At 35.8% G+C, this 68,590-nt stretch overlaps 1 protein-coding gene across 3 annotated transcripts; it reads right to left on the minus strand.

Annotated features, from left to right (window-relative positions):
- Positions 1-638: 638 nt before the first annotated feature.
- Positions 639-49,085, minus strand: SLCO1A2 (solute carrier organic anion transporter family member 1A2). 3 transcript variants are annotated; one of them, XM_068560667.1, is made up of 15 exons: positions 48,988-49,085; positions 48,512-48,633; positions 43,767-43,908; positions 41,709-41,841; positions 37,301-37,407; positions 34,307-34,453; positions 30,766-30,864; positions 29,978-30,196; positions 27,432-27,596; positions 25,900-26,095; positions 21,494-21,659; positions 13,663-13,835; positions 7,492-7,556; positions 6,817-6,934; positions 639-1,158 (listed from the first exon to the last, which is right to left on the minus strand). In XM_068560667.1, exons 2-15 carry the CDS (start codon positions 48,569-48,571, stop codon positions 942-944), a joined length of 2,007 nt encoding a protein of 668 aa, XP_068416768.1. In that variant the 5' UTR covers positions 48,572-48,633; positions 48,988-49,085; the 3' UTR covers positions 639-941. The 3 variants fall into 3 exon arrangements, with proteins under 3 accessions (XP_068416768.1, XP_068416769.1, XP_068416771.1); XM_068560668.1 differs by lacking the exons at positions 37,301-37,407; positions 41,709-41,841; positions 48,512-48,633; positions 48,988-49,085; XM_068560670.1 differs by lacking the exons at positions 6,817-6,934; positions 7,492-7,556; positions 48,512-48,633; positions 48,988-49,085.
- Between the last annotated feature and the right edge of the window lie 19,505 nt (positions 49,086-68,590).

Consider the following 68,590-nt stretch of genomic DNA (forward strand, 5'->3'; position numbering starts at 1 on the left):
CCATGCTCTGCAGCAAGAGAAGCCACCACACTGAAAAGCCCGTGCACCGCAACCAAGAGTAGCCCCTGCCCGATGCAATTAGAGAAAACCCATGCACAGCAACGAAGACCCAACACAACCAAAAATTAATTAATTAAAAAATACTGAAAAAAAAAGGACTAGTGTTTTTCTAATATTGACCTTTCATACTTTGACTTAGACATTTGTTTTTAAGAGAGAGTTCAGTTGCCAGGTTTGAATTGCTGAAAAAAAAAAATCCAACAATCTTTGCTACATGATTTTTAATTACCTGATTAAGTGTGTCAGTACTCTGAACAAAATGAGCAAATATATGACATGAGTCAAAAAGCAGGGAATGAATTGAAATCAAGTGATGGCATATTAGTGAGTAATCCATTTTAAAAGAATCATGTCTGGAATGAATAGGAAGAGGTAAAGAACAATTCCAAAATAGATTAAAAAGATTTACTCTCCTTTCACATGAAGTGATAAATTTGAATAAAATACTTAAATATTCACATAAGAAGATAAGAATTTCAGTCTCTAAATAATCCTGATATCAAAGCAGAAATTCAATGGAATTAAATAGATTTTCCTAATAGGAAATTTTTAGAATCATTTGGAAAGGATGTGGGAAATATGCCCTTATTTTGCATGAGTGAAAAGAGAAATTGCTGTTTTAGCAATTTAACATAAAAATAAATCTGGTTCTAATATCCTATTTTGAAGGTTGTTTATAAATGTCCCTCTGAGGAAGATCTCAAATGCCATTGTTGCCTCAGAAATACCATCAGTGAACATTTTTTTACCTTGAGTAAAGAAAAATGTTGAGGTTCTTAAAGACAAGGAAAAATTACCTGCAGTAAGTACCTCTATTGATTTTAAAAACAATTAGGTTGTAGTGTGTTCTCCAATTCTGCGAAGCATGATATAAAAGAGCGTTATAGTTTAGTTTTCAATTCATCATCATTCAAAACTTTGGAATTTTGATCCATCTCTTTGCCCTCATTTTCCTTCCCTGTAAACTTGGCCTCAAGCATAGTTTCTGAAGAGGCATTTTTCTCTGGTAGACGATGCTTCCTCAAAATAAGGAGGATTAAAAAGGCTGGAATATAGCTTGATCCTCTTAGCGCTGCTGGCAATCCAAGGTAGACGTATCTATCAAAAAGAGTTAAAACATATTAAAACTTACAAAGATAGTTTTGCATATTGTTAATTATTAATATTTTACTCTCATAAGGAGAGCAGCAGCTAATTGTTTTGCACGTCAACCTTATGAATGAACTTCATGAACTCACTTATGAATTCTAATGTTTGTTAAAATGAGTTTTGGGATTTTTTTATCCAGAAGATCGAAATTTATTTCCCTCTTCACTAATCTTTTGTTACTGTTTTTATTTTATCTTTTTACATTGAATAGACTCCTCCACTTAAATTTAATACTGACAGGGATAGCAGTTTTATTTCAATATTTAGTGAGAATGCTTCCAAAGAATCACCACTAATTATAATATTTACTCCTGTGTTTTCTTAGATGATCTTAATCGGGTTAAGGAAGTTTCTTTCTCCTCTTCTGAGTTTGCTCAGGGTTTTAGTTGTGAATTTGTAAAATATCACTGAATCATTTTTCTGTATGTAATTAGCAGAATATCCAAGATTATTATTATAATTCCATAACAAACTCTATTTGTTAGTTTTTATACCTTACTGGATTCAATTTGTTAATTTTTTGCATGTATATTTACAAGTAAAATCAGCTTATACTTTTTTCCTTATACGGAACTTGTCTAATGTCAATATCGAGGTTGCACTAGCTTTGTAAAATGAATTGGGAAATTTTCCCTCTTTTTCCGTTTCTGGGAATAACTTGTATAATGCAGGAATCATCAGTTCATTGAAGGTTTGTAATACTTGCCTTAAAACTTCTGGACCTGATGCCTTTGGAAGATGAGAATTTTTGACTGATTCAAATATCTTAAATGGCTATGAAACTATTCATGTTTTCTATATATTTGCATAAAATTTGATAGTACATATTTACCTAGAAAACCCTTATTTAACATGTTTCCAAATTATTACGTATAAAATTCCTAAGTATCTGTACTTATATTTCCTTTTCAGTTCCTAATAGTGTTTATTTGTGCCTCTTCTCTTTCTTTATTTGCCTTTCCAGATTATTGTTATTATTATATTTCAATCTTTTAGAAAGCGCAGCTTTTTGGGGGTTACCTCTATGGTGTGTAGTCTGTTTATTAATTTCTGCTCCTTATATTCGTTTTCTACTTCAAAAATTTTCTTTTATTAGGAAACATTTCAAGAATGCAGGAAAAAAAGAGTTAAGCATACTTGTACTCACCATCCAGGTTTTTTAAATGGTTGAATTTTGCATGTATCCATTCGTCATTTATACAATTATTGTATATATTTTCACATTTTAAATAATTGGCATAATGCTCTTTTTTTTATTTTGAAAGTTTTCCTATTGGCCCACCATTTTAAAACTAGGCTCATACATGTAGTCCTACATCATTTACTTTTAACTGCTGAACGACATTGTGATGTATGAACATGAAAGCAACTCTTCTGCCCCTTTCCTGTTTACCCATTTCTGTCTCCCTCTAACTCTAAAACCCTAATTATAGGAACGAAATCACTAAACAATTGAAACTAACTCCCGACTTAACGCTTTCTTTAACGCACACCATGCTTTGCCTAGCCTGTTGATTCTTTTCCTAGTTAAAAAGAAGTAAGAGTGAAGAATTAAATAGTTAAAGAACGTTTAGCTCTCTGCTCCCAACAGCTCCCTTAGCAATCCTGCAGGCAGATCATTCAGGCAAGATAACATCCGAAGAGAGAGTCAGCCAGTCTGCACTCGGTGGGAATGATGCAGAACCCAATCTCCTGCCTCCATGAGTCACTGAGATTCTTCCCACCCTCCCCGCGCCCCCCGCCCCTCAACATTTTTTCCTTTAAAAACTGTCATGGCTAAGCAGAATCTTCGGAGTTGGTCTCTGGACACGAGTCCACCTTCTCCCCAGATCGGCAGCTTTTCTGACTAAAGCACCTTTCCTTTCTACTGACACTGCCTCTCAGTGTGTTGGCTTTTGAGTGGTGAGCAGCCGAACCTGAGTTCGGTAACAAACACACCACAGCTTATTATCCATTTTCCTGTGGGACGCTTTTGTTCAAATTTTTTTAAATATCAACAAAACTGCAACATACCTTTGTTGCCATGTCTCCTTGTGCATGTGAGCAAGAGTTTCTCTAAAATATGTGTAAGCATCTTAGAGGATTCAGCTTAGTAAATATTGCCCAAATGTTCTTTTCAATAGTTTTTATTCACCACCAGCAGTGTATGAGAGCTCCGGATGCTTCCAATTTGTGTTCTATCATTCTTCACTGTCTATGGTGTTTTCTGTTGCAAAATTTTTTTTTAATTTTATGTGTAGTCACATGTGCCAACTTCTTGCTCTCTGGTTTGTGTTTTTGTTTCAACCCAAACCCAAAGCAATAAGGATCATAAGGATATTAGGATCTATGGTTGTTGATGACCTATCTGCTATTGGTCTAATTGTTATTTCTTTATAAGCCACATGTTTATTTCTCTGGGTAGTGTTTATGTTTTTTCTTTCTCTTGAGCATTTGTAATTTCACTCTGACATACCTATTTAATTTATTCCATTAGGCATTTGAAGTGCACTTTTGATCTGAAAATGTATGTCTCTATTAAATTCTAACGAATTCTAAGCCATTAATTCTTTAATTTATCTCTGCCATTTCCTCTAGTCTCTGTTCTAGAAAATTTCTGAGATATAGCCTTTAATTGCTAATTGGTCTTTAACACTACTTATGTAGTTCATTTTTGTTTAATCAGTTCAAATCATTGATTTACATTCTAGATAAATTCTTCTGTACTCTCTTCCATTTCACCAATTCTTATGTTGACTTGAAATTTATTATGTATTTAGGATTCTTTTTATTTCAATGCTATCCATTTAATCTCTAATATTTCCAAGAGTTCTTTTTGATATTCTTATTTCTGCTAGAATTTTTTTCATAATTTCTTATTCATTTTTAATGGGTATTATGCCATCAATTTATTATTTTTAAACCTATCGAGCTGGTTAAACATACTTATTTTAAAGTCTTTGTCAGATGCTTACATTAGATTAAATTTAATCTGGAATAAAGTTATGTTTCAATTGGTAGTTTATGTGCTTGTCTTTCTTACTGTTGGATTTATTCATGTATTTTAACATTTCAGTTTACAAGCTCTTCTTGAGTATTTTGTTGCTGTTCTTTGTTGATTTTGGTTTTCTTTGCTGTTCTGTTTCTCTGTATTTACTCCTCCAAATTTGATCATTTTCCCTTTGCTTTTCCCAGTCCCCCAGGTTCTTAGGCCTTTCCTAGTTCTTTTCATAGTGATACTGGGAATAATCACAGAGGGAGCAGGTCACTTGGTCTAGTTCTTGGGTGTATCTGTATCTTATTTCCTCCTTAGTATCACAGTAATAACGTGCAAAAGGGTTTCTTTTTAATTCTCTTTTACAATGAGGTTTGCATCATTTTCCTATGGTTGCTGTTAGCTGGGTTAAAAAAAAATCACTATATATCTACTAATACATAATTTTTGCACAATTGGATGGTTCAATCTTCTATATTCTCACTAATTTTTCATCTGTATTTTATATTCACTTGTTGTAGAAGTGTGTTGAAATTTTCCACTCTAATTGTAGATTTCTTCTTGTAATTTTGTGAATTTTTGTTTTATATATTTGAGTTTATGTTGACAGATTTATATGGGTTCATGATTGTTATATATTTTTGGTGAAGTGTTTTTTTTTTATTATTAAGTAACATCCTTCTTTAATTCTATTAATTCTTTTCACTTTAAATTCTACTTTGTCTTACAGTCATTAATATAACCACAGAAGCTTGATTTAATATTTGTCTGGTATACATTTTCTGACCTTTATCTTCAACCTTGCCTTGCATTATATTTTTAGGCTATCTCTTGTAAACAACATGTAGCTGGAATTTGGAAAACTTCAATATGAAAGGCATTATCTTTTAAGAAGCAAGTTCAATTGGTTTACATTTATTGTGAAACCTGGTATATTTAGGCTTTATTTTCAATTATTTTGTGTGTTTTTATTTTCCTATGCCTTACTTCCATCAAATATTCCTTAATCCTTTCCCCGCTTTTCATTAGATGGTAATAAATGTAAGTGATCATCCTTATATTTTTGGCCAGTTTTTAATTTAATCAGTATTTCTGTTCTCAAGAACTGTAAAAGAGTCCTAGATCTTACCTGGATTTTAAGCTAACAAGTTAGCCTGCCATAGCTGCATGGAAACTGGCAGAAGATACAAGACTCCTTGGTCAGAGACAAAGGACTTTTTTACAGCAATCAGCACAAGCTTCATGTTCAGGTTAGTTTTCACCCCCCAAGTCCCGAAGTGGGGACACAGGAGACCCAGGTGAATGTTGTGCACACCACTGGGTTCGGGTCACAGCTAAGCAATCCTGAGTTTAGGAAATCCCTATCATTTAAATGGGTTGCAAGCAAATCTGCCAACATTTGCCTCAGAGGGAGATGTTACCTTTATCATCCTGGACAGAAAACTCTGCTCCAGAGGGAAAGACCATTTTTATCTTCCAAGGTCACTTACTGTTCAAACATCTTTGAAAAGATAGTTCAGAACAAAAGCGTCTGCTGACATGATATGCCAAAATTCAAGGAACCCATGAAGAATTGTCCATCAACATGTAACTCTTGTTTCTACATTGTATTAGTTTCTGATGAATTTTCTCATGAGTACACTTCATTGGTCACTCTAATTCACCTGACTGACAGAGGATGGTACCAAATATAATAATTTTGTCTGAAATAGCATTTAATCAAAGCTACTATCTACAGGAATCAAAGCAGCAGGATGAGGCCAACCTACACTAGGGATCCTTGGCTTTCTTCAATTGTGATGCAAACCCACTGCATGCACAGTATGTATCTGTGCCCCCCTCCATATTACCCCTGTGGAACTTCAGGGGAAAGGGGAACTGATGAAAACATGAATCTCATTCTGTCTGCTCTCTTCACAGTTCTTGACATACATCCTTTTTACTGATCAAGAGAAGACCTGAGACTATTTTAGATAATGCTAAATCATTTTTAGAAAATGAGTTTTCTTACTGCCCCATAAGGAGAAATTAATATAAATTTAAACAAAATCCAGGTCTCCAAATGGAAAAGAATGTGAAAACAAAAAGAGAAAAATGGAAGAGTTTTGTTAAAAAAACAGGTTAATATTATCATACGAGGTTTGTTCAAAATCAGGTCTGTTATTAAAAAAATAAATAAAGCTTTAAGAGACATGAAGAATATTGTGTCAGCGAAATTTAATAAGGGAGAAAAAATACCATTTTAGAGATCAGAAGTGGATAGTGAAAGGAAGTAAGGATTTAACCTAGTAAGATGTTGAAATGATGTAGGATTCAATGGGGATACTTGAGAGTAATATAATTGAGATAGGTAGCTTCTGTACAGCCATGACCTTCAACAATATATTGATTGCAACCAATTTAAGGAACAAGCTTTTGAAAGCCACCTATGCTTATATTTATCAAGTACTTTGAAAATATTGAGGAAATAAAATTCTAGTATATAAATAAGAATTGGAGACACAGTACCACTATCTATTCTGGAAACAAAGGCAAAAGTAATCTAGTCCCTTGACAAAGAAAATGTTAGATATGAATGGTACCGTTTTACACACGGTCTATGCTTAGAAAGCAATTTAAAAAATTATCTTTACCTGAAGTTGGTGGAATCATATATCCTGCATGCCCCTGACTCACCACATTTCAAAGTACCCCAGTGTAAACATGTGGAGTCCACTAAAGCTCCAAAATATATAGGTGCGGGAATTCCAGCTACAATTAAAACGGAGAAAGAAGAATCCATTAGCAAGGTAAGAAGATATATTGTTTTGTTTGGAAACATTTTAACTTTATTCGTAGAACAAATAAAGTTTAACAAAATATACATCTATTGCTCTAAATTTTACTTCTAGAAACTGGAAGTTACTTTTACTGTAAAGTTTTTAGATTATAAAAAATAAGTAATCTGAAGGATAAATGCAAAATAAATATCATCAGTAGAGAAAAACACTGAATTAATGATTCTTTACATTTTTTTTCTGCAATGTTTTGGGCCAATCACATGCACATTATACTTTAACAAAGCATTTCCTGTTCCTTTGCTTTTCAAATTGCATTGATGAAAAGTAGAATTAAGGTCAGGTAGGTCTTTTTCAAATAAAAAAGAGAAGTTCTCTATTTCTTTTTGTTCTTCATTCTCACACTAATTACAAAGTGTTGTTTACAAGCAGAAGGGATATTTGCTAGACTGTTACTCTGAGGGAGTGATTTCATCTACTTAGTGTTTAATAGTGGTCTGATGTGATGTTGGGAAAAATGACCATTTTTACCTAATACCCTTGTGCAAAATGCATGCAATCCCACACCAAGAGACTTCTCTTCAGGCTTGATACACCTAAAAAATAAATGAATTCATAAATTTAAAAAATAGACATTTAAAATCTACCACAGTTTCTTAAAAGAACTGTTTGTGTGCTAGTAACACACTGAGCCTTAGAAAATTTTCCTGCCTGCTCAGGTCTTGGTTATTCAAGGCCTGATTATCCAGTTCATAACCTTCACAGGAGCCCCACCTCTGGTCCTTGGCATTTTATCCATCACTTTTTGCTCATTCATTTCTATCATAAAGTTATCAAGGAAGAAAATGTTTCATATCAGTTGATTTCAACCCCAGTATCCTCTTCTTGGATGGTATTTCTTGATTCTAATGGTTAAAACTTTAGCCTAAAACAAGAACAATGCAACCCTAGGTGTATTTAAATTATTTGTATTAACAAAATACAGAAAAGCCAAGAATTTTAAAAAATAAATGTAAGGAGAAAAGAAAGCCAGAATAAAAATTTTCAAAGGAAAGTGATGAAAAAAATCCAAAGCAAACATATTTTAAGTGACTTGGTATCTTTTCAGGAGTGGCACAGATTCCTCCATTCTCTCTAGAAATTCCCTGATGTTTTCACTGTTGCCTGAAATTCCTATGAGTAGAAATGAAGACTATAATTCCCCAATGGCACTTTTTGTGCTCCACTCACTTCAACATCAGCACGGCTACCTGCTCCAAGAATTCACCTGCAGAGTTCCTCTGTATTCCCTTCCCTTTTTGATTAACTCAAAGCTGAGAAAATGAAAGCAGCTTTCTTCACAAAAGGACGTAGTACATTTTTAGCAAAAACATCATATTATTGGCATTTTCTTGGCATAAGTATTTTACCAATTCAAATAACTCTTCAGCGTCATAGACTGAGATACAGTTGATCTGATCATTATCTATCTAACACGTAGGTTATTTAGACAGCATCAAGGATTTTACTGAGAAGGAAGTAAGAAAAGCCAGGAGACCTAGCATGACCCTCTTGCTCCCATAATTACCATTTAATACAGAAAATAAGGCATTTAAATTTTACTGAAGAATTTTTCTTTCTCCTCTATTTCTAATATACCACCTTATGATCTCACAAGAGCATGAAATCCTTATAGCTAAGAAATTGTAAACAGTTTAAACTGTTCTCCAAATGCTGTCACTATTTGACATTAATAACAACATTAATTTCTAGTATCCAGAAATAAGAAAGAAAACTTAAAATGCAGATTATGGGAAAATGCTGAGAGAAATTAAAATAGTTCCTAAAAACTGGCAGAGTAGCATAGATGTTGCATCTCTCTACCATCATGGTAGGAGATCCATGAAGATTCCACAAAAATAGAGAAAAGCATAAGTATATCCATAAAAATCCAGGTGTTAAATTCAACAATGTGATCTTGGCAAGAGCTGGAGGAAGAGAGTAAAGATATGAAGAGAGCTGAGAGCATGATTAAGTATTCATCTTAATAGAAAGTAGATATTATTACTGAAAAGTTTTGAAATTGATAAGTAAAACAGAAATGTAGCTAAGAATTTCAATAATCAGGCTAGCCATTGGAAAGATATGACTTTTAAAGCAGCAGAAGAAAATCCAATAAATACAATGGAAAGCAAAAAAAGAAGCAAAAAGTCAAATAAATAGAATATATGAAATAAAGTGGCAAAAGAGCCCTATCACATTAATTACAGTAAATATAAGTGGGTTAAACTCACCAATCTGAAATTACAAAATCAGATCTAACATATTGTCTATAAAGTGAAATAGAAGATTGAAGATTGAAAAGAAAGGGAAGGAAAAAGGTGTAACAGGAAGCAGTGAACCAAAAGAAAGCCAGTACTGCAATTTTAATATGAAACAAAATAGAATTGCCTGAAAGAAATGACTAAAAGATAAAGAAGAAAATTAAGTGCTGCTAATAATAGAAGTATAATGAACAAAGACACATTTACATCCTACAGTATAGCCTCCAAATATATAAATTAAAAAACTGACAGAATTATAGGAAGAAATACATCAGCAATTTTTAAAGATTTTAACATCCATCTTCAAAAAACTGTTGAATTAAGCAGACAAAAAACAAGCATCGATTTACAAAATTTAGATAACACAGTGATTAACTTCAATCCAAGAAATATGGAAACTGTATATCCAAGATGCAGAAGTTACACTTTCTTTTCAGAAACACATGAAACACTCAAAAATTGAACATGCATTATGCCCCAAAGAAAGCCTCAATATTTCCCCCCCCAAACCCCGCATCTGTCAGATTATATTCTCTGAACATGAAAATGAAATAACAATAATAAAGGATACCTATAGAAATTTCTCATAGATATGGAAATTATATAACACATAAATAAATTTTGGTTTGGTGGAGCAAACATAAAAGACATTACAAAAGATTTAGAAGTAAACTTCATGGAAAATACTAATTCAAATATAAATGAAGCAATACTTGCAAGGAAATGTATGATTTTATTTACATTAATCAAAATGAGCAAACTATCTAAGTGTTAAACTCAAATAGTTGGACAAAGAAAAGCAGAGCAAACCCAAAAGGAAAAATTTTTTTTTTTTTTTTTTTTTTTTAATAAATTTATTTATTTATTTTGGCTGTGTTGGGTCTTCGTTTCTGTGCGAGGGCTTTCTCTAGTTGTGGCGAGCGGGGGCCACTCTTCATCGCGGTGCGTGGGCCTCTCACTATCACGGCCTCTCTTGTTGCGGAGCACAGGCTCCAGACGTGCAGGCTCAGTAGTTGTGGCTCACGGGCCCAGTTGCTCTGCGGCATGTGGGATCCTCCCAGACCAGGGCTCGAACCCGTGTCCCCTGCATTGGCAGGCAGATTCTCAACCACTGCGCCACCAGGGAAGCCCGAAAAATATTTTAAAATAAATAAAATAAAGAGCAGAAATAGATGAAATAAAGATTATCAAACCAAAAACTGGTTCTTTAAAAAAGAAAAATAAAACAGCCTCTGGCAACAATAATCAAGAAAAAAAAAATAAAGAAGATGCAATAAACAAAATACAGAAAAAAATGGAAAATCCTTCAGATATATCAGAGAATATCAGAATGATAAAAGAATATTATAAACACCATACACTAACAAGTATACAACTGGTGTAAGCAGATATGGAAAATGTGAATAGACACTAACATTAAATAAATGAAAATAATAACCAAGTATCACTGACAAAATAAGCCCAAAGTACACATCGTTTTACAGGTGAATTCATAAAACTTTCAACAAACAGATATTTAATGCAAGTTGTTCCAGAAGTTTAAAAATAGAAAATTTATTAATTCATTTTGTGGGCCTAGAAAGATTCCAAAAAAAACAAACAAAAAAGAATAGGAAGTAAAAGGTATGTTTTACTTATCAACATAGATATAATAATTTTAAATAAATTATTATTTAAATCAAATCATATACAAAAATATATTGTGATTAAGTATGGTTTTTCTTAGATATGCAAGCAGTTCAATGTAGAAAAAAATCTATCACTTTTTTCCACTACACTAAAAGTACTGAGTTGGAAGATTATATGTAAATTTTTTCCTAGATGAAGAAAAATATATTTGATAGTTTAATACTGATTCTATTATTAAAAACTCAGAAACTAGATGAAAACTCATACTAAAAATCTATAGCAAGCATCATATTTAATGGAAAAATTTTACATGGTTTCCATTAAAATTAGAAAAGAACAAGAATACTCACTATCACCAAATAGTTTAACACACTTTTGGAGGTCCAAGCTGATGCTGTAAGAAAAGTTTTAAAACCTAAGATATGTAAGGTTTGGAAGTGAGAGATAAAACTTTCCATATGTGAACATATTTCTACATAGAAAACCTAACAAAATCAGCCAGTTATTAGAAAAAATAAGAAAAGTTGCTGGATAAAAAGTAAACTTTAAAAAATCAACAGCATTCCTCTAAACCAACAATAACCAACTAGAAAATATAAAAGAAAATAACACCATGTTAAATTACAAATAAGTACATGTCCATATATGTATGTTTGGATATATATGGGTACATATATATTTGCAATTGTACATGGTACCATTTTGTGTGTGTGTGTGTGTATATATATATATATATATATATATAATATATATATTGTGTGTGTGTGTGTAGTATCTATAAAGGAAATTTTAAATAAATGGAAAAATATTCCATGTTCACAAATATTTGATGTCAGAGTTTCTCCAATTAATATATAGAATCCATACAATCAAAATTCATAGGTGAGTATAAAGATCCATGCATTGATACCTAAATCAATTTAGGAAGAAAAGAATAAAGGAAGAGTGAAGGTGAAAGTGGTGGGTGGGTGAGGAAGAGCTACTGTATGAGACATTAACATATGCAATGTCACTGGTATGAGAACAAATAAACTGTGGAACAGAATAAGAATGAAAATGGCCCATGTTATATAAAAACTTTAAATATGATAAAGATGGCACCACAAATCAATGGGAAAAAGACCTCTTATTTGTGCTATTATGCTGGGAAAACTACTTAATTTTTTGGAGAAAAATAACACTGAATATCTCTCTCCCTTGAGCCACACATAAAGATAGACTTGTGATGACTTAAAGAACAAGGTAAAGCTGTATAGCTAGTAGGATAGAATTTAGGGGAATACTTTTATAAATTAGGAATATGGAAACCCTTTTGAAATATGACTCCCCAATACACAAACTCTCAGGCAAGAAAACTGTTAGATTTCGGTACAACAAAATTTAGGATTTAATTTCATAAAAAATACTATGAAAAAATTCAAAGGAAAGATGAGAGACCAGGAAAAGATAATTGTATCAAGTAAACAATATTAGATTAATGTCTATAATTCACCAAGAAAAGTATAGGAATTATAATGAAAATGGGCAAAAATAATGAATAAGCATCTTGAAGCAGAAGCATTAATAGCTAGAAAAAAGTTTGAAGAAATTCTTAAACTCATTGAATTAGGAAATCACATATTAAAACATCAGTGAGCTACCATTTTACACCCATTGGAAGAGTCAAAATCAGAAAGTTCAATAATTCTAAGTGCTGGTGAGGCTATAAGGAAGTAGAAATTCCCATGTATTGATGGTACGAGAATAACTCATAAGTTATTGGTGTACTTGTAACTCATAAGTTATTGGTGTATAGCAGTACTTGGTGAATTTATGTATCTGTGTGCCTTTTGAACCAAAACAAATTTATGGCACAACACTATTTGTGTAATATAAAACACAATACACAAAAAACTTAATATTTTACAAAGGAAAGTACGTATTTAAGAACATATGTCTATCATATTAATATAGATGCCGGTGGTGATAGGAAGTGGGGAATGGAATGAAAAAAATTAAAATAAAGTGAAATAAAACAAGAGGGAAACCTTACCTCACCTAGGATAAACTATGAACTGAGAATTATGATCAACTTAACTCTGCTTCAAGATGAAGAAAAGAGAAAACAATGCACTTTGTTTACTAGGCATGTTTAGAATTGTTTGCAAGGCATGAAGCTGCTGTAATTGGAAAAATACATGTAATAAACCTAAGTCTGAATCCTAGCTCTGCAATTTCCTAGTTTCAGTAAGCCCTTCAACGTTTGTGTCTCACAGTAGCCTTATAAGACAGTTGAGCATTCATTATATATCCATTTTTTAATTAAAGATAAAAGGAGCTCAGAAAGATCAATTGACCTGCCTTTTGCCCTGTGGGTAGTAACTGGTGAAACTGAGACTTCCGACAGCTTTAAACTCTGCTGTCCTATAGGTTGAACTATAAGAAATGACAGCTAGGCAACCACTCTGTACCTAGGAAAATGATCATTTCATATGGTTTACCCTAAAATATAAATGTGTCTCTTCTCGGGTTAAACAATGAGAGGTTCGCTAATTTAACTCTAAGAAATAAGGTAGGAAAGATAGGGAGGCAAACACCAACAGATGAACATTTTTATTGATAACTTTAAAATTTGGTAAAATTCAACAATGTTTAATGGGAAAATCTTAATAAATGGTATATATAGAGCACCACATTCTTAGATACTGTGGACTTCAAGTGGCTTTCTTAGAAAAAGCTCCCTTACTAAATAACCAGAAATAAATCTAAATAAAGAAAATAATTCTTGTACCTCAGGAGAACCATATATCCAGGGATGGCAGATAAAGAATAGATGAAACTGCTGACCACCGACAAGATTAAAAAGTACTGGAGCATCATGGAACAGTCCTGTCCCTTGTCACATAGCCCAAGAACTGCAGATGAATTTCCTGGTGTTTGAATGCAGCTACAATTTTGGAACACCTGTCAAAAATAATATATTATCCCATTTAAGGAAGGAAACTTTTGAATACAAATCTCAAATATTTTCTGCATTCCTAATGAGGTCAAGATGGACAGTTTGTTCCCTTTGTTCTCATATCCTTTATAGTGTCTCAGGATTATCTCGTGAAACAATACATAGAAGGGTGGTTTCCGAAAAAGGGTATTTCTTTCTAAATTTGAGTAAATTTGCAATAGCTCTGTTGCCTTAAAGTCATGCTTTTTAGAAACACGTGCTGTTTTGCTACATGCTAAATATGACAAATAAAATTTGTTTCAGAATGCTCAGTTGAAATATTTACTTACCAATAAACAAAGTTTTGTTTCAAAAAATATAGTTTATTTCACAAACAGAACAAAGTCAACCCTTTTTGAAATCTTATGTTCCCAGGTTTCAATAAGAATCAAAATTTGGAAGGCGTAGCTTCAAGATGGCGGAAGAGTAAGACGCTGAGATCACCTTCCTCTCCACAAATACATCAGAAATACATCTACACGTGGAACTGCTCCTACAGAACACCCACTGAACGCTGGCAGAAGACCTCAGACCTCCCAAAAGGTAAGAAACTCCCCACGTACCTGGGTAGGGCAAAAGAAAAAAGAAAAAACAGAGACAAAGAATAGGGATGGGACCTGCGCCAGTGGGAGGGAGCTGTGAAGGAGGAAAGGTTTCCACACACTAGGAAGCCCCTTCGCGGGCGGAGACTGCGGGTGGCAGAGGGGGGAAGCTTCGGAGCCACGGAGGAGAGCGCAGCCACAGGGGCGCGGAGGGCAAAGCGGAGAGACTCCCGCACAGAGGCTCGGCGCCGAGCAGCACTCACCAGCCCGAGAGGCTTGTCTGCTCCCCCGCCGGGGCGGGCGGGGGCTGGGAGCTGAGGCTCGGGCTTCCGTTGGATCCCAGGGAGAGGACTGGGGTTGGCGGCGTGAACACAGCCTGAAGGGGCTAGTCGCCACAGCTAGCCGGGAGGGAGTCCGGGAAAAAGTCTGCAGCTGCTGAAGAGGCAAGAGACTTTTTCTTGCCTCTTTGTTTCCTGGTGCGCGAAGAGAGGGGGTTAAGACCGCCTCTTAAAGGAGCTCCAGAGACGGGCGTGAGCCGTGGCTATCAGCGCGGACCCCAGAGACGAGCATGAGACGCAAAGGCCGCTGCTGCCGCCACCAAGAATCCTATGTGCGAGCACAGGTCACTCTCCACACCTCCCTTCCCAGGAGCCTATGCAGCCTGCCACTGCCAGGGTTCCGTGATCCAGGGACAACTTCCCCGGGAGAACGCACAGCGCGCCTCAGGCTGCTGCAACGTCACGCCGGCCTCTGCTGCCGCAGGCTCGCCCCGCCTCCTCCGTACCGCTCCCTCCCCCCGGCCTGAGTGAGCCAGAGCCCCCGAATCAGCTGCTCCTTTAACCCCGTCCTGTCTGAGTGAAGAACAGACGCCCTCGGCGACCTACACGCAGAGGCGGGTCCAAATCCAAAGCTGAACCCCCGGAGCTGTGCGAACAAAGAAGAGAAAGGGAAATCTCTCCCAGCAGCCTCAGGAGTGGCGGATTAAATCTCCACAAACAACTTGACGTACCCTGCATCTGTGGAATACCTGAATAAACAACAAAGCATCCCAATATTGAGGAGGTGGACTTTGGGAGCAACGATATATATATATATATATATATTTTTTTTTTTTCCCCTTTTTCTCTTTTTGTGAGTGTGTATGTGTATGCTTCTGTGTGTGATTTTGTCTGTAAGCTTTGCTTTTACCATTTGTCCTAGGGTTCTGTCTGTCCGTTTTTTTTTTTTTTTAAGTATAGTTTTTGGCACTTGTTATCATTGATGGATTTGTTCTTTGGTTTGGTTGCTCTCTTCTTTCTTTCTTTTTTTTTTACTTTTTATTTTTCTTTATGACTTAAAAATATTTTTAATAATTATTTTTCATTTAAATAACTTTATTTTATTTTATATTACTTTATTTTATTTTATCTTCTTCTTTCTTTCTTTCTATTTTTTCTCCCATTTATTCTGAGCCGTGTGGATGACAGGCTCTTGGTGCTCCAGCCAGGGGTCAGGGCTGTGCCTCTGAGATGGGAGTGCCAATTTCAGGACACTGGTCCACAAGAGACCTCCCAGCTCCACGTAATATCAAATGGCGAAAATCTCCCAGAGATCTCCATCTCAATGCCAAGACCCAGCTTCACTCAACGACCAGCAAGCTACAGTGCTGGACACTCTATGCCAAGCAACTAGCAGGACAGGAACACAAACCCATCCATTAGCAGCGAGGCTGCCTAAAATCATAATAAGGCCACAGACACCCCAAAACACACCACCAGACGTGTACCTGCCCATCAGAAAGACAAGATCTAGCCTCATCCACCAGAACACAGGCACTAGTCCCCTCCACCAGGAACCCTACACAACCCACTGAACAAACCTTAGCCGCTGGGGACAGACACAAAAGACCTACAATAACAAACCCAAAACAATTAAGAAAATGGGAATAGGAACATACATATCGATAATTACCTTAAATGTAAATGGATTAAATGCTCCAACCAAAAGACATAGGCTGGCTGAATGGATACAAAAACCAGACCCGAATATATGCTGTCTACAAGAGACCCACTTCAGACCTACAGACACATACAGACTGAAAGTGAGGGGATGGGAAAAGATATTTCATGCAAATGGAAATCAAAAGAAAGCTGGAGTAGCAATTCTCATATCAGACAAAATAAACTTTAAAATAAAGACTATTATAAGAGACAAAGAAGGACACTACATAGTGATCAAGGGATCAATCCAAGAAGAAAATATAACAATTGTAAATATTTATGCACCCAACATAAGAGCACCTCAATACAAAAGGCAAATACTAACAGCCATAAAAGGGGAAATCAACAGTAACACAATCATAGTAGACTTTAACACCCCACTTTCACCAATGGACAGATCATCCAAAATGAAAATAAATAAGGAAACACAAGCTTTACATGATACATTAAACAAGATGCACATAATTGATATTTATAGGACATTCCATCCAAAAACAACAGAATACACATTCTTCTCAAGTGCTCATGGAACGTTCTCCAGGATAGATCATATCTTAGGTCACAAATCAAGCCTCGGTAAATTTAAGAAAATTGAAATTGTATCAAGTATCTTTTCTGACCACAACGCTATGAGACTAGATATCAATTACAAGAAAAAATCTGTAAAAAATACAAACACATGGAGGCTAAACAATACACTACTTAATAACCAAGAGATCACTGAATAAATCAAAGAGGAAATCAAAAAATACCTAGAAACAAATGACAATGAAAACATAATGACTCAAAAACTATGGGATGCCGCAAAAGCAGTTCTAAGAGGGGAAGTTTATAGCAATACAATCCTACCTTAAGAAACAAGAAGCATCTCAAATAAACAACCTAACCTTACACCTAAAGCAATTAGAGAAACAAGAACAAATAAACCCCAAAGATAGCAGAAGGAACGAAATCATAAAGATCAGATCAGAAATAAATGAAAAAGAAATGAAGGAAATGATAGCAAAGATCAATAAAACGAAAAGCTGGTTCTTTGAGAAGATAAACAAAATTGATAAACCATTAGCAAGACTCATCAAGAAAAAAAGGAAGAAGGCTCAATAGAATTAGAAATGAAAAGGGAGAAGTAACAACTGACACTGCAGAAATACAAAGGATCATGAGAGATTACTACAAGCAACTATATGCCAATAAAATGGACAACCTGGAAGAAATGGACAAATTCTTAGAAATGCACAACCTTCCAAGACTGAACCAGGAAGAAATAGAAAATATGAACAGACCAATCACAAGCACTGAAATTGAAACTGTGATTAAAAATCTTCCAACAAACAAAAGCCCACGACCAGATGGTTTCACAGGCGAATTCTATCAAACATTTAGAGAAGAGCTAACACCTATCCTTCTCAAACTCTTCCAAAATATAGAAGAGGGAGGAACACTCCCAAACTCATTCTACGAGGCCACCATCACCCTGATACCAAAACCAGACAAAGGTGTCACAAAGAAAGAAAACTATAGGCCAATATCACTGATGAACATAGATGCAAAAATCCTCAACAAAATACTAGCAAACAGAATCCAACAGTACATTAAAAGGATCGTACACCATGATCAAGTGGGGTTTATCCCAGGAATGCAAGGATTCTTCAATATATGCAAATCAATCAATGTGATACACCATATTAAGAAATTGAAGGATAAAAACCATATGATGGGGCTTCCCTGGTGGCGCAGTGGTTGAGAATCTGCCTGCCAATGCAGGGGACACGGGTTCGAGCCCTGGTCTGGGAAGATCCCACATGCCACGGAGCAACTGGGCCCGTGAGCCAGAACTACTGAGCCTGCGCATCTGGAGCCTGTGCTCCGCAACAAAAGAGGCTGCGATAGTGAGAGGCCCGCGCACTGCGATGAAGAGTGGTCCCCGCTTGCCGCAACTAGAGAAAGCCCTTGCACAGAAACGAAGACCCAACACAGCCATAAATAAATAAATAAATAAATAAATAAATAAATAAATAAATAAATAAATAAATAAATAAATAAATAAATAAATAAAAGAAAATAGTCACATAAAGGACAAAATTAAAATTATATTAAAAAAAACCATTTGATCATCTCTATAGATGCAGAAAAAGCTTTTGACAAAATTAAACACCCATTTATGATAAAAACTTTCCAGAAAGCAGGCATAGAGGAAACCTACCTCAACATAATAAAGGCCATATATGACAAACCCACAGCCAACATCATCCTCAATGGTGAAAAACTGAAACCATTTCCACTAAGATCAGGAGCAAGACAAGATTGCCCACTCTCACCACTATTATTCAACATAGTTTTGGAAATTTTAGTCACAACAATCACAGAAGAAAAAGAAATAAAAGGAATCCAAATTGGAAAAGATGAAGTAAAGCTGTCACTGTTTGCAGATGACATGATACTATACATAGAGAATCCTAAAGATGCTACCGGAAAATTACTAGAGCTAATCAATGAATTTGGTACAGTAGCAGGATACAAAATTAATGCACAGAAATCTCTTGCATTCCTATACACTAATGATGAGAAATCTGAAAATGAAATTAAGAAAACACTCCCATTTACCATTGCAACAAAAAGAATAAAATATCTAGGAATAAACCTACCTAAGGAGACAAAAGACCTGTATGCAGAAAATTATAAGACACTGGTGAAAGAAATTAAAGATGATACAAATAGATGGAGAGATATACCATGTTCTTGGATTGGAAGAATCAACATTGTGAAAATGACTCTACTACCCAAAGCAATCTACAGATTCAATGCAATCCCTATCAAACTACCACTGGCATTTTTCACAGAACTAGAACAAAAAATTACACAATTTGTATGGAAACACAAAAGACCCCAATAGCCAAAGCAATCTTGAGAAAGAAAAAGGGAGCTGGAGGAATCAGGCTCCCTGACTTCAGACTATACTACAAAGCAACAGTAATCAAGACAGTATGGTACCAGCACAAAAACAGAAATATAGATCAATGGAACAGGATAGAGAACCCAGAGATAAACCCACATACATATGGTCACCTTATCTTTGATAAAGGAGGCAAGAATATACAGTGGAGAAAAGACAGCCTCTTCAATAAGTGGTGCTGGGATAACTGGACAGCTACATATAAAAAATGAAATTAGAACACTCCCTAACACCATACACAAAAATAAACTCAAAATGCATTAAAGACCTAAATATAAGGCCAGACATTATCAAACTCTTAGAGGAAAACATAGGCAGAACACTCCATGACATAAATCACAGCAAGATCCTTTTTGACCCACCTCCTACAGAAATGGAAATAAAAACAAAAATAAAAAAAATGAGACCTAATGAAACTTAAAAGCTTTACACAGCAAAGGAAACCATAAACAAGACTAAAAGACAACCCTCAGAATGGGAGAAAATACTTGCAAATGAAGCAACTGACCAAGGATTAAGCTCCAAAATTTACAAGCAGCCCATGCAGCTCAATTTCAAAAAAACAAACAACCCAATCCAAAAATGGGCAGAAGACCTACATAGACATTTCTCCAAAGAAGATATACAGATTGCCACAAACACATGAAAGAATGCTCAATATCATTAATCATTAGAGAAATGCAAATCAAAACCACAATGAGATATCTCACACTGGTCAGAATGGCCATCATCAAAAAATCTACAAACAATAAATGCTGGAAAAGGTGTGGAGAAAAGGGAACCCTCTTGTACTGTTGGTGGGAATGTAAATTGATACAGCCACTATGGAGAACAGTATGGAGGTTCCTTTAAAAACTAAAAATAGAACTACCAGACGACCCAGCAATCCCACTACTGGGCATATACCCTGAGAAAACCATAATTCAAAAAGAGTCATGTACCAAAATGTTCATTGCAGCTCTATTTACAATAGCCAGGACATGGAAGCAACCTAAGTGTCCATCGACAGATGAATGGATAAAGAAGATGTAGCACATATACACAATGGAATATTACTCAGCCATAAAAAGGAATGAAACTGAGTTATTTGCAGTGAGGTGGATGGACCTAGAGTCTGTCATACAAAGTGAATTAAGTCAGAAAGAGAAAAACAAATACCGTATGCTATCACATATATATGGAATCTAAGAGAAAAAAAAAAGATTCTGAAGAACCTAGGGGCAAGACAGGAATAAAGACACAGACCTACTAGAGAATGGACTTGAGGATAGGGGTAGGGGGAAGGGTAAGCAGGAACAAAGTGAGAGAGTGGCCTGGACATATATACACTACCAAACATAAAATAGATAGCTAGTGAGAAGCAGCCGCATAGCACAGGGAGATCTGCTTGGTGCTCTGTGACCACCTAGAGGGGTGGGATGGGGAGGGCGGGAAGGAAGGAGACGCAAGAGGGAAGAGATATGGGGACATATGTATATGTATAACTGATTCACTTTGTTATAAAGCAGAAACTAACACACCATTGTAAAGCAATTATACTCCAATAAAGATGTTTTAAATAAATAAATAAATAACCATTAAAAACGTTAGAATTTTGTATATGTTTTGACCCAGCAATAAAAAAATAGAAAAATTCAAAATTTGTATTTTATTTTGATTACCAACCAACATTATAAGTGACATTTTTTAGGCAAGAAAACATGCTCAATTCTATCTTCTTAAAAACCTGTCAGGATGTAAAAATACAGAAAGTGCATGTGTACATATACACAGGAAAAAAGGAAAAAAACCCAGCAAAGAGATTGACTGGTTAACTGAGAGCACAACTGCCTACTTTATCTCAGTCTAGAGTGTTTTTTTTTTCAGTCTAGAGTATTTTTAAATGAAATTAAGTAATAATGTCAACTGTTATGAAATTAAAGATCAGGGCTCAGACATGCAGAAGATTTCAAATAAGATCTAGGAAGTAAAAGATAAATTTAGTGAGCACATAGAAAGTAACTTATTTTTTCCATAAAAAATTTTAATTTGGTTTTGAGGAAAGACTTTAATTTTACTTTTGTCAAATATGGACCCGGTTCATCGTTGGAATGTGCCAATGCAGTGCATAAAATAAAAGTTCTGTATAAAAGGCCAATAAGATGTGTTACCATGTTTATTCCTGTTCCAGAGGATGTCTCACAACCTGCAAGACAAGCTGACATGTATGACAAACCATCGTTTCCACATACAGGGTCCCATATTTTAGTTGGACAGTTACAATCCATGTTGCAGTCAGCAAGGATGACATTTCCCACATGTAAATCTTGTTGCACTCTGAAATGATTTAAAATAATGCCATGGATATTGAAAGAATATTAGAGCATTTTCTTTTTCTTTTCATCTCAGTTCCCAATTATATTTCTTCTACTCCCCAAAATAGAAGCAGAAATCTGTCAACTGTCAATGTATGGCCTGGATACTATAACTCTGCAAGAAAATATACCTTACTTTGGTGACCACAGCCAGTTTTTCAATGATCTCTTTCAGGTAAACAAAAGCCAATAAACAAGCATTAACTGAGCACCTACTATACAGAAAGTATTTTTCCAGGTATTAATTAGAACTCAAAAATGAAGATGAACAAATCCCAGTGTTGGTCCACATGGTGGAAAATAACAAGAGAGATCATATTTTATAAAAACAATCTCAAGGGCTCAAAATCTGTAAGAGCAAAGTCTGTAAGTGCAATTTATAATGTATATAATACATTTAGCTCCAGAAACATAACTACTTGAGTAAACAAATACATTCTTCTAGTATAAAACGTGTTCAGTGATCATCAAGAAGACCAATTAGCAGCTATCTATAAACAAGACACCACTGTGAAAATCCCAGAACACAGTTGTAAGGCTGGAGCACCTCCTGAGCCACAGAGACCAAGAAGGATGACCTTAGAAGGATAACAGCAGCAGTAACACTCTGAGCAGATTGTCCCTCCCCCAGGCTAGTACAACACCACATCAAGACAGCCCCCCTAAGCCTATGGTTTCTCCAGTGGGAAAAGGAAGCCCAGTGCCCCCAGATTGTGGAATGCTTTCCAGGAGGCCCACTCAGATCTTTCTACAAGGGGATCACTGGGAGAATCTGTGGGGTTTGACCACTGGAGAAGGAGAGGGGGGCAGGACTTACAGCAACCAGCAGTCAGATCTTGGTAAACTGCATTCCTGCTTGCAACAGTGCCCAAGCAGGGATCCCAGCTAGTGCCTCTGCCCATCTGCAGAGCTGAGTGGTGACCCCATCTGGCCAGAGAGCTCGGTTGGCAGTTCTGCCTGATTTGGGTTCCCAGTCAATGGGCCACCCTGGCCATGGAGCTCCACCCAACTGTTAAGTATAGCCTCCAGTCCTACCCATCCAGAAAGCCTGGCCAGAGAGCCTGGGCAGCCACAGAGCCCATCCTACAGCCACAAAGACCCTGAATAGTCAAAGGAATCTTGAGAAAGAAGCATAAAGGTGTAAATATCACACTTCCTGGTTTCAAACCATATTACAAAGCTATTGTAATTAAAACAGTATGGTATTGGCATAAAAACAGTCACATAGATCAATGGAACAGAATAGAAAGCCCAGAAAAAAACCTATGCATGTATGTCAATTAATTTACAACAAAGGAGCCAGGAATACATACAATAGGGTTGGGAAACCCATTATTTCATAAATGGTGGCGGGAAAACCAGACATCCACGTGCAGAAGAATGAAACTGGATCCTTATCTTACACCATACACAAAAATCAACTCAAAGTGATCAAGATTTAAATTTAAGATCAGAAACCATGAAACTCCTAGAAGAAAACATAAAGGGTAAGCTCTTTGACTCCAGTATTGGCAATGATTTTTTTGGATTTGACAGCAAAAGCACAAGTAACAAAAGGAAAAATAAATGAGGGGGATGACGTCAAACTAAAAAGCTGCTGCACAGAAAGTGAAACCATCAACGAAATGAAAAGGCAACCTATGAAATGGGAGAAAATAGTTGCAAATCATATATCTGATAAGAGGTTAATTTCCAAAATATAAAGAACTCATACAACTCAATAACAAAAACCAAATGATCTAATTCAGAAATGGACAGAGGAACTGAATAGACATTTTTTCCAAAGAAGACATACAAACAGCCAAACCGGTAAATGAAAAGATGCTCAACATCACTAATTATCAGGGAAATGCAGATCAAAACCACAATGAGATATCACCTCATACCTATTAGGATGTTTAAGGGGATGTCTATTATCAAAAGGAAAGAGGTAACAAATGCTGGCAAGAATGTAGAGAAAAGGGAAACCTTGTGCACTTTTGGTGGGAATGTAAATTGATAGAGCCACCGTGGAAAACAGTATGGAGTGTCCTCAAGAAATTAAAAATAGAACTACCATATGATCCAGCAATTCCACTTCTGGGTATTTATCCAAAGGAATGAAAATAGACGATTGAAGAGATATCTCTATTCCCGCGTTCATTGAAGCATTATCCACAATAATAAGACATGGAAATAACCTATGTGTGCATTGACAGATGAATGGGTAAAGAAAATGTGGTATATGTATATATATACACACACACACACAAAATGGAATATCAACCACCATAGAAAAGAAGGAAATCCTGACATTTGCGACAATATAGATGAGCCTTGAGGGCTTTATGCAAAGTGAAGTAAGTCAGAAAGAGAAAGAAAAATGCTATATGATCTCACTTATTTGTGGAATCTAAAAAAACTGAACTCACGGAAACAGTAGATTGGTGGTTGCTGGGAGGTAGGAAAAGGAATGGGGAAACGTGGTCAAAGGGACAAGCTTGCAGAGACGGGGTGAATAAGTTCTGGGGATACGATGTACATCCTAGTGACTATGGTTAACAATGCTGTATGTTTTAAATTTCCCAAGAGAGTAGATCTTAAAAGTTACCACACACACACACACACACACACACGCAAAATTGTAAATATGTGAGGTGATGGATGTGTTAACTAACCTTATTGTGATAATCATTTTGCAACATATAATGTATCAAATCATCAGATTATACACCTTAAACCTACATGATTTTTTTGTCGATTATATCTCAATAAAACCAGGGAAAAAAAGTTTTTTAAAAAGGGTCTAACTCAGAGAAAGACAAATATCATATGATATCACTTAGGTGGAATCTAAACAAAATGATACAAATGAACTTATTTACAAAACAGAAACAGACTCACAGATGCAGAAAACAAATTTATGGTTACCAAAGTGGAAAGAAGGGAGGGATAAATTAGGAGTTTGAGATTAACAGATATACACTATAAGAAATAAATAGAATTATATAAAAAATGAATAGTTGATATAAAATAAACAACAAGAACTACTGTATAGCACAGGGAACTATATTCAATATCTTGTAATAACCTATAATGGAAAAGAATCTGAAAAGAATATATATATATTTATATATATGTGTGTGTGTAACTGAATCACTTTGCTGTACACCTGAAACTAACACATTGTAAATCAACTATACTTCAATTTAAAAACAGATCTAAAGGTCTAACAAGATTACTTTTCTTATGTTCAATGTAATATGATGAAAAGAACGCTAGCATGGGAGTCTGGAAACTGAATTAAAGTCCTGACTCATGACTAGATCATGCCTTTTTACATATTTGCTCTGGGAATCAGGATAATTGGAGATGGAGATAATCTTTAAGATTTTACCAATTTTAAATTCTATTCTTATATATTGATGGAGTTGAAGAGGTTTTCCATGACCTCCCTTTGTCATTTAATCTCTCTGAATCTCAATTCTTCATCTGTAAAATGAAAATAACAACAGCTATCTTAAATGGAATTTGCAAGACTCAAATAAGACAATATATAAAATTACTTTTATGATTATATATTTAATATTATTCCAATCGTATAGTCCTTGGTAATTTTAAAGGGACCATTTTAGGATGCTCTTCATTTCAACTCATCACTCCATTATCTAGATATGTCCTACAAATGACTTTTAAAAATTCATATCACTATGCAAAACCTTCCTGTGAACCCAGATAACCCTCAAAATGCAAATCTAAAACCATTCAACAACATAGATATACCTATACAAATAAAATATATAAATTTATATAAGCATCAATATATCATGTATTAGGATTCAGTTACGTTAAATTTAAGCCCATCGTGGAACCATATAAAGGTGATTGAGACTGTATAGTCAACTCTTAATTTTACCTGTTTATGGTTGTATAAAATATATGGATAACACATCCTAATACAACCTAAAACCATAACTAGTTTCTGTGATATTCATTTTACTATCTACTAGGATATCACAAAGACAAACACACACACACACACACACGCAATCATAAGCTCACTAACTCTGTGATATATACCCAACCTCTTTAATAAGATGGAGAAAGACCACAAATTCCTGCCATTAACTCCAATTAGCAAATAATCTGGTCATGAGTAATCACTGTAGAAAATATGTTATTAACTTTTGAAAGAGTATGACATTCATTAGAAAACAACATACCCTTCATAAGAGGTGGTTATGCCAGCAACTGAAGAATTATCACAGATCATGAGAAAACACAAAAAATAGAGAAGATACTCAATTAAGGATAACCAACATCCTATGTGGGCAGCTTGTATGACAGTAATCTTGAACTTCTTCATAATTAAACCACCAACTATATATCCAATGCATATTGGAGGTAAGTTATAAATACCTATAAATACAAGTAAAATATTATGTACAAAGTGACTTAGCAAAGGAAAAAATATGATAACACATTTATCTAATATGTCTCACATAAAAAACCATTTAGGTCCAACTCATAGTGAAGAAGACTAAATTAAATTTATCCCCACTTAGTTATGCATTACATACAGTGAGATTTTTAAATGCCCCACAACATCGAAATATATTTTAGAAGACTGTTATCATTGTCATTCATTTAATTAATAGCAGTAAGTTGTAAATTTCTTGTATGCAGGGATCATGGTCTATATCTCTTTTCTTAGGATCTAGGTAGAAGTGGCAAGTCAAAGTCTACCAGTCATTTATTGCTTTCCGTTCTTTCAGGTGGGATTATATATATAATGATTTGTATATAACATATACAGTATTATATAATCATACATAGAATGATTTGTATGATTCTGCAGCTTTTTATTCCCACTCTGATTGTTAAGAATTTGACTCAGCTCAAGGTATTTTAGAGGTACTTTGCTGAGCCTGTGATTGTCAAGTGTCTTTACATTTAATGTCTTGCTACTACTGACTAGCACTCTCCCTCCCCCAATCCTCCCCCCAAAAAAGGAAAAAGAAAGGGAAAAGACAGCCCTAGGTTTCATCTTTACAGTGCCAGGGTCTATTCACTGAATCACACTCTTGGGAGACCTTGTTTAATATCCATTCTCAAGTCCCATTCCAGAGAGTCTAATTTAGTATATTTGAGATAGGTCCCAGGTATCTGAACTTTTAACAAACACTCTAGGTGATGTGGGTACATGTAATCTGGAAATTCTCTTTTCAAAACAGTAAAAAAGATCCCAGGAAAAACTCAGGGTGGAGTAGAACCACCGAGGTTAGTGTGGTTGCAGGAAAATCAGAATGTATGGGCTGCAGAGACATCTCAAAACACCAGGGGAGCCAGGGAACTAAGTTAGAAACCACAGAATTCATGAATTGGAGCCAAAAAAGTAAAACCTGGATGTGAAACAAAATTCCTGATGAGTTAACTCTGTCTTCCTTTTTACATAAATGAATTACCAATCTGAAAATTGTATCTAACTTGTACGTTCCCTAAACTTTCCACAAATATTTCAAATTTGCATTCTGACTACAAAAAGAGCCAAAGAAAGAAGAAAACCAGGATTTTCTGGCTTCTTCCCTTCCTTACCCTCTCTTGATTTCCCTGGAGAGCAGACGGGGGGAGATTACCAGAGGCAAAAAATATCCTAGCAGATTTCAACTGAGGAGTTTCCTAGACCCATCATCACACTGTTCACCATTTCATGGGGAAAAAAGTGGGCTACAATTGCAGAGAAGAACAAACATACCAATGAGAAAGATTGCATCTGAAGCTGATTTTCCATAGTGCTGTTCCAGATATTTAGGCATGAAGGAGATCATATTTACAAACGCATTGAATTGCAGCACACTTATTAGTATGAAAAGCATGTAAACTGGGTTGCACAAAAGACTTTTCATGAATGGTAAAAAATCTGAAAGGAAAGGATGACAGCAGTGTCACACAAACTTGGCTTTGCATTTTATGATTGACTTTTTCTGAAACATCAACCTCCCCTCTAAAGTATGTTTTTCTGTTTTATAATGCACATGTGTTTCTTGATTCTTTTTGCCCCTTGAAAGCTAAAGTTGTATCACTGTTTTGGTAGCTTCTGCAAGACAGTGAGGCAGCTGAGGGGGAAGGGATCAGAACACAGTCGTTTTGCCTTCACTAAGTTACTAACATGTCTTACGGAAAAAGTATAACTATTACATGACAAAAATATTGTCCGAGTTCACACCATTTCTTTCTTATCCTTCTCTTTTACTTGTACTAATATCCTCTCTTCTCTAGAGATCATCTAGAATGAAAGATTCTTGCTCTCCTGTTCTGTCCTCTAAAGTCAGGAAGGAAATCAATTTGATAAAGAAGTTCACACTCAAATATTGATTAATCATTCCTGAACATTTAAAATGTAGTTAGATGTGGAAATTCATGACATATAAATTTTCTCAAGTACTAGGCATGTCTTTGCTTCTAACGGTTCACAGTCTTTTAAAATACCAACCCCCAGGTCTCGCTCCCTGAGATCCTGATTCATTTGCTATATACTAAAGACCATGTAAATGAGTTAACCGAAATGTTTTCCTGTTTGTGTGGACAGACAAAGCTCAGAGCCAAATTTGCGGCCAGCTCTAGCAAATGTTCTAGGTCTCCATTTCGGGTCAAAGTCTCACTTATAGTTTCTTTTCACTTTTCCTATCTTCATGTTCTCTGTCTTGATTTCCTTACTTATTGTGTATTATCCTGGTTTGCTTAATAAACAGCCTAAAATCCAACTAGCAAAGTATCAATCAGTAAACAACTTGGAAGAGGAGGAAGCATAGTTTAATGCAAAGAAATGAATTCTAGTTGTAGAATTCATATGTATGAATAAAGTACATGGCAGAGAAGTGACTTGTGTTCACAGCTCTTTGGAGCTTTTGAAGTCACGCATGTTTGTTTACATACTGTCCTAATAGATGAGTCTCAGTAGTTTCAATTTCTTTTCTAGATGTCATATACTGAGTTAAGCCCTTTCCTAGTTTATCTTGCAGACTATAAATGATATTCTGTGTTAAAATTCTCTACCGGTCCATACCGGCCCTTTGAGAAGAGTTGTGAATACAATCGTAAGGACTCTGAGAATTTGTAAGATTCTGAATTGGCTCCTAATGATATGAGAAGTATTAAATTATGTTCAATTGTGGTTTAAGTGAATTTGTAACTGCTAAAAATTCTGTGCAAATTGATATTATAATTTACGGGTGATGGTTGAAGTGGCAACATCAACAATAATAATACTAATACTAGTAAGCAGTAATAATAGTAATATGTGTCAGAACTCCTTTTACCTTCGCCCAACAACTTTATAATAATAAATACTATTTTATCCCCATCTTTGAGGTAAGGAAACTAAGCCCCCCATCACCTTCCAAATGGACACTCTTTAAGAATTCCAAGGCCCAGGCCATACCTTATACTAATTAAATCAGACCTCTGGGTAATACTACAAAATTTCCATGCATCAGTAATTTAAAAAATTCCCTAGGTGATTCCAATATGTGGCCAAGTTTGAGAACGAGTATTCTTGAATACTATACATAGATTACCTTACTTAGTTTCCCATAGATACACCTTCTGTAAATTATGCTTTGAGCTTTTATTGAGGATCTATACCAAAAAAAAAAAAACCTGTTACATGAAATATGCTCCTGAATTTGCTGGAAAACAACTCTGTGACTCAATAGTACCTGTATTGTACATCACATAATTTTTTTCTTTTTTTACAACTTGTTACTTGGGCAACAATTTCTCTTTAAGAATTGTTATCCTTTCCACTCTCAAATATAGATAATTATATGACCTATAATTGAGGTGCTTTTTTTCTTTTCTGCCTTAACTTCCAAGAAGCTCACAGCTCAGCTAATACTTTTGGTTTCAGACCTATATGGTATTTATTTGGATTAGCGTATATTTTTTCCTCCTTTTGTTCTTGGTTTGAGTTTCTTTTTTAATTAGACCTATGCTCTCTGTAAAATAGATTTTTTAAGGCAGATGGGACCTAATTTCTTTCTTTCTTTATTTATTGAGTACCCAGATTGACATAAAATTTCATATAAATGCTGATCTAAGTCAGGTTCTAAACTATATCATTCACTCCCAGGTGGTAGCATGGGAAAACATTATTGTAGTAGCACAGCTAGACATTATTGACTGCTGACTGCCAGTGACAAATTGTTTTAACTCAACCTAGCATATTGTAATAGACTAAGATACAGACACGACTACAGAAAATAGAAAGTAAATTGTAAAATATAAAATGTTTATATTTGCCTTTAGTGATTCCAGCCCTTTTCTTCCTGACTTCGCTTTGTTTCTCTTCTTTGTCATTTTTAACGATCTCAGCAATATCCTCTAGTCCTTCCTTTGGAAGCGTTTTGGGCAAAACAAAAAAAGGAATGGCAGTAAACACATTCACTCCTGCACAAACCAAAAAGCCAAACCACCATGCACCAACCCAACGAGTATCAGTGGGAGTTATGGTCAGATCATCTGTAAAGAGATATACACATTTTTTATTAGCTTGAGTCATTATTTCCTTTATGAACTATAGAAAATTATTACAATTATAATTGTCAGGTTCTATCCATGTACAGAATTTGCATATAATTCAGACATTGATAAAACTTGTCTGACAATATGCGGTGTTACAATACTGTCTAGCAATAAGCTAGTTTGACTATCTGTCCTATCATGTAAGGAATTTATAAATAGGTACATATTAAAGAGCTATAAGTTCTATTTCGTTATCCTCAAATGATTGCTTGATTTAAAAAAAATTCAAACCTATGTGCTTAAATCTTTTGAAAACAAGAAATATGATTAGTGTAGTAGAAAGAGCACTGGATTTTGAGTCAGAAGATCAGCACTGTATCTTGCTCTCCTGCTCACTGGTTTGAAATATTGAAAATTATTTAAACTCCTCAACTTCAATTTGGTCACCTGGAAAGTGGAGAGTCTATCTAACTGAGGGTCAGGTAAAGCAACAATTAAATGTGATAACCTACCCAATGATGCTTTGTGTACTCTGGACACTGTATAAATAGATTTTATGGAGTTACCTGTGTTCACCGATCCAGTGTCAACATAAACATTTGCACAGAATGACGCTAACGAAAGTCCAATCAAAGGACCAATGATAGCTCCTGTTTCTATAAACCCTAAAAATAAAGGAAAATATAAAGTTATACACCCACATAAAGCGTTCTAATCCCATGAAGAGTCTGAAGATTGAATTGTTTTTACCTTAGATATTTTTGCCTTATGTGTTCAATCTGTAGGAAAATTAAACTTGGTGTACGTATAAGTAACAAGGATGTTTGTTTAAATGTTGAAAAAGGAGCCTCCTAATTTGAAGCCACTTTCTTTAAGCCTCCAAATTCTCTTTCACACTCGGTTACAGGTAAAGATCTGCAGCTGGAAACGACTGGCTGCAGCAGGGTGACCATATTGTGTGCAAACGCCCTTCTCCAAGATGAAAATATTCCTTTTCCCTTATGAAAGACTAACTTACTTAAGATTATCAGTGTGTATGTATGACTTCATTCCTTAATAATAATTTTGAAATAAAACTAAGGAAATGGGAATCTTTAAATTCTGTGACAGCATATCTCCACAATCTCAACTTGACCTGATAAATTGCTAAGGCAAAGGTGAGATTAGTGGGACTGTCCCCATTATGATTCAAAACCAGTTTCTCTTGTGGTATTAGAGACTGGTTAAAGTGATGGCCTTTTTCGGTGAGTTTTGTTGTGTCTTGTGAGTAAACTATTACTGTGCCCGATATTGGAATAGAATTATCACTACTGTATCATGGGTGGATATTTTGATTCTATGGTTCCTTCAGTATTACAGCTGGGATCTTTCTATTGAGAAAGTCACAGTATAGAGCAAAATTCTTTTGTTGCCTTCCACAGTCATATTTTTGGAGGATTTTAAAAGAAATACTATGTTATGATAAATATCTTGTGGCATATTCCTCAGAAAAGCTTCACTCCCAAATCTACCACTTGAAACTTCCTTTGGCTCTGTCCTCACTTTTATTGATACTTCTCTTCCCCGTTACCGTCGTCTCCTTTCTTACCCTCCACCTTCTTATCTTGCATTTCCATCAGTCCCCTCCATCCTCACTTGACTTTTTACTCCTCTGGACCATTATCATCAGCTATCTCATGATTTGTCTACAATTCTGAGTCTATGCTGAGCCCTCCCTGCTTACTGAAAATCCAGGCTCGAGCTTTTTCAACTTTCTTCCTCTTTACTTCAAAATATGTCTTCACGGATTGCCTCTGCCTTCTCCATGGTTTATGGGCTAGTCCACCTTGTACACACCTGACTGCTTGACACTAATCCTTTCAAAACTTTTGTTTAATTTCATTGAAGTATAGTTGATTTACAATGTTGTGTTAATTTCTTCTGTACAGCAAAGTGTTATATATATATATATATATATATATATATATATATATATATATATATATATATATATATATATATATTCTTTTCCACGATGGTTTGTCACAGGATATTGAATATGGTTCCCTGTGCTACACAGTAGGACCTTGTTGTTTATCCATTCTGTATAAATAGTTTGCCTCTGCTCATTTCAAACTCCCAATCCATCCCTCCCCTACACCTCCTCCCCCTTGGCAACCACAAGTCTGTTCTCTATGTCTGTGAGACACTAACCCTTTCTATCTTCTCTGAGGTCTTGCTCAACCAAACACTCCCTCTTGTGTATTTGTTCAGTCTCCCCCACATCCAGTGACTGGTACAATTTCTCAAATTCACCCTGATTTCTTTCCTGTCATTATACTCTGCCTCTACTTTACTCAAATCCGTTCACGTTCTACTCAAAATACTCGCAGGTAGCCTCAGTGATCTCTTGGCCACTTACCAGTGGTCTTCATCTTCTTAATTGGTCAACTTTCTTTGGACATTTTCCTCTGAAGACTTACAAAACTATACATTCATTTATTGTCTTAGTCTTGTCCCTTATGACTACCCCTTCTTGGAGTTTTCTTCCTCTTACTCTATTCACTTAAGTAGAAGCATTCCCTAGTATTTTATCCTAGGGCCCCTCACTATGTAGCATCTGACCTCCTACGGCAACCTCATTTCTCCCTCTTGATTTTATTATTTGTCTCTGTATAGGTGTTTCTCAAATTTTATGTCTAGCTTTTATGTTCTCTCCTAAACTCCAGAGCCATACATGGAACTGTTTTCTTGATGTATAGCTAATTGACTTATAATTATTTAATTATACATGGATTATTAATTATTAATAATTATTACTGCAATTTTCAAATTTAATTATACACATATTTATCAGATTTTATTGATTTATAATTATGTAGTTATTTACATACTAAACTTTATATGGATAATGTCTTATTCATCTTAATACATGTAGAGATTATCCATTGCTTCTGCATTATACACCCTGATATTTGTTGAAAAAAGAAATACATGTTTTAACAAGGTGTTTGTTAATTTATTGCAGGTGAGCATTCTGTAACCTTTCAATATAAGTATGTGAATGGATTTCAAAGACTGAATAGAAAAACACTGAAAAAGATTATTGCAAAATCAGTGAGTCATCAAAATCACCCAAAGTTGCTTGGGATAATCGTTCCTAAATATTTTAATCTCCTCATTACATGTAGCTCTGTTACTATCTTCTCTCACCCACTTTGACTTTTCTGGTTTTAAAAAGATATTTCTACTTTAACAGAAAAAATGTCCCTGTACTCAAAGTTATGATTTTATAACCAACAACAGATGGAGTAACTAAGGAATATAAGCAAGTTATGCATAATAAATTAAGAATATTCAGGAGATTGTAAGACAATATACAAGGTGGATCTTAAGTTGCCTATTGTGGGAGATACTGACAGATGTTAGAAAATGAATTTTCAGGAAACATAACCAAAATTATGAAGACAGATATTTGCAAAAAATATGAAACAGCCTGGCTATTATAAAGAAATTGTGATAAAGAGAAACGATGTAGGAAACTAAATAGATAAACTGAGTGCAGAGCTAGTAATAAGTGGAGAGCTCATATTTAATAGATAAAGAGTCAGTATGTTTCATCAACATGAAAGAGAAGACATTTAAAATAGTTAAGAAAAATTATACTGCAAGAATTTTTATAAGAAATTGATTATAAATACTACAGATAAAATGACCAATATAGAAGTTATAATAACCTATACATGAAGTGATGAAGACCTGAACAAAAATAGAAGTAATGAAAATAGTGAGAAAGGTTTTGAATATGAGACATTTTGGATAAAACATTGCTAAATCTCTTAACAGATTGGGTATAGAGTGGTGCCCAGCAAATGGAGGAGTCAAATAGGACTCCAGGGGCACTAGATTAATGGCATTTTCAATAGTAAAAAAGCAGATTTAGCAAAGTGGCTTATTTGGAGTTAGCCCATAATTGCTCCATTCAACAAACTTTAAATGATGGCCAGTTGTGCCAAAGCACTCTGTTCATCATTCTGGAAATCACTAAGCATCCAAATAAATAACTAATATCCATGCTCAAGGAGCTTACTGTCCTGAAAAGAGGCTAAGGCAGATTTTCCAACTCACCAATATATAAAGGAGAGTTTTCAGATTTGGCAAAATCCTCTATGTAGGAAATACCCAAAGGCATGATGGGAGTTTCACCAATTCCACGTATAATATTTCCAACTAGTACATACACCCACATTAATGATTTAACTTCCTTCACACACTCTGCATTAAAAGAAAAAAAGACATTACATTAGTGTTTTGGTAGTGAAATATTAGCAATACTCAATTCTAAGTTTTTGGTAAGTAAGCATTTCACAGTTCTTATGTGACCATGGCACCTTGCCAACAATTTACTATGCCAACGATGACTCATGGGCCATCCCTCTTGCACTTTCTGACAGAGTACTTAGGTATGGCCAACAATAAGTGGTACGCTGGAGCCAGTTCCTACTGGCTGGGGAGAGATGAGAATATACATCTCTTCCCAATTCAGTATTTAGTGATAACATGCCGGTAGTTTGATGAGAGTATTTACACCACAGAAATTGACAAACACTAAAAATCAAGGCTTTTTTTTTCCCTCCAGAGAGTTAGTTTACCAGCAACTACTAAACTTAGCTGTTATAAGTGCTACCCAATATATATACTAACTTTGAGGAGAGGAAAAAACACAAATATCTCTCCCTAGAATTGAGACTATATTTATAAGATTTACGTAAGAGGCTCACTGAGTTTTGAATTCTCTACAGTTCTAATTACTTTATAGAAATGAAAAATATTTAACTGAGTAGTAATCACATTTTCTCTATAGAGCCCACTGTATACTGTGTTCACCAAATAACTTCTTTTTAAATTGAAGTACAGTGACTTAACAATACTATATTAGTTTCAGGTGTACAACATAGTAATTTGATATTTTTATAGATTATACTCCATATAAAGTTATTATAAAACATTGGCAACATTCTCTGCGTTGTACATTACATCCTTTTATTTATTTTATACCTAGTAGTTTGTACCTCTTAATCCCCTCCTCCTATTTTCCCCCTCCTCCCACCCTTCTCCCTACTGGTAATCACTAGTTTGTTCTCTGCATATATAAGTCTGTTTCTGTTCTGTTATATTCATTCATTTGTTTCATTTTTTAGATTCAGCATATAAGTCAAAACATACAGTATTTCTCTTTTTCTCACTTATTTCACTAAACATAATACCCTCCAGGTCCATCCATGTTGTTGCAAATGGCAAAATTTCATTCTTGTCTGCGGCTGAGTAATATATTCCACTGTGTATGTATTCACCATGTCTTCTTTATCCATTCACCTGTTGATGCACACTTAGGTTGCCTCCATATCTTGGCTATTGTAGATAATGCTACTATGAACATTGGGGCGCATGTATCTTTTTGAATTAGTGTTTTTGTTTTTTTCGGATATGTATATATATATCCAGGAGTAGAATTGCTAGATCCTATGGTAGTTCTATTTTTAATCTTTTGAGGAGCCTCCATACTGTTTTTCATAGTGGCTGCACCAATTTAGATTCCCATCAGCAGCGTACAAGTGTTCCCTTTTCTCCACATCCTCACCAATATTTGTTATTTGTTACCTTTTTAAGGCCAGCCATTCTGGCAGGTGTAAGATAATATCTCATTGTGGTTTTTGATTTGCATTTTCCCGATGATTAGTAAACTGTGCCACCCACAGATGTGAGGGTCCTGAACACAGCTGAGTCTCAAAATTTCTTGTGAGGCTATCTCTCAGTCATTCCCAGTCCAGAAAATCATAGTCTCCGTTGCTGGGTATTCCTATTTTTATCTATGATGAGCACAATGTTTATGTCTATAGATCATAAGCAAACTCCGGGTTTCCTCTAGGGCAAAACTGAGAATATCAGGTGGTTAAGGAATCAACACACTTCCCTGGAGATACACCCAACTGGGAAGGTTTTGTTTATCTACTACAATGCACATTAGGAAAAATAGGAAACAGGACCTGAGTCATTCTTTGGCAAAAGCCAACTCAAGGAGAGAACGTGGGCTATTGCTGATGTCACTGTTTTCTTTTGTTTCCCCAGGGGGTTCCTTTGATTTAGAGTTTCTGAGACAGCTATTCTTATACTCATTTGAACTATTTTGATTCCCTCTTATTCCATGCTGGCAGTGAAATTCCCAGCCTAAGGAACCACTGTAACTTCCACTGATATGAATACAGCCTGAAAATGTGCCCATCACAGGGAAAGAAGTTCTGGTCTGAGGTAAATTAACAGGGTCACCTATAGACTAAGTATCACCAGATTACACAGGTCCTTTAGCACATGAAGGGGCAGAGGCAGGTATGTTGGTGCCTGGGACTGCAAGAACCTGGAAGAAACACCATTATTGTACACTATCGCGCTGGATTAGGAAGTAGTCTCTGGAAAAGAGGGACAACTGGGCAAAAAAGACAAGTTCCTAGTTAAGTAGAAAGGGACTAGAGTATTCAGAACTATAGCATACTTGCCTGTTTTCTCTGCTATAGAATATCAATAATATAATATAATATAATATAATATAATATATAATATAATATAAATATAAATATATAATATATATATTTATATATATTATATATAAATATATATATAATATAAAAATAAATATAAAATAATATAATATAATATAATAATATAACACAAATCTTTTGAACTTTGTTTCTACCTCTGTTTCCTATTTAGATAATTGTATAGACCAAATCATCAGTATAAACCCTTCCTTCTAAGATGTTTTCCTCTAAGGAATTAATTTTACAGTGGCCCTTGGATGGATGCCTTTGACTGATTTTTAAATAACCATTTTAAAGAACAGACAAGGCAGTCTTAATAGGTCTCTTCAAATATAAGAGGCATAACATTTTCTATTGTTAGCCATTCCTATTCTCCTCCGTGATCCCCTCTAAAATCCTTTAGAGGGGAAAAAATATCTTTTTGTTCCTCTACCTTACTTAACCAAACCCAATAACTCATTCAAAGACCCTCCACAGAAAGTGTTCAGTTACAAATTAACTAAAGTAATAAAATGAAGCGGACAACCTGATGGATCTTCTGTTGGTTTGAAAATCTGGGTTCCGTTTTCCATACACAAGAAACTGTTTGAGGACAAATTACCAGACACTGAAACTGTAGATTCATGTTCGTATCTGTATGAACACAGGGAAAACACATTTGTGTTAAGGAGCCAATGAGGACAACGTGAGCATTGTGAAGGTGCTCCTGCTTCACTTAAGATACAACATCCAAACCCAGGAAAGCAGATGTCTTTTCATCTTTGCCACCCAATCATCATAGATTGCTATCATCAAAAAGAACTTGCCACTCACGAAAATGTGCAATTCATTGACAGCCAGCTTTCAATTATCTGCATGTGTATGGTCTATCCTTTAGATTACCTAACATCAACGCTTGTGGTTTTTAGGTGATCATTTCCTGGAAATAATTACTGTGGACAAGGAACAAAAAGGAAGAAAAATAAGAGACTCTAAGAAGCATAATAAAGAAGATAAAGCTTTGGGGGGAAAAACAAAACAAGTTTCCAACTTTGGATTCTCTGAGGTTTGCTCGTAAAAAACATACCCCACTTTCTGAGAATTCAAACAATAATCCCTTCATGCATTCATCACTCCCCAAGAAAAACAAAACATTTGCCCATCATAATGAGAGATCTTTGGAGATTCACACACTGTGACAGTGCAATGTAATGAGTTTTTCTCTTCTCATAAGAACAAAAGGGTTAATACACTGTGACTATATTATCTTAGGCAAATTACCACAAGATCCCATGCCCTTTCTCAGAAAGTAAATTATAAGCCGCAATAATGGAAGAAAATATGTCCAGCTAAGTCTCTCTTTGTTAGAAATTATGCTGGACTGGTTTCTATATTTCTAGTAGATAAGAGAAATCCAAAAACAAAAAAAAACAAAACACACACACACACACACACACACACACACACACACAGAAACAACCTTGCCCTTAATGAGCTAAAGAGTGCTATGCTTGTATGTCACTGACAGTTCTGATTTCTATGCTATAGAACATAATAAAAAGGGTCAAAATGCCTTCTCCTTTGAACAATTGTCCAGTCATGGTCACAGAGAGGCTGCGAACTGTGGGCAAAGGCTTCTGTCTCCATACCCATGATCCCATGAGACTTGCCAGCTTCAGACAAAAAAAAATAACACCTTTGGCAGAGAGTGGAAAGAAATGTAAATAATAGCTGAATATTACTTGATGTTGTCTTGGACAGGCTAGGAACTAAAAGGACGGTGAAAACTCTTTGCCTGAAAACTTCTGATCCCTTCAGAAATACCTGAGAAGATAACATATCATTTTCATTTAACTTATCCACTAAAACCCAATAACTCATTCAAAGTTCATTCATCCCCAAAACTTCAGCAAAATGACAGTTGATGGATTATAAAATAGTAAAGGAAAAGGCCTAATGCCACAAGGATAAAGAAAATGGAAGATTTGACAAGGAGAAACAGATTTTGGAAATTCGACAAAAAAGATAAAGATTTTGAAAATGGGAAAGCAGATGAGTGGTCACTGAACTAGAAAATATGAGAAACACAAGCCTAAGTAAGTGCCTGCAGGGGAGCAACCAAACATGTGCCACATATCCCTGGAAAGTTTCAGGCAGGATACAAGATACTTCTAAAGGCAGGAGTGGGTATGATCCAAAAAATCAGAGGATTGGTTTAAGGTGTGTATAAGGAGCAGTAAAACCCTTATAATAGACACCCTCCACCATCCCAATGAACATGGCCTTAGACTGCAGAGAGTCAAAACAAGCACATTGGGCTTCCCTGGTGGTGCAGTGGTTGAGAGTCTGCCTGCCAATGCAGAGGACACGGGTTCGAGCCCTGGTCTGGGAGGATCCCACATGCCGCGGAGCAACTAGGCCCGTGAGCCACAACTACTGAGCCTGCGCGTCTGGAGCCTGTGCTCCGCAACAAGAGAGGCCGCGATAGTGAGAGGTCCGCGCACCGCGATGAAGAGTGGCCCCCGCTTGCCACAGCTAGAGAAAGCCCTCACACAGAAACGAAGACCCAACACAGCCAAAAATAAATAAATTAAAAAAAAAAAACAAGCACATTGAGGATAGGAGGCCATACTAAAAACTGGGGATATTAAGTAAAAGAAAAATCTACATACTGATAAAAGAGACTCCCACCTGGCTGGTAGCCAAGCTGCCATGTCTCAGGCAACAGATTGAAGAATCCCTGCCTGAGTTAACTGACAAGTTATGGACAGTTCTGAGCCATCTCTAAAACATCCAGTCCCTGTGCTGTGAAGAAGTCCTCCAACAACCAAGTCCTACACATGTACCACAGAACTTCTGGTTAGCTTGTTGTTGCTATTCCTCTCTCTCAAATATGAGTAGCTAACCAAGGACCACCAGATATATGAAGGAAGCCTATAACATAAAGACAAAGACAAAACAAATAAAAAACTGTACACTTGAAAGAGACAGAGACATGAAGACAGATGAAGAAAATGTAGATGGAAAAGACATTGCATTCTTAAAATAAGAGCAAGATGTTTCTTAAAAAGATACATTCAAAGAACAAGAGTCCTTAAAACTTAAAAATATGATAGCAAAAGTTAGAAATCCATTCAAAGGTTTGGAAGATAAAGAAATCTCCCCCAGGGACTTTCCTAGCAGCCCAGTGGTTAAGACTTTGCTTTCCAATGCAGGGGGTGCAGGTTCGATCCCTGGTTGGGGAGCTAAGATCCCACATGCCTCGCAGCCAAAAAAAAAAACAGAAAACTAAAACAGAAGCAATATTGTAACAAATTCAATAAAAGACTTTAGAAATGGTCCACATCAAAAAAAAAAAAAATCTTTAAAAATCTCCCCTAAAAGTAACAAGAAGGCAAAGAGATAGAAAGTTGGAGAGAAAAGGTGAGAAAACTATAAGCTTAACTCAGGATGTAACAATATTCAAGAACAAGTAGAAGTTCTAGAAGGAGAAAGTAGAGGGGTGGAAGAAGGGGGGATATTATCAAAGAAACAATACAGGCAACTTTTACAAATGTCCAGATTGAAGGCACCTAGCACGATAAAGGAAAATCATTTATACCAACATGATTATCATGAATTCAAATTCTGGAGTTTAAGGGAAAATCCCAACAGCTCCTAGAGAAAAGAAACTGGTCACAGGGGTTAGAATGGTATAGGATTCTCAAGAGTTAACACTGGAAACTAGAAAGTCTTGGAAATGATGTCTTCAAAATCCCTAGAGAAAAAACTTCAAACCAGAATTTTATACCAGCCAAACTGTCACCAAGTGTGGGAGTAGAATAGGAATATTTCCCAATGTTTAAGGTCTTAAAATTATTACTTTCCTTGCACACTTTCTCAGAAACCTATTAGATGACATTTTCCACAAAAAAAGTAAGAATGAAAAGGAAAGGAGAAGATATTACTACCCAGGAAGTGAGTAACTGAATGGAAGAAAGAGGCAGGACAAATTCCCAAGGAGAATGGTGAGTGAAAATTTCAAGGAAGCAGCCATGCGGCTGGCCTGGAGAGTTCCCAGTTCAGATTGCAGATGGAAAATTGATGATGACAGGAGAGGTATCTCAAAGACAAAAATGAAACCCTCTGATATGTATGAATATATTGAGAAGACGTTGTCCTACCGGTAAAGAATTTGGTGATGATTCGTGAGAAATAAAAAGAAAATGAATCAAACATAAAATGAGGCAATTATTAAATCCAGGGAAAATAAAAAGTGATATAAGAAAGGGAAAATAACAGCATGGTTCAGCTGAAATATGAAAAATATTTACATAGTCACACACATGGAATAGTGAGCATGATTTTATAGTAGGAAGTCAATATGTATATTACATAACATTAAAGTATCAAAAACTAAAAGGATAAACATTTACTTAGAAATATGGAAGCAAATAGAAGAAGAAAGAGCTAAAAGAGTCGGGAGTGGTTGCCTCTGGAGAGGAGTAACGTGAGCAATGTTGAAGGGGTGGGGGACAATGCTTTTTTCAACATAATTTTACTTTTCACAATTTTGCACACATATTACTTTGGTAAAAATTTAAAATGAAAATCAACCTTCAGACTGGTCTATCCTTTGGTGACCCATAATTAAACAGAAGCTCAACTGTAATTAGAAGTGTCTAAATAGTCCCTAGAAAGGAGTAATCCCAAATCTTGCCAGGTCCTAAGAATCTTTTCATCAGACTCAACTCCATAAAAGAGTTGTCCCAAATCTCTGTTTCATAAATGGACATGTAAGTGGAAGCCAGGCAGCCAAGAGCACAAAACAGGCGGGTGGAACAGAATCTGAACCTTGCAGTTTCTATTACAGTGCTCTGGGTCTTTAGGGGCATTGTTCCTAGAAAGAAATCCAAGCTTATTTCCTGCAGCTGAAAGTTGCCCCTGAAAAAGTCATCAGAAACTGCAGTACTTACCGGTCCATGAGGAAATGAGGTAGTGATTGTAAGAAACACCCTAGGCCCATAACCACACATCCGACACCAATCATTATAGGTCTGTGCAGTTTAGTTCCAAAATAACTCACAAATATAATCAACAAAAGATTTCCTAGAAAAAATTGATGTGAAAAATGAATATTTCAATTAGTATGAACAAAGTCTAAATTAACAGCCTCACCCAATCATTGACTATCCAGCATTTATTGTATAATAAATATCTGAAATACTGGGATTGGTGCTAGGGATGCATGAAATAATAAATGAATAGGACACAACCCGTGCCCTGAGGGAAGGCTCTGTTTCACAATGTCTTTTAACCGAGGTTCTTGACCTGCTGTCTATAAACCCCAAAGGAGTCCATGGATAGAAATCAGGTGTTCCATGAACTTGAGTGAGAAAAAAAATTACATCTTTATTTTCAGTAACTTAATATTAGTATTTCCTTTGACTGTGAAAGTAGACACAAACTACATTAGTATTAACACTATGTACGATTTTGTCATCAGTTATCACCAACAGAAGTTACAGGTATTTGCATATGACATTACAGTTGTTGCAGATACTTCAAAATATTATTGACACCAATGATTGCCTCAAAATTAGTGTAGATTTGTTATTTAATGTGATGGTAAGAAGTACAAGTATTATTATATAAGCTGCTTTTAATATTTTGATAATTTTATTTCAGTATAGTTGACTTCCTTTGTACCCTTATGGTTTTTATTTTACACAATTACGTTATTCTGAGATTATAGGGCATCAGATTGCCAAAGAGGTCCTTGACACAGAAATGTTAATAACCTCTGCCAATCTCTTAGTGACTCTCCATTACCTAGAGGATAAAAGGTAAGTTCCATAGCACACACACACGAAGCTCTCCAATAGTCCATTTCTCACCCCTGCCCATTTCTCCAGACCTATATTCTAGGAATTGCCACCTGAAGCGTGGCCAGTCCATAACACTGGGCTGAACGTTGCTCCCTACACAAGCTACCATGCTGTTTCAACATTACACTGCTTCTTCTATTGGAATTCTCTTCACACTTATCTAACCCTGTTTCGTCACCCGGAAAACTTTTACTTCAAGAGCCTATCTTCCTTAAGTGAGGTTTTGTCTCTCCTCTGTGTTCCTATAGGACATTGCATATACCTATGTCACCAAACTTACTGCATTCAGTTAAATTATTTTGCACCTATGCCCTCCATTAGACTGTGAGCTGAGTTTACACAAGGACTGTACAAGGAGTGACTTCTGACTCCGTAGCCAGGATCTCCATAGCCAGCAAACGGGTAGCACAGAATGAGGTCTGAGAGAGCCGAGCACTAGGAGACAAGATCAAGCATCACCTGCTTCAGTTTTGCCTCTATCCCATCCTAATTTTTCTTTCAGATACTGATTAAAAATATTAAAGGCAACTTGCATCTTGAAGGAAGTAAAAGCCATTACAAAAGGAGTGACATTTGTATTTCTATGCGGGTTTGTTCACAGAAGAAATCTTTCCCTTCCTCATTCTTTCTCTCTGTCCTCACATCTTCCCAGTCAGCCACAAAAATCAGAGCCTAAGAATAGGCTCTGCACTTAGAAAGGAGAATTGTCAACCTCCCAGAAACAGTAGGAGAAGAAAAATATTTGCTTTTTTTTTTTAAACAGATTCCTTTGTTTCCCATGATATCTTCTAAACATGAAAATAAAGCCCTAAGGGTTATCAAATAATAGATTAAATATTAGTACTCTAAACACTATGCTACTCATGCTAGCTAACCAAAGAACTATTAGAGTAAAAAAATTTTAACTATTAGAATAAAAAGTCCCATGATGGGATATGTGACAATGTTTAAGTGTTATTCAGGGGTAATATTGAAATGAATTGTTTCTCAACATATTCGAAAGTGAGCTAGGCTATTTAAGTCATTTTAGAAAATACATTCAGTCAGCTAAATGGTACAAAGCGGAAAATAAGGAGAGTAAAATTCAGACTAGCTCCCTGGATAAAATAATGTATAAAAAGAAGTAATGGAAAAATAATTCATTACCAATCTCAAAGCTTCCATTAATAAATCCAACTAGAGACGTTGGGATGTTGAATTGTCTCTCTATTTGTGTGAGCATGGAATTCATATAAGATCCGGATAGTGTTTTGGATACATACGCACATGTTATTGCCAACAGAAACATCTAGGGAAAAAAAAGTTCAAGAAAACATATGAAAAATTTATTTTTAAATTGTACATTTGCCACCCGTTGACAAAATATCTTCTACCAAAAGACTGATTGTCTCCACCTCAAGTAACTCTTGTATTTGGAAGAAGCTTTTAAAGTGACCTCTTCTTCTGGTCTTCCATACTATGTTCTCTCTTTGAAAATCCAAAGTGGGACTAATTGATTAGTGATACTGAATTGTGTAGGTCATTTGTAGCCTCATTATTTTATGGGCACGTCTTATACATACACAGAAGCAAGTAATCATTCTAAATAACATGTAGCAAATGATTTAAATTGATCTTCAGCATTGCAACACTCTCTGTAGTACAAAAGAATACGTGTACGTTAATTTTTAAAAAGGAATGTGACGTTACACAAAGACATTATTTCTGTAGCAAATTTGCTTAAGTTCTCTCTTGAACAAAGTAATATGCAATTTATACATTCTATTGCTACTCATTGCCAGTTAATTTATTTAAAGCAATATTTTAATTATAAACCGTACAAAACGTTTCTAAACTTGCTATGATAAACAGGTACTTGCTATGATAAACAAATATGAATACAGTACAATAAATTTCCGCATATTGAATCACACTTCCTAGGTGTTGATATAATTCCAGACAGCAGTCAGGCTGACACCATCTGTAACAAAAAACTCAAGGACAATTTAACAGATAGAACCATTGTGATCAGCAGAAACTAGTATGGTTTTACTAAAAAGTTAAATTTTTGATAGTTTTATTAAATTGGAAGTGAAAAGATTTAGGTCTTAGTAAGGGATTTGAAAAAGGAGCAAAGTCAGGTAGATTAATGCTTCAAAATCAACAAATTATAGATAAATATATTTATATCAACCTGAATGGTAGTCTCCAATCCTATGCCATAGGGCTTTTCCATTTCCTGATGACACTTCCATCCTGACAGACTATTCGATTTACTCTCCAGCCAGTACACTCATATCCCTAAAATCCTCACCCCTCCATCTTCCAATTTCTCAATCTTGAACCAACCCCACAATTTATACTGCACTTTGTACACTCCCTTCAAGATTATTCACAATCTTTTCTTTTTGCCAGTCTCCAACTCAGCCCCATGCTCTTCTCGACCAGCAAATGATCTCAGCAACTTCACCTTCAAATTTACCCCTCCCTACCCCTCCAATTTCCCTCCCATCTTAAAAGGATGTATCCCTCCTCCTGTATAAGAAACTCCCTCCAGCCATGCTCTGGAATCCATTCTTCCCATTGCTGAGATCCTGATTCATCAATTGTTGACCCCCTCCTCTACTTTCATCCTCATACTATTTACTGCCTCTCTCCCCACTAACTTATAAATATATCCAAGACATTTCTGTCCTAAAAATCTTCCCTCATCCCTGATGGTAGCTCCAGCTACCATCAAGCTGTTTGGAAGAATAGTCTAGATTCATTGCCTACACGAACCTTCCACTCACCCTTCAGTCTACTACAGTCTAGCCTCTCTTGAAGCTACTCTATAAAAGGTCATAAACAACTTCCTGATTTCCAAATCCAATAGGTACTTCTCAGTCCTCAGCTAAGTTGATATCTCGGAGTCATTTAAGATCATTAATCATTCATTTCTTCCTGAAATTCCCTCCCCTCCCCCCATGTATATCTGTATCTCCACCTATCTCTAGACTCTTTCTATCCAGTCTTCTCTTCTCAGGCTTTTGTCTCATACCCTCCACTTTTTGCTATATACGCTCTCCCTAGGAAATCTCACTTATTCCCATGGCTTTAACTACCACCCAGATGCTGAAATCTCTCAAATGTTTACAAAGTTTATCTTAGACAACTGCAATCATTTTTTAGTCTCCTCTAGTCTTTCCCACTTCCAATCTCCCTTCCACCTCCTGCCACCACTAATTTGGAGCTTAATAAATATTTGTCAAACAAATGAATAAAATGCATATTTAGCATGTGATTCCACTTCTTGAAACTTTTTAGTGGCTTCCCATAAACAAAAATCCCTACTTCTTAGATGGCAAATAAAACCTCGTATATACCTTGTTATGATCTCTTGTTGCATGTCCCTAAACATAATGTTCTATTTATAGTTCTTTTAATTCACCATGCCACTTTACATCTCTTTTACAGGTGGTCCTCCACTTGCAATGATTTTCTTCACCTTGTGCATCTGATAAATATATGCTCAATATTTAAAACTCAGCTCTATCATTATTTCTATTGTGGAGTCTTCCTTGTCTTTCTACTTCCGAGGTAGCCTTGACCACTCACTCCCTATCTCCCCACCCTGCTGTGTGCCTGCCTCTATTACAGCCCTCAGCACAGTGCACTTTATTTTTTTTAAAGGACTTTATTTATCTGTTTGGCCGTGCCATGTGGCACGCGGGATCTTAGTTCCCTGACCAGGGATTGAACCCTTGCCCCTGAAGTAGAAGCCCAGAGTCCTAATCACTGGACTGCCAGGGAATTCCCCACAGTGCACGTTATTTATGTGTTTGGATGCCTATAACCTCCTCCCTCACTATACTGTGAGCAAGTCAATGATAGGATCCATATATTATTTACCTTCGTATCTTCGGGGTCTAGTAAATGCCTCACAAACAGTAGGCATCCAGTACAAGTTTATTGAATGAATGACAGAATCAGTATTCAAAAACATCTTGAAGAAGTAGTCACTGCTGAAAGTAAGCTGAATATAAGATGAAATTCAATAGGATTAAATACACCTAAACCAAAAGTTCTCTGCACCAATTAGTTTGGGGAAATCTGAATAGAAATGTATGTGAAAAAGACCTGGGAACTTTAAATATCAAGCTCAATATGAGTCAAAATTCATATCGTTATATAGCTGCCAAGATAGTATAGCTATATCTCTAGCTATTTATCCTTTTATATTAAATACCAGTTGTAGAAATTCTGTCTCTCATCACACTGTAAATCTTTTCAGAGCACATTGTTGAGAGTAAACAATTTTCACATGGTTTTATAATTCAGATTTTATATTTAAAAGCAAGCAAGGCCTATCAAATAAAGTACAAATCATGTTTGAGAGAATAATTTCTTTTATTTAACATTTTAAGAGAGGAAACTAGGTAAATCATGACCCCAGTGCTTTTCCTGAAACATTTAGATGGGCTTCCTAACCTGTATGGTTTTCTTCATAGAGTGAAAGCAACCAGTGGCCACTGTGACTCATGTCTAGTGCAAAATAACCTCTATATTTATAAAGCTAGTCCTACCAGCTTTTAATAATGCCCCAGAGTTTGAAGCAAAGTTGTTGAAGACAGTCCTTTGATATCTTCTAAAAATGTTGCTTAATGAGCATATGTCTAAGGTCAGAGAAACAGAGAAACCCGGCTAATTATGAAGCGATTGTCTCTTACTTTTACCTGGTAAACTTGTGCTTGCAGTATTTTGCTATCTCATTTCAGATCAATATCTAGTCCTTCCAAACTCCAGTCAGAAAAAATTAAGGACCAATTGTTTATAAATAATACTTGACCTTTATCCACAAATGCTATTAATAATAATAGCTAATATTTATTGAATGTTTACAATATTCCAGTCATTGTTTGAAGGATGTAAAAAGAAAAACATTCTATGAGATGAGTACTGTTGTTACCCCTTTCAGATGAGAAAACTAAGTCACAAGGACGTTAAGCAACCTCTCCGAGGTCACACAGCAAGTCAGTAGTTGAACTCGACATAAACCTAGATAGCCTGGGCCTCAGTCCTTATTTTTAACCCTTCAATGTTAGGAGATGGACATGAGAATTAGGAATAATTTAAGGGGATTTTTAAAATATATAATTAACAGAGCATTTCAGGCAAAAGTAATTTTCTAGCTCTATATCATGATTCTCCCCTTTCCTACACATGTATAAAGAGAAAACAAACTTTTGATAGGAAGGAAACTGGTGGCAGTGTCGTAGTTTGGAAACCACTTGCAGGCACTAGCTGTGGAATCAAGACAATTATCCAGATTCCTTGGTTTAAAATAAATTTAAATTTTGTTTGAAGGCAAAATAGCTTTGAGGCTATGCAAAAAGAATTTGCTCTGAAATAGTCAAGAATACCAGAAACAGCTAACAAAATGGGCATTTTTCTTATAGAGAATGATTGGTATGATGCCAAAGCTTGAAGTAAACATTTGTTTTAGTGGGTCATTGTGAGGGCATCACTGAATACAGATCAACAAAGCATTTCTGTGCCATGAACCATTTTCCAGGAGACACCTCCATACTCCTCTGACTTAGAAGCCCCAGAAGGGTGAACATTAAATTGGCCTTTGATCCAGGAAATTAAATCCTACTGTAATATACTGTGTGCTTGAAAGTGTTTAAGATCCTGTCTTCCATTTAAATCCCTCAAAACTATTTCCGATTAAATTGCCTGAATCAATAATCTTATTTAGACACACCCTCAGTTACAAACCAACTTCATTAAAGCAAGAACTTATCAATATATCAGGTAGTATGACATTATTATTAGATTAATACACGAAGATATAAGCAACTTTACAAGGTCTCAGTTTAAAAATATATATATGGTACATATACATATATCCACACAAAGCAAGTCCTTACCTTCAACTTGGAAAGACATCTTATTCTATGAGTTTCAATTCTTTTCTCAGTTTCTCCCATGTTGCTCTTCTGAGTGTTCCAAGGTATTTATGCTTTAAATCTTGATATTTCTTAGTTCTATTCTTTTAAGAAGACAAAAATCTATTAAATTGCTGACAAAGTCATAAAGCGTCATTCTTTTGAAGAAAGCACTGAATCTGAATAACAGAATCAGAATGCATTGTGTTACAAATGTTACAAAAATACCTAGGAAGCTTCTGATTCATGTCTAGAAAACAATGACGTTAGAAAAGATTTAGTTGTTAATTTTCCATTGAAAAAGTTACATCAAATCACTGTAGTAACTCTTTAGTGAAATTAAAGATTAGAACAATTTGTTATGATCCCCTTGCAAAATAATGCCCACGTGGTTAAAACAAAGCTTTTCATTTCTTTAGCCAAAGCAAATAAAACTAAAGTGAGCTCCTTGGACTTACATGAAAATGCTGCTTTTAGGAACACACAGACTTTGATTTTGTTTGTACTAATAATCTGCTTTAGCAAGCTTACAAAGGCTCAAAAATCTCTATTTGGCCAGGCTCCCTCTTCAAGTTCTTTGTGTTCCAAGACTTCCCTGGAGTCTCAGGAAGGGAAACGCTTTCTGGGGCACTGCTGATTCACGGAAACCTGGGGAGACATGGAATTTTAATCGTGGAAATCGCCTAAGTAAAAATAACAAATAATTCTATGATCTGGAAAAGAATCCCGCAAGTTAAGAAGTGAGGTTTCAGAGAAGATCAAAGATAGAAGTGGAAACCTATATGTATACATATATAATAAATACAGATATATGTGTGTCTATGTGTATATATAATATATAGGTACACATTTTTATACCTAAAATGTTTTATATGTAAAACAAAAGGATGATTTAAACTCTATTAAATTCTACTAACCGTTTGTCAAAGATTTTGTCTATTTCGTTTCTTGAAATTAGGGCAATATTTTGTACTAAAACCAAAACATTTCACTCTGACTATATTTAATCTAGTAAATCTACTTCAAGTTGCCAGATGCTATCTTAACAGTATCCCCAGGGTTAATTGATCAAAATCCTCTGAACAATATCCATTTAACAATATCCCGAATGGCACTAATTTTTAAAACCTGAATCCCACTCCCCTATACACATTAAGGCAATAGCCACTGAACAATTATGTATGAGCTTAATTCTCTTTACTCATTCTTTTATGAAGACAACAAATATCTATCAGAAGTCTACTATATGCCAGTCATTGTGCTAAGCACAGGATTTCAGCAGTGAACAAGACAGACAAGTTGTCCTAAAGACAATATAAACTAGGTAGAGAAGTATAAGGCTCTGCGAAAGGTACTTGGACCCAGATCCCAAGGAAATTATACTTTTATTGGGAAAGGTAAAACTTTTCAATAAAACACATTGGAATAGAACTGGACAGTGTATGATCTAATACAAATTGTTTGGTATGTAAGTGGTGAAAAAATCCATAGGTCATAAGTGAAAATTACGAGAGACCACTCTTGGCAATTCTGAATGACAATGCAAGCGAACTCAAGCTGAAATCCCTCCCATAAAATTCCAAGTCACCTTAAGTGTAGCGCAAGTACATAACACTAGTTTTAGAAAAACCCATAGAATGGGATAATTTTTCAAAAGAGTGGAAACTGCTATTTTTTGGTCTTCATCTATAATACCTCTGGTTTTATCATAAACCTCTCAACTGCTCTCAGTTTTTCCTTCTCTTACATTTAGAACTCAATCTCTCTCCCTTATGTTTTTTCTTCCCCCGCTACAGCTTGCTTAAATTTCAATATATTAGAGCTCAATATAGCTACCCAGTCAAATGATAAGAGAGGGAGAGAATATATTCCTCTTGGTATCAAAGTTGTCTTCACTCATCTTAGTGTCTAAAAACATGCCTATTCTAAATGCCTATTTTTCCTATATACCTGAGGAGGCATAGAAGTTGTAGTTGGCAACACAGAAAATCACCACATCAGGGAATTCTGTTTTTCCTTCTGTGCATTGTGATATTGTGCAGGTTTTATCATCATGCCCCAAAGGTTTGTTTCAAAATGTGTTTCCAGCCCTGAAAGAAGTTTTGAAGCAGTTGTCTTTTCACTGTAGTGTTTAAAGCTAAGCACTTGGAAAGAATTAAATGTGATTCAATTAACACTAAACTTTCCTTAATTTGCCAACTTATACAGTGAAAACATTTTAGCTTTTCAGATACTTTTGAAAAATTTTAGCGGAGGAAAATAAATAAATGAATGAATAAGATCTATTCTTTTTACTTAAAATTTGTAAATTCCAATAGTTAATGTCACAATCATTATTGAGCACTTTGGCCCCAAATCAGAGAATGCACACGTTGTTTCTTCATATTCTCAATGCCACGCTAGTGTCAGCTTTGTGAACAGTCCCCTTTTGTCAGCACAGCTTTGTTTACACGGTGACTTCTGCTCCTGGGATCACAGCATCACCGACAATATCCATCAGTCATCACTGCTAATGAAAACGCCTTGCTGCAGTTTTATGAAGTAGAGAATCAGTTTAACTCCTTCTCGACATTCAAATGGGAGCAGGTAATTCTTCAGCACAAATGTAGTTGGGTTTCTTCCATGTCTACTGGTCGCGACTCTGCTTTTTGTGTTTGTTTTTATTTTTGTTTTAATTGTGGTAAAAGCACATTACAGAATTGTTCCCTCCCTGCACACTTTTGGTTAGTGGATTCCTAGAACTTTTTCATCTTGCATGACTGAAACTCTACACCCATGGAACAGCAACCTCTGGGGTTTTTAACACCCCTTGGTTTCCAGCCCTTAATGACATGTCTCAACGACAAGAGAATACAATGATTTATCAAACAAATAAACGGTCTTACTGTGTTCTTTCCCCAGTATTAAATACATAGACATAGCTTTTATTATTATAAATCACCTGGGAAAATGCCTACATTTAATTTTATATTAATCTCTCCTACTGAATTAACAAAATAAAGGCTTTACTTTATCATGGCAAAACTAGTAGTACATACATGAAGAAGATTTAGGAGAACATCCTTTCCCTGGGGAAAAAGACAGGGTCACGCCAGCAAAGACCTTATGAAAATTGTTTATTTCCAGAATCTTCAAATGGCTCCTAGCTCTGCAAGAAGAGAACAGACTCTTGGTGGTATCCAGCTGAAATAATTTCAACCAATACCAAACCAAGCAAGTATGTGCCAAAGAAGCACGTGGAGAATTAACAATGACTCTTTGTATGACGCCTACCAAATTATTTTGCTTCTATTAGTTACTTTTCATCAGAAATCAAAGAATAAGACATGGATTCTGCAAATCAGCCTTACAAGTATAGATATTATTTTAAGTCCAAGCTCAGAGGAGTTACTAGAAATGCATCACTCTGGTAAAACTAAGGGAGAAACTTAACTGGGCCATAGACTCATGCATATGATTTTACCAAGCAAAGCAAAGTATGGAACACACAGAAACACAAGTGAAAACCATCATCAGCAATCCAGCAATAAAAATACCTACCCAGTTACTTTGGAAAACTTACTGCCTTGTGCTGGATAATAAACCAAGACGTGGAAAAGTAAAGCTAAAACCTGACTTCTAAGTCTTTAGGAGAGCTAGTTGTGAATATCATCAGGGTTACATCTCATGCCAAGTAACTCTAGAGAATGATTAGGTAATTATGGGAATAGCCAATGTTTTCCACACTGGCAATTTAAACCATTTCATATTTCAGATTATTAACCCAATTTCTCTTCCTTTTGCTCGCATAGGCATAGTTTGAGATACAAAAACTTGTTTCTTCATTTAATTATGGCAAGAAAATACTGAACTCCTCTTTTTTCTCATAGAGATAAGACTTCATCTGTTTATGAAGTCCCTCTAATAACTGTAAATCCAATAAGATGTTAGATTTTTTTCCAACCCAATTATTTATATATTTGTTTCTTCATACTAATGGAAGCAGCTAGATATAGTCAAAAGGGCAGACTTTAAAGCCCTGTTAGCTAAGGTTTAATTCTAGTTTAGTTGTGAATTGTTTAAACTCTGAGCCTATTTTCCCTTACCTATGATGTTGGAATATTTATGCCTACCTTGCAAGATTGTTATGAAGACTGAGTTATAAATTTTACATAAGACCCCTAGCATGCTTGCTGGAATGAAATAGTCACTCTGTAAATGGCAGTGATTATTATTCATTCATTCCACAAATATTTATTAAGGCTCTACTACATTCCAAGCACAGTAGTTGGTGCTAGGAATACAAAGATGAATAACATATGTGCTTGCTCTCAAGCAGTCTCACAAGCTAATGGGAGAGATAGACAATTAAAGGATAATAATAGCTGCTTCATGCCATCATGCAAACAATTTGAACTAAGTAATAAAAATAAGCAATTCATGAAAACAATTTATTTGGACAGTCACTTGGAATATCATTTTGATACAGCCTAGTAGTTTAAGGACTTGGGCTTCAAAAGGAGGCCCTACTGGTTTGAAAGCCTGTTTTCAAACTAGCTGTGTGATTCTGTACAAGTCACTTAATCTACCCATACAATGAAGATAATCTCTATCTTTACATAAGTCAAGGTTCAGACAAGAAAATAGAACCCATGACAGGTAGTTCAATAGAGGATTTAATTATGGGAAACTAGTTCTAAAGGCATCGGAAAAGTTAAAAAGCCAAACTGGGCAGATGGTGAACAACCCAGAGACTTATGTCAGTGGCAAGTCTCTCTCACTCCTGAGAATGTATCAGAAAGGGAAAAGGGCTGAGTTGCAGGACCTCGAGCCCTTAGGGACACACAGCCACTGCCAGAGGCACCACTTAATGCATGGAGCTGGAGAAATGACTTTTCCCCTCTACAACCCTAGTCTCACACCAATACCTCTCATTGACAACCTAAATGGAAATCAGATGCAAGGGAACCTGCACATTTTAATTTTCTGAAGTCAGTCCCATGGAGGACAGAAAGGATCAGAGGATGGGAGGGCCCAATACAAGTGACCACGACAACAACGATGAGTTGCAATAAAATTAAATAAGATAATACATAAGAAGTATGTAATATGATGCTAGCACACAATCAACATTCAGTGAAGGGTACCTATTGATGTTATTGATATTATACCTTCAATCCTTAATGCTCTTTTTATTCTCAGTAATAGAAGACTCGGGAGATTTAACTAGTCTGCATAATTGGCCAGCTCTTGACATTACATATGCAGACCCTGCAATCTCTATGTGATACCAAATGAGATTTTGTCATCAAATCAACTGATTTTTAACTGGTCAGATATATTAACCAACTACTTTCGCATCAGGTAAACACAGCCATTGTCACCAAATCTTCACTTACCAAGGTATATCCAGCTTTCTTATTTAAGTTATATGTGGGGAAAATGTCCAACGAAATTCGAGAGACATAGTGTCAATTACCACTAAGTGCTTTGTTAAAATGCTTCAACAAGCAGAGTAAAAACAGTACATTAAAATCAGAAGGAAAACTTTTCCATGGTGGAAGGAGAAAAAGGGAAAAGGATAATATTATTATTCCTCATTCTTATTATTTCCTTCTGTATAGATGGAATTCCATGAGCATGACATGTCCTTCCTCTCCATACCCTCACTCACTCCATGTGGAGAAGGCTGACGTGGGGAGGTTGATCTATTTGGAGGTTAACTGTAAGAAAACCTGCTTGCCAGCAGAAATAAGCCACATGCCCTCACATCAGCTTGTCAGTGCTAGAAGTGATGTTTTGGAATCTGTGTGTCATACGTGTCTCTTATTTTTCAATTGATTCACAGTTAGGATGGGGGGGCCACTGGTACTTATTGGTATTTATTGATTGGATACTCTCAAAGACTCCAACATACAAGAAAAGCATGTAGAAGCAGATTGTCCTAAAGGGCTATGACCAGATTAGAAAAACACAAATCCTAATATATTACATACAATGTGATACCATTTTTGTAAAACTATATATAATTGGAGATAATAATAAAACATATACATATTATATACTACTTGCTGTAGTCCAGACACAGTTTTAGAAGCTTTAGAGTTGCCAATTCATTTAGTTATCATAAAACCTTATGACAACATTTCTCCAAAGATATATAGATTGCCAACAAACACATGAAAGAATGCTCAACATCATTAATCAGTAGAGAAATGCAAATCAAAACTACAATGAGATATCTCACACCTGTCAGAATGGCCATCATCAAAAAATCTACAAACAATAAATTCTGGAGAGGGTGTGGAGAAAAGGGAACACTCTTGCACTGTTGCTGGGAATGTAAATTGATACAGCCACTATGGAAAACAGTATGGAGATTCCTTAAAAAACTAAAAATAGAACTACCATACAAGCCAGCAATCCCACTACTGGGCATATACCCTGAGAAAACCATAATTCAAAAAGAGTCGTGTACCAAAATGTTCATTGCAACTCTATTTACAATAGCCAGGACATAGAAGCAACCTAAGTGTCCATCAACAGATGAATGGATAAAGAAGATGTGGCACATATATACAATGGAATATTACTCAGCCATAAAAAGAAACGAAATTAAGTTATTTGTAGTGAGGTGGATGGACCTAGAGTCTGTCATACAGAGTGAAGTAAGTCAGAAAGAGAAAAACAAATACTGTATGCTAACACATATATATGGAATCTAAAAAAAAAAAATGGTCCTGAAGAACTTAGGGGCAAGACAGGAATAAAGACACAGACCTACTAGAGAATGGATTTGAGGATACGGGGAGGGGGAAGGGTAAGCTGGGACAAAGTGAGAGAGTGCCATGGACATATATACACTACCAAACGTAAAATAGATAGCTAGTGGGAAGCAGCTGCATAGCACAGGGAGATCAGCTCAGGGCTTTGTGACCACCTAGAGGGGTGGGATAGGGAGGGTGGGAGGGAGGGAGAAGCAAGAGGGAGGAGATATGGGGGCATATATATATGTATAGCTGATTCACTTTGTTATAAAGCAGAAACTAACACACCATTGTGGGGCAATCGTACTCCAATAAAGATGTTAAAAAAATAAATAAATAAAATAAAAAAATAAAGAGAATGAATGGTAAAAAACAAAACAAAACAAAACAAACTTATGACCTAAATAATATTATCCCAACTTTGAAGATGTGGGCATTAAAGCACAGAGAGGTCAAGTAACTTGTACAAGGTCACACAGCTTGTAAGTGTCAGAGCCAGGATTCAGATCCAGGCAGTCTGGCCCTAGAGACTATTATCCAGTACCCTAAGCTGCCTCTCCGCTGGTGTGGTGTGTATGTTCACTGTTGTATTCACTTAGATAAAATATTGAAGGACCAAAACTAGAATCTTAATAGTGGTTACCTCTGGGTAGGATTATGATTGATTTTGTCTTGTTTTTCCATTGGAAAGTTATGTACTGTTTTCCACAAGGATCATTATATATATTTTCAATTACAAAAATATAGGGGAAAAGAACAAGCGTCATTGGAACTGATTCTTTAAAAACGTAATAAGAAGGTAGCACATTTCTAATCTATGTTAATGCTGTGTTCTTAACAACTTTCTTAACTGTTTTTTTTTCCTTGGTTCTCTAATTATTTTGCTTTCACTAAGAACCTTTGTCAGTCTCCTCTTTCTTTCCCTTCTCTTTGATTATTTGGACTTTAATTTAGCGGAACAGCCTGAGGCATCTGTAACTTTCCTGACCAGAGCCACTGACTGTTAGGGCCCGGAAGCATCCAGAGTTGCTACTCAGAACTTCCCAACTGGCTCCATGTGCTTCCAGCCATAAAGGTATCAATTCTCATTTCTACTTTGGTATTAGTAAATAAAACACTTGTTTAAATTATATAAAGGGAAGAGTTTGGAGCTCTGAATAAATATCAAGCGAGATGCTCAGGACTAGTGTTTATCAGATGAGTGTGGGCAGGACTAGCCTCTCCTCCGTTTACCACTCAGCTGAGTACCATTTGTCAGCATGTTGGTTTCGAATATTAGACAATTTTAAACTGTATTTGTGGTCATACACTGTTTTATTTATACCTCTAATAGACCATTGGATAAAGACAGAAAGCATGAAAAGCACTGATGTTAAAATATAACCTAATGAGGAGCCTAAAGAAAATATTTGGCCCCATGGCATGTAGGATCTTAGTTCCCCAAACAGGGATCAAACCCATGACCGCTGCATTGAGAGTGTGGAGTCTTAACCCCTGGACTGCCAGGGAAGTCCCTAAAATTTGCCTGTGTAAGGCTGTTAGAATAACTGACACCATCTTCTTAAGCCCTCAGAGTTTCTTCTCTCTTTCCACTGACCCTACTCAGAACTGTACTGTTCTGTAAACCACTTCTCTGTCGTCAAGGGATTTGTAGTTAATAGATATTGTTTAATAATCATTAGGACCAGGTGGCCTCTATGCTCTGTTAGTCTCTCCAAAACGATGAAAACCTTCCCTGACGTATTCTCCAGCACCCATGAGACTAGTTACCCATTCACAAATCTTTTTTTTTTTTTTAATAAATTTATTTATTTTTGTCTGCATTGGGTCTTCATTGCTGCGCAAGGGCTTTCTCTAGTTGCGGCGAGCGGGGGCTACTCTTCCCTGCGGTGCACAGGCTTCTCATTGCAGTGACTTCTCTTGTTGCGGAGCACGGGCTCTAGGCGCGCGGGCTTCATTAGTTGTGGCGCGTGGGCTCAGTAGTTGTGGCACACGGGTTCTAGAGCGCAGGCTCAGTAGTTATGGGGCACGGGCTTAGTCGGTTCACGGCATGTGGGATCTTCCTGGACCAGGGCTCGAACCCGTGTCCCCTGCATTGGCAGGCGGATTCTTAACCACGGTGCCACCAGGGAAGTCCCCCCATTCACAAATCTTGACTTAGGAATGTACACCCTTTTTCCAAGCACTCACCCCATTCCCTAGGTTAACTATAAAACTGCCCCAATGGCTCCTCGGTGGTGCAGAGTGCAGATGTGAATGCTTCGGGATTGCTGTCGCCTGACTCCAATAGATCCTGCCTTGTGAGTAAGTTGCCCTATAATAAATGGATCCATTGATTATATGGAGCTGCCTGCCTTGTTTTTCGGTCTCAAGACACCTTCTCAGTTCAGTGGGCACTTTTCATCCCCTCCATCCTCCAACAGCATAGTACCTCATTTTATGATTCCATTGTATCAAAACCAATTCTTGGAAAGAAAGAATAAAATGACGAATGGTATCTAGATGCTCATTTTTCATCTAGTTAGAAATATCTGCAAATAATGACATAAAACCTATTATCTTATTTCTTCAGTTCTAAAGAAAATTCAAACAGTATAATACTAAGTTTATTGATTTTTAAGATTTTTTAAACTCCAAACATTTTTAAACTCCAAAGTGTAAAACTTCCAAACATTATATCGGCTTTTTTCCTATTTTAACACTTTAACACATATAATAATTAAACACCAATCTACATTTTAATGTATGACTCTCTGAAGCCAAATACAACAGAATGTCATCTTTGAATTTATTTTTTAACAGGTCATGCCTTTTTCTCAATATTAATTTAAAATAAGGAGTGTATATCACATGATAAATAACATGATATATATGACGAAAATGTGCCTTCCTACTTAATACTACCAAATATCATAAAGTTTATAATTTGTCTACAAACATATTGATCTAAAATAAAACATTTTAGGTAGAATCATCTATTATTAAACTTTTTTTAATTTATAAAACTTTTCAAAAGAGATTGATAGCAGAGTAAGTGGACACTGGTCTCACCTCCCATCACAAGCACATCAAAACAACAACTACATACAGAGCAACTCTCACTGAAATCGACCTAGGGACTAACAGGACGGCTAAAACACCTATACACACTGTGAGAAACCCACACGCACGTGTGCACCCACGTGACCTACACCTGTCATCTCCAGAGAGTCAAACTGCCCTTGTCACCTTTTTTCTCCTTAATCAATATGAGAGATGACAGGCTAAATCAAAGACTAACTTCTACGAAAACATATTTTTCAGCCCCTTTTTTCTCTTCTCCCTTTCCCCTAACTCTTTATATATGTTCCTTGACTGCCTCATTTTGCTACTTTCCAGTGTAACACCTGCTTACCTAAGACACCATGTTGATTAGGAAGTAGCTTATCCTTTTCCTCTTTCCCAGAGGGAAAAAAGAAATGCATATGTTTGTAAAATGAAGGAGAAAGATTTCACCTTGGTTATCTCATGCGTTGGAGAAATGTCGATAATGGACATTTCTATTGGCAGGGACATGGGATAGAATAGCACAAAATTTTGCAATACCTTTCAAATCACATCCATTACCTGGCCACTTACTCTGTCTACACATAGGCAACTTCATACAGATAAGGTGTGAGAACTGACAGAAGAAAAAAAGCAAAGGGATAATATGGGTCAAACTTTTTTCTTTCACCAGCTGGGTAAATCTGATAAAAGGACCGCTGAGCAGTGAAAACTGGCATTTCCGTAACTGAATTTATGTATCTTCAAAAATCAGATAAATCTCACTTACTGAGTGAATATTTGTATGTGGCATTAATGTTAGGGGTTAAACAGTTCCATGTGCTGCCTTTCAGAACTCCTAGAATGAGAGAGCTGCGCAGTTTTAGCATTATAGGAAGCCTGAGAGAAGATGTAATCCAAGGAATACCTCCCTCCCCTTACCCACCACACCATAAACCCACAGTGTACCCCATACTTGGCCTCACAGAAGTATGAATTATAGTGCTTCACCTGACTCACTTTCCACAGTGTTTTATGTCTTGGTTCTACTCTTTTCTAGTTGCTATGAAACTAATCTAGTTAATACATTCATACTGATATATTACCACCTTTTAATTTTGAATTTAATATGCTCCTCCCAGGCAGATTCATATTTTAATAGGGGCCCTTTGTTAAGTTTTTTAATTAAAAGGACTAGCTCACATGTTAGGAATTTTAGTACACAAGAAACCGAAGAGGCAAATACATTTGGTTTGGAAAATGTTTTAAGATCCTTCCTACTATACAGTAACTTATCTGAATGAATGTTGCAGAAAATTATATGCCTAAGAGAAAGACAAGAGAAAATGAACAGATTAATTAAAGTCCTACTCAATGCAAAATTAACAATGCATTTGACTCAAGTTATATACAAATAAGGATTTTCTTTTTTACAGTAAAGGTAACAGTTTGAGCTTTTAGATTTAGAGTGAGTCTTCTTGTATACTGAATTCAGACGTTAGTAAACCCTATTCCTTATTTCTTTAATAACTAACTGCAATACCACTCCCCCCTTTTCTTGGTAAAATCAGTGTTGAGAATAAAGATTCTTTCTTCAAAATCTCTAGCTCATATGTGCAGAACAATTTTCCTAATCCATATTCATATAAACACAGAGTAATCACTCCATAGGAGACAGTGAGTAAATGAGCTAAATGGTACTTCTCATTACCCCAAAAAGTTATTGTAAAAACATTAACGGCACATTCAAAGCAGCAGGTTAATTTTTAACCTTCAGTTATTTGAAGCTGTTTTGGTTTTGATCTGTTTTGGTTTTGTGTTTGGTCTTGTTAAGTACAACCATAGAATTTTCTAGGAACGTGACTTTTCATGGTTCAAATTCAATTCATTCTTCACCTAAATCTCAGAAAATCCAGGCTAAATGTCTGTTGAAAGTAGCATATTCGTATGGAATCTACCTCCTCCTTGCAGTAGGAAAACTAAATTATTACAATTTGGTGGACCAATGCTTATGACGTAAACATATTGGTCTACAGACTGAGAACAGTCCAGCCTTTTCTAAAATTTTAGAACCAGAGAAGCAGTAACATCTATTTGCAAGCAGGACCACGACATCTTTTTTTCCGTTGAGCACAGACAATAATGAACACTGCTCATTCATTTTAGGTAAACAGCTAATCCTGAACAATTCAGGATCATTATCACTTGTGAGAATGGGTTCATAGTATCCTGTTAAAAATTATAATTGATTTTAAATTAGTTTTCACTATATCATCCTAGAAGCCAAGTAAGCAAGACTGAATGAACAATATAAAGCTAAGATGTATTTTTCTATTCCAAGTCATGAAAGATAATCACAAATTATGCTTTCTTAAGTAAATGAACTGATAAGAGAATTAAACCTGAGGTCAGTCACAATGTCAGTTTACCAAACACCAAACTTGTCAAATTTACTAAAACTTTTTATAAGGAATATTGTTTTTAAATATACATATACTTTCATTAAACACATTTTAAGGAATGTTCAATTTGTCAAAAGCTGAGTCCTAGGCTAGTTTGGTGATTTTATGACTATTTTCTAATAAATTTTCTAATAAATATTAATATAAATATATTAAGAATAAGTTCTAATAAGGTAGTATTTTTTTAACATCTTTATTGGCGTATAATTGCTTTACAATGGTGTGTTAGTTTCTGCTGTATAACAAAGCGAATCAGCTATATGTATACATATATCCCCATATGCCCTCACTCTTGTGTCTCCCTCCCACCCTAAGTTAGTATTAAAAACATAATAAAGATGAATAAATTCACTGAAAATATTCTTAGTTGTGAAAAATATATTCATGAAGAATATAATTAGGGAGAATGCATTTATGAAGAATATATTTATGTAAAATGTTTTTCATTGGGTACTTGAATGTATTCAAAAAGAAAATATTCATATTCACTTAATCTAGTCAATAAATTATGTTTATAGGAAAGCATATACAGAACCATTTAATATGCTTATGCTGATTAATCCTTAAAACAATATATCTGGTAAACTAGTAAATTTAGAAATAGGCTATTCCACAAATGAACTTCAGTGTCTTGATCTTTGAAGAATTCACCTACCTCCATGAAATGATGGCGAGAGGGAAGTATGTATTGAAGGGCCATCAAACACAGACACATTTTTGCTGAGCACAGGATGTAGATCAAGGATGAATTATTATGTTTAAGAGAATTTGCATTGATAATCTGTACGGTCAAATCAAATTGTAACTGCCAACTATGTGACTTTGTATTGAGAAGATATGACCTCCAAAGAAAACATATGTGGAACATATGTGACAATTTATTTAATTTATTTTATTGAAGTATAGTTGATTTAAAATGTTGTATTAATTTCTGCTGTACAGAAAAGTGATTCAAATTTGGTAATTTGAATTGGAAATAAGTTGCTTGTTAAAAGGGAAACAACTTTGAAGAAAACTTGTATATATATATATATATATATATATATATATATATATATATATATTCTTTTTCATATTCTTTTCCTTTATGGTTTATTATAAGATATTGAATATAGTTCCCTGTGCTATACAGTAGGACCTTGTGGTTTATCCATTCTATATAATAGTTTGCATCTGCTAACCCCAAACTCTCAATCCATCCCTCCTCCACTGCACCCCTTCTTCTTGGCAACCACAGGTGTGTTCTCTATGTCTGTGAGTCTGTTTCTGTTTCGTAGATAAGTTCATTTGTGTCATATTTTAGATTCCACATATAAGTGATATCATATGGTATTTGCATATATGACTATTTTTTAACCCAGTTTCAGCAAAACCTTTGGTATAGACATCTTCCCAGCAGTGATAAATGTCTAGTTATTTTTAAAAACAAAGCAAAATACTAGTTATAGGTTCCAAAGCAGTTTCCCTTTGCCTGGAATTTGACCTGTTGTGTGACCCAAACTCCAATATCGTCAGATACTGTATATTCTGAATCTGCAAAGATATAACCAGGGCTGTCTGCTCCACTTCACTGGAAAAGAAACACCCACATTTTCCAATGCACTTCATTTGGAAACAAGATGAGCTAGCAAGCCATACACATGCCATTGTGACATTAATAGTAGGTTCATTGTATTTTATGGTAATTGCAATGTAAATCCACCTATGTAAGGTAGAGCATTTCCTTCACTCCTTGTGGGAAGCTCTTAGTAATATGACTGATCCCAAGTTCAGACTTATTTTGAACTACAGGGGGAAAAGCCACTATTTATAGCCCATCTGTCAAGACTGTATCATTTTGAAAGGTGAAGAGTGTTTTAAGGTACAGAGGAATTGTCATTCTTTTGGTAATTTGAATTGGAAAAAGTTGATTGTTAAAAAGGAAACAACTTTGAAGGAAACTTGCTTAAAACTTCATTGTTGGTACATAAGTTAGCCCAAATTGATCTGTTTCCTCAAGTGCAATTTATTTGGTACAAAGGGTGCAAAGCAGTGGGTTGGGTATTGAAGTGAATCAGTAACCTCAGACCATTTCATGAGCTTTTCTGCCTGCATTTGCAATAATTGTCTGTACTTCACCATAAGAATGTAAGTACCATTCTTACTGATCAGAAACTTTTCTTGTTTCATGTCTCAGCTGTTGCCCAGCCTATGGTTTTACCATATTCTTATACCCACAATTCCCAGTTGGTGCTGAGTTTGGAACGTGTACTACCTACCTACTACTAGGCAGTTCAAAAATGTGGATTCAAGAAATCTCAACCAAATCAAAGATGACTAAATGAATGGTTGGTCTTGCGTTAGTGTAACATGTCTTCAGACTGCCAGAATAAGTAGGAATTTACATATATCATTCCTTGTCCTCAGGCCCAATATTCACTGAATCTTGTATCAAGCCACAAATGATCAAGCCATATGACTCTTTATCTCTTTATTTTTATTATCCATTCAACTCAATTATTTATTGGTGTTATTACTTTTCTTTGAGATAGTTGATTACTATAAGAAAAAAAATTAAATTCTCCCTTCATTCCATATCCCAAATGAAATGCACAAAGAAGCTCTAGCAGGAATTTTTTATGAGCGTTTATAGGCTATGATGGAGAAAAAGTTATTTCTAAACATAAAACTCGAGGCAAAATACCTATATTTAAAAAATGAAAGTCTAGAGCAACAACCACAAACAAAAAAATAAAGGCTATTAATAGCAAACAGGAATCTGGGAAAAACTGAAACACATATGACATCACACTAAAATACCAAGGTGACTAAATGTGTCCGAGGCACTCTGCTAAGAGGCATTGGGTAATGAGAAGTTAGCAATCAGTACCCTTCACTTTGAAGCACCTTAGAAGCCAGTAGATAAGACATGTAGACAATTACATGACACAGTGAACCATGCTCCATCCATAACATGAGAGGTACAAGCCCGGAGGTCACAGAGTTCAGGGTGTGGTGACAATGAAAAGCAAGTTGTCTTGTTTCATTTGTGCAGTTTCTCAAAGTGTGGTATTTAGTTCACCTACAACATATTCCTGGGCCTCAGACCTAAAGAAAACTCTCACCCAGCTCAGGAGAGTTCAAAGTGTCTCCACACACAACACACATTTGGTGTCTTGCACTTTCTAAAATGCCTTACAATACTTATAAACATTACTGGAAAATGTTAAAAGTTTTGGAAGGAACCGTGAATCAAGGGACTATTTGAAATGCACCAACACCAGGCTTTCTTACGTCCCCAAATAACTGAGATTAGACAAATGCCCTGGAAGCCCACCAACATGCCCTTGGCCTTTGGGTCTTAGTTTGTACTGATTTGAACTTGGCCTTAGGAGCTTTTCTCCTGGGTTTCAAAGAAGTCTTGACAGTCTGTGACTTAAAATCTTGGGACAAAATCTGTAGGACAGATTGAAAGGAATTCAAGATGCCCTCAGATCCCTATATTGTTACGGAAAATGTCAGGTCTCCAATTGCCATTGGCCTCTTAATCGCTTGCTGGGGGTTTTGTTTGATTTGGTTTTATCTTGGTTTTAACAGTCCACATTTTATTTTTATTTTATTTTATTTCTGTTTTGCTTTGTTTTGTTTTTATTGTGGTAAGAACAATTGACATGAGATCTACCCTCTTAAATGTCTAAGGACACAATACAGTATTGTTAATATAAGCACAATGTTACACAACAGATCTCTAGAACTTATTCACCTTGTGTAACTGGAACTTTATACTTGTTGAATAGTAGCTCTCCATTTCCCCCTGCTCCCAGCCCCAGGAAACCACCGTTCTGCTCTGTTTCTAGGAGTTAAACTACGTTAGGTGCCCCATATAAGTAGAATCACGCCTTATTTGTCCTTCCGTGACTGGCTGATTATTTCCTGTAGCATAACTGTCCTCCATTGCATGCGGAGCTACCAGACTAAAGCTCCTTAGGGCTTTAATGACAAACCCCTTAGAATTTTGTCTAATTGGTATCATCCAGCCCTCCTGGCCTTTCCTCCCTTTGCATTTCAGGATAGTCTTTAAAAGGAAGCTTTGCTGTTTTATTTCAAAGATTGACAGCTTAGAATTGTACTTCACCAAGCACTTCAGTCCAGACCTACATCGCCAAAACTGAATTTATCTCTGGAAGTGCAAAGAGAGGAAGGATTAGGAGGGGTGCATGGTAGCAATTAGATGAAATTCTAAGCCCTAAGGGGCTTTAGTCTGGTGGCTCCATTTCTGTAGTGTCAGTAAAATCCCAACTAATCCTATCCTATTTTCCCAGTAACTGGATCATTACCCTACATCTCTCCCTTCATCTGATTTCAATTAGGTCATCTGACTGAGGGCATCTCTAAATTGAACATTTTGAGTCTTCCTATTAAGGGTGATCTTATGGCTGAGTGTGTGTCCAAAAACATCACTCACTCTCAATGAGCCCTTCATGGCTGCCCACAGGTAAACACTCCTTTTTGTCTGTCATCTGCTGTTTACACATAACACTTTGTTGTGGTGGGACTCTGAAACTCACCGTATATTTTCAGAATACATAGATGTTGGCTTTTCCACCCACAGCCAAAAGTCTAGTGCAACAAATAGCTTCATTCCATTTATGCTGAAACACATTAAAATAAACATACTCTTTCCCTGTTCCTCTACTGTTTGGTTGGTTCATTGGTTGTTTGACTGTTTCCATGGGAGTGGGGATGGGAGGAGTATGAGTGGATGTAGGTAAAAATATCTCAGTGAACTTGACAATTTTGTCAAACAATCAATTTACACTTAGAGGGAAACCACTAATCTTTAAAGGAATTTTTGGCATAGGTTATTAAACTTTTTTAACAGTAATATAAAATAGCTAGATTTCAACCTTAATCATATGCCACTTCTCTGAGCAGTGTTACAACTTAATCACAGGGTATCACTCAAATTATTATCAGATCTGCTTAAATAATCAAATCTAAACCAGAGTTCTTTTGACTATACACATTATCCCTTAAAACTCATCTCTATAATTATATCCAACCACAGTATTCACAACAGCAACAAAAAATGACTATTTGGAACCAGTTAATTTCTATCACATATCAACTTAGCTTGGAAGTTACTTAGCTTTAGATCAAATTATAATAAAACTCAAATACAAACAAAAAAATTAATATTATTTGTGAAGTGTCCTGAATATAAAACAAAACAAAAAATGTAAATAAGGTTTCAAAGAGCTAATAATCTGCTGAACCAAGATAGACGGTAATATTGTACAGAGGGGAAAAAAGTTAGTCCTAAGTCTTCTACACCATGGACAATTCCACAGCTTCTTTCTGTACTCACTGATATTAGGAAAAAACAAACTAACAACAAAAATAAAATCAAAGCTGGGTGGCTTTAGTAAGAAATGGTACATGATTGCTCTGATGGATCTTTTATGTTCTTTTTGTTCTCCCTTTTCATCTAGCTCATATTTGAAAATCTCCTATGAACAACTTGGCTCTTTCCCAGAGGTTTGCATCAATCCCAGCTTCCAATGCTGTCAGACCTGGAGGTGGGCAGGATGCAGGACCCAGGGGCTGCAGGACAGTGTGACATCCATCCAGGCATCTAAGGGACAGTGCTGACAAGTCAGTAGAGAGGAGTAGGCCAGGCTAATGGTCATTCTCAGTGGATCATTCTGCCGTTTTGTAAGCAGCCCTTTGCAGGAAGCAGCTCTTTGCAGGAGGCCCTTTTTGTTGTCACTTTAGCAAAAGCTGTATTTTAACTTAACCTTTATACCAGGTGCCTCCACGCTTCACCAATCTCCCACCCAAGCACACCTCTCAAATCTTTTGATCACACCATGCCTTGTCTAACCTGTTGATTTTTTTCTTAGATTGAAGAAGAAGGAATGAAGAATAAGTAATTAATGGAGGACTAGATCTTTTCTCCTTCAGTAACCCTGTGAGCTGACTGCATGAACAAGATAACATCCAAAGAAAGATCACAAGAAGTCAACAAGCCTGCACACTATGGAAGATGGTAAAGAATCTGACCCCCTACTTCAGTGATTAACTGAGATTTTTTCCTCTTTTTTCTCTTTATAAACTTTCATGGCCAAGCAGAATCTTCGAAGCTGGTTCTGGGACACAAGTCTACCTTCTCCCCAGGTTGCTGGCCTTCTGAATAAAGCAAGCTTTCCTTTTCCCACCAACACTTGTCTCTCATTTATTGGCTTTCAACCTGCGAACAGCTGAACCTGAGATCGGTAACAGTTTGACAATGAAAATAGAGACTCCAATTTCCCAAATTTCCCTCCCCTCCAAGTCCAATCTTAGCGATAGTAATTAATTCCTTAATTTCTGTATAACTGTACCAGGTGTGGCAGTTTTGTTGTGTGACACATGGAGGTTAGACTCTTCTCCTTGCCACTTTCTAACATGAATTTGAAAAAGTTATGTAATCTCTCTAAACATTCAAATGCTCATCTGTAAAAGCTAACATTTCCTACTTCACAGGGTTGTTTAAAGATTAAGTGAGGTATTGTACAAACATGTTCTAACACAATGCCTGACACAAAGCAGTTTCTGAAAAACACACATTTCTAATGTCTGCTTCCCTCATCCCCATAAGACTATCCTCTCCACTATATTCACAATCCCATTGCCTCCCAGTTCTCTGGGGACACTATACCAACAATTATCTTTTCCCTCTCCCATCTTACCAAACTCTCCTATCCTACTGAAAAGTCAAAAAACATTTATTGAATATGTAGTTAGTAAGTGCCAGGACTTTTTTGACCTGTTATCTTAACCTAACACTAACCTCTCCTGAAGCTATTGGTCTGTCTTTCTTCTTGCCTTTATGATCAAAAGTCTGCCATGAGGCTACAGTAGAGGAATCTATATAAAGGAGGTTGTCAGAGGGAATATGAATTTCTAGATATTGTGCTCAAAATTTAAATTGCATGTTCAAATCTACATTTTCCAGAAAAACAGAGCTCATTTTCCCCATCAGAGTCTTAAAAGGACGCTTGATTCTCAATATATTAAGATCCAGTGATCTATATCAGTAACATTTCAGGACTGTCACGCTATGCCATTATACTGTGTCTGTCCATACCAAGCATTGAATGCACCACAGTCAGCAGTGAACTTTTACTGGCTGACCTCAAATTTCTATTTTTTAGTCTTCATCCTATGTTCTTTATCTGCATAATGTGATGATATTCATACCAAGATTTTCCTTCTTGGACTTTCTCTTTCATTGATTTCTGACATCACTTTTTTCTCCCAATAAGTCATATTTGAATACTCCCATCTCTTCCTCTGGCCCCTACTCCTCAAAATGACTCATAAATTTTGATGTTTCCTGAGATATACTTTGTCTTAATTTATTCTTGTTGTACATGCTCTCCTTGGATTATATAATCCATGTCTAAGACTTTCTATATCCAGATCAGACCTATCCTGTTATCCAAATCCATATGTCTAAGTGATTAAAAAATAAATTGCATAAATGACCCGAAGAAACACTTAAATTTTTTTAAACTTCACTATTAATTTTTAAAAATTAAGTTAATATAATCTGAAAAAGAATAGATATATGTATATGTATAACTAAATCACTTTGCTGTACACCTAAAACTAACACAACATTGTAAATCAACTATACTCCAATATAAAATTTAAAAAATTTTTAAGTTAATATAAAGATACTACTTTCCTTTTTTCTTGTGATTTATGGGTATTTTTTTCTAAACAATACCCTGTGTTAGCAAACTTAAGAATAAAGTGTATCCAAGTACACTGCTAATGGAGTGTAAATTATTATAAGCTTTCTA

This window comes from Eschrichtius robustus, chromosome 13 (assembly GCF_028021215.1).
Source record: "Eschrichtius robustus isolate mEscRob2 chromosome 13, mEscRob2.pri, whole genome shotgun sequence".
Lineage (NCBI taxonomy): Eukaryota > Metazoa > Chordata > Mammalia > Artiodactyla > Eschrichtiidae > Eschrichtius > Eschrichtius robustus.

Coding starts and splice junctions, on each gene's coding strand:
- SLCO1A2 (XM_068560667.1), bottom strand. CDS start 48,571: ATGGGAGAAACTGAGAAAAGAATTGAAACTCATAGAATAAGATGTCTT. Junction 43,909..48,511: donor GATGTCTTTCCAAGTTGAAG/GTAAGGACTTGC, acceptor TTTTTTCCCTAG/ATGTTTCTGTTGGCAATAAC. Junction 1,159..6,816: donor TATGATTCCACCAACTTCAG/GTAAAGATAATT, acceptor TCTTTTTGATAG/ATACGTCTACCTTGGATTGC.